Genomic DNA, 65,350 nt, shown 5'->3' with positions numbered 1-65,350 from the left:
AATGGCTGCCAAACTTTATTGTCAAGTTTTGTTTGATTTTTCCAACAAGTGATAGGGTAACTTAATCCACTGTATCTGAAGAAATTACATAATTGCAATCTATTTTCTTTTGCACTTGCACGTTGTACAGTTGTAGTGTGATTAATATATTGTTTAATAAGAACAAACTTACGTGTCTCATTTGCACAGTGTGCAGCAACCGCTCCACCAAGCTGGAACAAATTATCGGCAGGAACATTTCATAGCGATCACCGTTTCAACACCCACACATAAAACAAAAGGAACTATGTTAACGCTTCATCGCATAGAAATACAGTAAATAGGCTGGAATGTTCAAGAAGGCCTGTATATAAAGATTTGCCCACCAAAAATCAAATTAGTTTCCTCTTCGATTTCTCAAGAACAGAGCATGTTCAGGATATCTCTGTCACTGATATTAAATCCCCTGTCCTGATATTACGCGGAGATGGTGTTAAATTTCATACTAGACCTACTGAGTATTTGGTCATCATCTAGCATACATGTTACTTCGTTGAATAGTTGTACTCTTTAACATCCTCCACTATCTATGATTTTTACTTTTCCCCATAATGGCCAATGGTTTCATTTTGCCTTCCTTATGTGGTTATCCATACCTGACAAAAATGAATCTAATTAAATTTTAGGCTTTTATATTCTTGTGACATGACTATTCCAGGGGGCGGCTGAGCTCCCCAAAAAGATGGGGGGGGGGGCGAAAACTTAAAATGCGGTAAAGAGACAACGGGCAACGTAACTCTTTATTAAATATGGTGTGCCTGAGTGACAGCAAAACTCCATTCTGAGATAAAAGATTAATATAATATATGATTTTGTTTAATCCACCAACAATCAATCTAATTTTAAGAGTTGAATGAAAACATATTCTGTGAGCCGGTGCAAATAGGTGATGATTCAGGTTTTGGAGAAGGGATGTTCACACCTTGAGTACAGCTTACCTCAACCTGGGATCACGCGCATGAATCAGAGTCATGAGAACCTGCTTGCAAACTCACAGGTGCAACTCATGGGGGAATTCCCATTCTCTAAGGAGACCAATCGAAACATGCTGGAAGTTGACACTGTCAGAAGTGATTGGTTGCAGGAACTACCCTGCTTCACTCACCCCGGCATATATAATCAAGTGCAGAGCCAAGGAACGGCAGATGAGGTGAGTTATTTTTGAGAATTGAGATTGATTGAGCTTCGGACAGTTTGTGAATCAAATTATCGCTTCTCCCCTCACCAACACTGCACTGTTGAAAGAGAGAGAGAAAGCATAAAGATTTAGAGAAATTGTGACTTGGACGAACGCATTAACCATCCCTTAGACAGAAACTCTTTAAATGCAGGCACAACGAGGACCCACAACCATGCACATTAGCAAATTGCCCCGTATACCCTGCAACAATCTGCCACTGTACACACGTAGTATACAGACTTGAATGCTCTGCCTGCGGAAAATTCTACGTGGGCAGCACCACGAGACCCCTACACATAAGAGTCAAGGAACACACACAAACACAAGCATCATCATTCCGCAAACACCTCAACACCTGCAGAAACACTAATACATCTATTAAAGTCGATATTTTAACCACAGAACGCATTATTGGGAATATTCGCATAAAAGAATCATTACTAATATCCAAATTACGGCCAGAACTCAACAACAGACTGGAGCTCAGATCTTCATTCATTATATAACTTTACATACGGGCCCCCATCTAAGACTTACCATTACAACCATAACCCATTAAAACAGATACACCACTGCACACCGCTCACAGCCCAACTCACAATCCAGATAAGACATTACTACAAGGCCAAATCTTACCGTGTTAAAGAGAGAGTCGGGCGCCATTTTGAATTTTCCAATATATCGATAAACACAGTATGTTTTTTGAGCTGAATAAACATGTTACATTAAATAAAAACACTGAAAACATATCCAGTTAGGTAGAAAAGTAACTTATCTTACCTTTGATAACATTTATTTGTTATATATTTGTTTTTTGACAACTTTTTCGAATCCATGTGTACAGTAATACAAACCCCAATTTTTATATAATATTTTTCATTCCGTTCTTTTAATGATAAATAAAACTTTTCACTGAGTATTTTCAAATATTTTAAAGTAAGCATTTTTCACGGCAGTGTTTCTTTTTTGTTTTATTTTTACGATTGGTGAATTATCAATATTTTAGCACGGGGCGTAGTTCATTTCTTTGAAATATATTTAAAACTTCAATTTTTTGTTTTTTATAACATTTTAACTGTAAATAATTTACAGAACGAGTTTGTTTTACTGTACACATAGATTCGAAAAAGTTGTAAAAAAACAAATATATAACAAATAAATTTTATCAAAGGCAAGATAAGTTACAAACATGCTGACATTTTTCTTTTTAAAATATATTGATAAACATTGTATGATTTTTGAAGCGATTACACGTTTTAAAGTGAGTAAAACCACTAAAAACCTTCCCAGATAGGTAGAAGAGTAAATTATCTTGCCTTTGGTAACATTTATTTATGATATATTTGTTTTTTGACAACTTTTTCGAATCCATGTGTACAGTAATACAAACCTAAAATTTAATTTAACTTGAAAATAATATTTAAAATACACGTGCGTACACTGCACTAGCACCCTTATTTTTATCATAATAAAAAAAAAACTGGTGTAGATGACATCGACTGGAGCCACACCAACTAGTTGTGAAGGGTCAGGGAGGATGGAAAAACCGAGGTGAAAGAGTACTGACCAAATCTCCACTGGAAGTGTGCAGTTCAAATCTGGTATCTTGGGGAGGCATTTTCTCACCCAAACCCCAGGAAACATCAATGGCCGATGCCAACGAGAAATCAGTGACAACGGCTGTTGCGATAACATGCAATCATCTGCACAAGTGGTCAAGAGGTGGAGAACACTGGAAATCTGGAGAGCCTTGTCACTTGGTCTCCAGGGAACACTACAGGTTACTGCCAGTGAGCAATCACTGATGATAGCTTGTGAGACAACTAATATGCTACACATTTCGATGAAAAACATGGGGAAAAAATGGACATAGAAGAACAGAAAACCAAAACTTTAAATATAATTTCTGTATTTAAAGTAAAAGTTATTTAAATATTTCAACATATAATCTTGTGGAGAAAATCCAGCTTCCCAATAAGGGGCACTCTGGATAGGAACAAAAATAATCTCAGTCATGAAAGATTTCTCCTCCACCGACTGAAGACAGAAAAGGTAAAGTGTAGCATCAAAACAGATACTACACTGACCTTGTTCCGAAGGCCAAAAAATATTTGTTTAATGTTTCTTTAATTGTTTGTTCCCTAAATTCATAATTCAGTTTTATCAGTATTAAATTGTATATTGCTTTAAAATTACTTAATTTTACATAGATAATGTTTATATTTTATATTGAATAAAGTTCAGTTTTAGTATTAATCGAACTGTGTTCCTTTTTTTTTTTTTAAATGTTTTATTGCTCTTTTTCAAATGACCCTCATATAGTACTGACAGTCTGACAAATCTTACCTACATTGCCTGCAGACATTTTTCAGTTAACAGGCCTTCTTCTTACTCTCGGTGGCCGTGGTTGAGCCCAAATCATTGACATCTCAATCCCTTTTGCCTCTCTTTTGGGCTATGAGGTTGTGGCTATCTCAACTCACGCATACACACAGTCATAAGCATATGTACATACACACAACTCATTAGCTTTTCTCATTATCGTCTGCTCATTAAAACAAATGTATAAACTTATTCATTGAAATATTCCAAAGTTTTCTCATTTAACTTTCTTTCTACAATGAAAACAATTAAACATAGACTTTTATTAACGACTTTCAATCAAATATAATTTGTATAATTAGATGAGGAAGTTTTGATTACGATTTTCAGACTGATGGATAATTCACAACCCTTAAATTATCGATTCAGACTTCTTTGATATCTATGCTAATGAATGTCCTTCATTTGAGAATTATATTCCTTAGCCCTTCAGCCATTAAGCAATGTAAGAGTTGAGTGGGGAGGTCTGCACTTCTTGCCCATTGAAGGTCAGCTGTCCCCATGACTCATCAGCCATCATCACGAACTGTCATCAGGTCCTCACCTATTAGTAATTAGCCAAAGGAGAGGAGAAAAAGGAGAAGGAAATGGGTGTTTTGGGGAAGAAATTTTGTTTGCATGCTCCATACACATTTTAAAATCAGATTTAGAATTCCCTAGAATTAGAAGACAAATTGGTTTTTTTTCTGATCTTTATCTATAATGAAATACACACATTAAAAGTTTCAATCAGCTTGGCAAGAAAAAAGAAAAAAAGCAAGAGTTTTGGGCTGTCTCTGGCATTTGAGAAGATAAAATTTTCCTTTTGAATAAAAGCTTCATCTTCAGGTTGCAAGTTCTTTTTATTAACAATGACGAAAGAATCATAGAAGATCAATTTCAAACACAGAATGGTTTATAAAAGAATTCTCTTATCAAGGAAAAGGACAAGTTATAAAAAACATGTTTTTTTTTTTTATTACGTTTTGGATGAGAAAGTCCAATAATTAGTAGCTTCTAAAGGTTTTATTTTAAAAGACTTTAAAAGAAAACAAGAAGGCAAACCTGCTTAGCAACAAACTCACACCCCTTCACTGTTGAGGTCCCCCAAATGTCAGAAAGCTTTCTACTCTAATAGTTTCTTCCGTCAAACAGCTAGACTTTGGAATTCTCTTCCTGCTACCTTTTTCCCTAACTGTAGTGATATACAGAAGTTTAAATGTAACGTAAACCAACATCTTGTTAATCTTTTCTAAACATGGTCCCAAATAGTAGCCCTTTACATCCAAGTGGCAATGTACCCTGTTGGGAGTGAACGTAAAAAAAAAAAAAAACACAAAAAAGTGGACAGAAAGTTTTGATAGAACAATTTTAAAAATATTTTTTGCATTGCGCTTTTCAGCTTTATATTCAGGTAAGACTGCTTTTTCATTTAAGTAGAAAAGCGGGACTAGTTCTCATTTTTCTTCAATTTGTTATTATCGTTTTGGATGATAAACCAACTTCTGTCACTCAAGTCGAAAACCTTTTTAAAATAATTGTCTCTTATGAAGTGACCCTTATTTTATGGATGTTTTAAGTTTTTTTTATTTTGTTTTAAATTGTTTCTGGGGTTAATTTTGTTAACCATGGTTTGGGAAACAAAAGCAACTACTTTTTATTTCGTTTCTGAATTTTTGAGATGAGGATTGGTTATTTGTTTTATTTAGATTTCTTGAACTACTGTTAACATCTTGAGTGTCATTTTCCCAACGTTTCAGTCGATATAACCTCTAACCTTCTTAATGTGTATTTTGTTGAACTCAGGAGTCTTTCTGTAAAAGTTGAAAATGTACACAGAACTTTGAACATAAGCCTTTATTTACTTTACGGGGTAGCATGCTCTCATTCTGTCAACCATGAGTGGATAGAGGTCCTAAATAATTCGCAGTTGTATTTTTTGGTCGCTGACACTGAGCCTTCAACCTTCAGGAGAAAATCACTTTACAAATGATTTTTTCCAAATACTCTAGACACTACATCACACGTCCTTGCACAAAGGTTCGTGCAGATTCCCGAGTTCCACAGAAAGATTCCAGAGTTCAACAAGATACATATGAAGAAGGTCAGAGGTTACATCGACCAAAATGTGAAAATGACACTAGTTCGAGAATCAAAATAATGCCTTTTAATTCTTTAATAAAATTAGACTTTATTAATTTACTTTTTGAGTCTAGGTTTTACTTTTAATTCTTCCATTGTTTTCTCTTGTTTTTTTTTAAACTTTTATTTCAAGAGACGAATTTTGATAAAAAAAAATCAAATTCTAATTTGTTCTACAAAAACTATAAAAAAACTATAAACAAACTTTGTTTTTCTATTCATGCAAACTTCCATTTTAAACATATTTTTTTTAATTTGAATTTATTTTATTTGTGTTTATCATCTAACATTTCTCTCACTTTTACATATTTGAGTATGAGTTAAAAGTTTTTATTTAAAATGTCTCACCAAAATCGGCTCTCCTCAAAAATGTTCCTTTAAATTGAAAAGACATGAAAAGGCGGCCTTCAAAGGCATTCCAAGATAAAGGCACATTGGACAATCGGTGATAAACGAATTTCTCCTTCCAGATGCGGCGGTTATGTTTGAGAGGACGACATCCTATATATTTAATTTATTTAATCATTACATCAATACAGTATTATAGTAATGAAGACATTAAAATAATAGAAAACTAATGCCATCTCCAATAAACAGCACTGATAGAATACGGCTATGTCTAAAAATTCAGCACGCAAAGTTAAGACGCCAGAAGGGGACTTGGTTTACCTAAATATGGAATGGAAGTCAGTAAATATGAAACGAAACCATATGAAACATATGAAATATGTTTTATTATGAAATAAAAAACAAATATTAAACTTTTTTTTTTATTTCTATAAATATTATTTTTCATATTTAAAATACATTCATATGGAAATATTTTATTTCAAAAAAGTAATTTAAACTTTCATAGTTTACATTTCTCTAAATCATTTTCTAAATATTTAAAATATCTGCATCGCTCCCATTTATTCATTTTAAGAAACTTTTTATACAAATGTTTAAAACAAGTGTTTTTTATTTTGATAGCACACATTATTTATGACAAAATTCTGTGATAAAACTTGTGAAAGATATAAATATATTATTTCAAAAGGACACCATTTGTAGAAATGTAAATAATAAAAATTCTCGTTAGTTTTTTGGCACTTCTGTATGACAATTACATATTAGTATCAGAGATGAGTTATCGAACCCTATTCTTCGAAAGAGAACTGCCATCTAGCGGTCATTATATGAACCTCAAATATAAACAAGGGTTTACGATAACGTAAAAATATATGAAAACCAAAACATTTATTGTATAAAAAATGTATCAAAATATAATTTTAATGTATTAATTGAATTATAATGGGGGGGGGGGTTCACCTCAAATACACAAATGGAATGTTCAAGAAAGATTATCGCTACAGTCCTCTGTCTCTACTCTCGTTGCCTTCTCTCCTGCCTGATCGGGAACAATCGCCCAGCACCGAGAAATGAACATCGTTTTATAGTTTCCATCTTCACGCACACACGAGATTACACAAGAACGGAAGAAATAAAAATGCTGGCCGCCATGTTTGTTCTTCCTTTTCTTTGCCTGAACTCACTCGCTGAGCACCCACGGTAAGACTTGTCTTTCTTGCTTCTAACCACATTAATATAATTTTCTTTTCCATAACAGAAAATTAAATAATAAATAGGATAAAAACATGAAACATTTATTGATTGTTTTTAGAATTTTTTTTTGTACAGAAAGATTATATAAAAATATAATTTAAGTTTGCATTAACTTTTAGAAAAGGAAGAGTTATTGACCCCTGACAAGCGGCATCTGTCGGCGATTCTTGAAACTAAAATACAAACATTCGCCTCATGTAACTGTCTAGAGGATAGTGTATTACATAATCATAATCCAGTCATTAGTGCATCTAAGATTTACCCAACAGATAATTGAATTGTTATGTTATACTCATGTTACCATAATATCATTGTATGTTTCAGACCTCCATTATTTTGGGTGAATAAAGTTATTATCTGAAAATAGTATCGGCCTACTTATCTATGATGAAGGTACCTTTTTCTCAGCTACTATGGCCATGTATAGTAACCAAGAAAACTGAAAAACAAGAGATAGCATGCACTCATTGTGGAAAGAGAGGTCACGGTGTCAGAGCAACTCTCCAACTTTGCAAGAAAGAGTGTTCAGTATATGGTCAAACTTGCAACAACTGCAGAAGAATGAACCACTTTGAAGTTGTGTGCAGAGGCAAACAAAAAGTGACGGACACTAAGACGAAACATGAAAGTGCTGTATTTGACTCCCTCTGTGCTGCAACCAGTTATGACAAAAACTATGACAGATATGTTGTTCATCTAGACTATCACCTGTACAATCAGCTATCAGACACCTGTGTGCACCAGTCATCACAGCCTTAACCTTTCATTCAAGTAACTGCTTGTGTTGATCCCAAAGACTACGACCACTTTAGCAGAGACTCAAAGATCACACTAAAGCCAAAGACAACTACCATCACTGCTATGGCTGACACCAGCTGCCAAAGTTGTCTAGCCGGTATCAAAGTGCTTCATCGACTCAGTATCTCAGAGAAACACTTAATTCCCGTGACAATGAAGATGCATGCTGCTAACAATGTTGGCATAAGAATTCTTAGAGCATCTATTCTCTGCATCTCCGGCAAAGGAACCAGAGAAGAAACCTATGAAACGCCCCAAGTTGTATACATGACTGACAAATCCGACAAAATGTTGTTAAGCAGAGAAGCATGTGCAGCACTTGGCATGATTACACATAACTTCCCAACCATCGGTGAATCACAGAGCAACAGTCAAGCAGCAATGAACACTATCAGCCAATGTGTGGTTCTCCCATGTCCACAGGAAGATAAGAGCAACCCTGCACTGCAAATCCAGTCATAATCAACACCTTCTCAAGACTCAATGTCCACCTCATGTAAAGACAGTGACAAGTGTAAATGCCCCAAACGTGAATCACCACCCCTTCCACCGTCGGCTCTGCCATTTCTTGCAACTAAAACTAACCAAGAGAAACTTCAACAGTACCCACTAGACAGGTACAAATCCAGTACCTTCAATGCATGTCAGCATCAACCACTTCCTCATATGGCAGGCCCACCGATGTGGCTCATGGTCGATCCCGAAGCTACACCTGTCACACATCACACACCTGTCCCAGTACGACTACATTGGCAGGATGAAGTGAAAGCAGGCCTAGATCAGGATGTTCAACTTGGCATCATCGAGCCTGTCTCAGTTGGAGAACCAGTCACTTGGTGTCATCGCATGGTGGTCTGCGCAAAGAAGAATGGCACTCTGCGTCAAACCGTAGACTTCCAAGCACTCAACGCTCATGCAGTGAGGGAGACCCACCACATGCAGTCCCCATTTCATCAGGCTCGCTCCGTCCCACGCCACATGAAAAAGACTGCCTTTGATGCCTGGAATGGATATCACAGTGTACCCATTAGAGAAGAGGACAAACACCTCACCACCTTCATCACACCGTGGGGCAGGTACAGATACAAAACTGCACCTCAAGGATACATAGCCTCTGGAGATGGCTATATCCGCCACTTCAATGAAATTGTTGCCGACATTCCTGACAAAACAAAGTGTATTACCGACTTCTTCTTTGGTCAAACAGTATCCAGAACAGTTTCCTTCAATCCTGTAACTGGCTGGAAACTTGTGGAAAGAATAGTATCATCTTGAACCCGGAGAAATTCATCTTTGCTCAAGACACTGTAGAGTTTGCTGGCTTTGAAATTACTCCAGACAGCGTGTGACCATGTAGTCACTATCTTGAAGCAATCTTAGACTTTCCTTCACCGAGGAACATCACGGACATGAGATCATGGTTTGGTCTCGTAAACCAGGTATCATACGCCTTCAGCATGACTGACAGGATGCAAGCATTCAGACAACTGTTGAAACCTGGAACTCCATTCAACTGGGACGACACACTGGAATGTCTTTTTCAGGAGTCAAAAGTTGTCATCATCAGTGAAATTGAACATGGTGTCCAGATAGTCGACAAAAACAAACCAATGTGCCTAGCTACAGACTGGTCGAAGAATGGCATTGGATTCTGGTTGTTCCAAAAACATTGCACATGCATCAAAACTGTGCCCTTCTGTTGCTGAGATGGGTGGAAGATAACTCATATTGGCAGCAGGTTCATCAGACCCACAGAATCCAGGTATGCACCAGTGGAAGGTGAAGCCCTTGCAGTTGCTGACGCCTTGGAGAAAGCAAGATACTTTGTTCTGGGATGTGACAAGTTGATCATCGCAGTAGACCACAAGCCCCTGATCAAGCTTTTTGAGGACAGACCACTGGAGGACATCCTCAATTCAAGACTTCGCAATCTGAAGGAAAAGACCCTAAGGTACAAGTTCACAATGCTACACGTGCCTGGTGCCAAACACCGTGCTGCCGACACCGTATCTCGCCACCCAGTTGGAAGGCCTGACAATATGGTTCTCATTGATGACATAGCCTCTGTTGATGGCCACAGCCGGAGTGAGGTGTTACAAACCATCCCAACACTGCAGCACAAAGCCTTGGATGTTATGACCAGAGAGCCAGACACCACCTCGCAATGTGGTGAAGCCATATTCTACTCATCAACCTTGTCTTCAGTCACATCATTGCAGTGTATATCCTGGGACAAAATTAGAATTGCAACAGCCAGCGACGAGGACATGTTCAAGCTAGTACAGCAAATTGAAAGTAGAATGTCAAACATCCGAAATGATCTGCCGCCTTCCTTGAGAGAATATCATCAGTTCCGCAACCACCTTTCCACCATTAATGGTGTCATTATATACAAAGACAGGATAGTGGTTCCACCGGTACTGAGAAAAGATGTACTTACAGAATTGCACTCTGCACATCAAGGCATTTCATCCATGACGTCAAGAGACGAAACCTCTGTGTTTTGGCCTGGTATAAGCAATGACATCACCAAACTCAGAAACTCTTGCAATCATTGCAACCGAAATGCCCCATCTCAACCAAGTGCACCACCAATGCCACCCATCTACCCCTTGTATCCATTTCAGTGCGTATGTGCGGACTTTTTCCACTACAAAGGCGGTAATTACCAGGTGATTGTTGATAGATACTCAAACCGGCCCATCATTGAAAGTGCACACAATGGTGCCTCTGGCCTCATCGATTTCTTACAACGCACATTCTTCACATTTGGAATAGCAGATGAGTTTTTTTTTTGTTTTTTTTTTACACGGTGGTCACCACTTATCAAGGCCCGGAAGCCACTCAGGGATAAGGGTTATTGCAAGTATAGTATGTTGGTGTGGAGATTTAATGAAGTGTTTACTTAAGAGGGCGGTTCATTAGGAATTTGTTAACGTTGGACTTGAAGACATCCAAGTTGTAGTTAGGTGGGAAGCAGGCAGACAGAACAGAGTTCCACAGCCGTGCAGTTCTAAGAAAGAAGCTTTGTTCATGGTATCTATGTTTTGATTTAGGCACAGATAAATAGTGGGGGAAATTTTTCACAGTGGATTCAGCTAGACAGGTGTTTTTCGTGAAGGATTGGCGAGGGGGGATCAGAGATTGGAGTTCAGACGAGCACCTGCCATAGAAATAACGATAAAACAAGAATAGGCTCGCAACGTCTCTTCTGTGGGAGAGAGGATGCAGGGTAGAGAAAAGGGCATCCTCCACTAAGCCACGAAGTCTATTTTGTACTCTGTCAAGGCAGGATAGACTGTTTTTAGCAGAGTTATCTTCAGATGGCGGTCCAGAGTTTACAACTTCAACAACCAGAGATTTCCTGAAGACCTTGGGTGTGCATCATAGGCTCTCATCTGTAGCTTTTCCACATAGCAACTGTAGAGCAGAAGTTGGGGTGAAGACCGTAAAATGTATGATTACAGACAACACTGGACCAGATGGTGAACTAGACACCGATGCTTTTCAGCATGCCATGTTGCAGTATTGAAACACCCCGGACAGGGACACAAAATTATCTCCAGCAATGTGTGTCTTTGGGCAGGCGATCTGAGACTTCATCCCAATCTTGCCTGGCTGCTACAAACCTCATAAGACATGGAGTGACACACTTAATCTGAGAGAGGAAGCTTTACGCAACCGACACATGAAAACTGCTGAACGCTTAGCTGAACATACAAAGCAGCTGCCACCTCTCAGAATGGGAGACCTGGTCAGGATCCAAAATCAAATTGGCCCTTGTCCAAGAAAATGGGACAAAACTGGAACTGTCATTGAAGTTTATCAATATGACCAGTATGTTGTACGCATGGACGGATCAGGCAGAGTGACATTATGCAACAGGAAGTTTCTACGAAAGTACATGCCGGTGTATTCCCCTCCTGAAAAACATACCATTGACCATGACTTGAGATATCACTTCAAAGGAGGAAATCCCAACCCACCTACACCAGTGAGTGGGATACCAATAGCCCCAGCTGTTCCATCTCAGATTGTCACAGACTCGAAACTACAGGACAACAGTGGGCATCATGCACCAGCTTCACCAAGTCATTGTTCACCTCCTGTCTATATTACACCAGCTGAGCAGGGTAGACCACCTCATGTCACTCAGCCTAAATCACCAATGCCATCAGACTCTCCGAACCAGAGGGCAGTCTACGCAATGATGGTTCATGACTGTCTCTTTGTTTTATGTACAAGCAGTACACTTATTAATTCTTATTTTAATTTCATTTTCCCACATGATTTGAGGTCATAGTGCAAAGACAGTATAAAGACACTATCTATTAATATGTGCTTTGAAAAGAACATCATCTTATTTGTAATCATCACCAGTAACAGACATTAAATCAGTCATTCAGAATACTCGCAAATGACTTGGGTAGAGATAATCATAATCCATCCATTAGTGCATCTTAGATTTATCCAACAGATAGTTGAATTGTTATGTTATACTCATGTTACCATAATATCATTGTATGTTTCAGACCTCCATCATTTTGGATGAATAAAGTTATGATCTGAAAATAGTATCGGCCTACTTATGCATAAGTGCCGTTTTTTTTTTTTGTTTTTTTTTTCATAACAGAAGTGTTAAAACAAACAAAAAAAAACTATTTATAGAAATGTTTACAATGAAAGTTTATTATTTTTTATTGTTTTATGATAGCACAAGAAATATTGGTAATTGTGGCCTGGTAGACCAACACACAACCTACCTTAAAAACTTGTTTCCATGAGGTTTTCAGGTGTGGGACCAGCAACTAATTTTCACAATACTAAAAAGATACTTGTCTGCATGCTTTATGTCGTAATGTAATGCGGCGGCCATATTTGTTCAAAACAGAAATGACGTAATAAATTTTCAAGATAATGAAGAGTTAATCTTTTTTATATAAAAATTTATCTTTTTTTATAAAAAAAGCATGCAGGCGTGTACAACAATGGTCACCCACCACTTATAACATAAAATATCACATTTAAAATTTCCGCAAATATATAGTTTTCCGGATATTAAGCAATGTAATTCTTTGTTATAAGTGGTGGCCATTATTGTATGCGCATGCGTGTGTATATTTTTGTCGCGTTGCGCATACAACAATGGCCACCACTTATAATATAAAGAATTACATTGTTTAATATCCGGAAAACTACTTATTTGTGGAAATTTAAATGCGATATTCGTTTTCAGCATACCGGAAAACCGTTAAAGTCTTCATTTTAAAGGAAAATAATTAAGTGGAAACCAAGAAAATTTTTTACAAATATGACCAATGCGTCAGTGCGTCACCACTGCGGCGTGTTATGCAGAAAAGTATCTTTTCAGTATCGTGAAACTAGTTGCTAGACCCAATTTTAAATACGATATTCGTTTTTAGGGGTTTTAGGGGTACACATAGATTCGAAAAAGTTGTCAAAAAACAAATAGATAACAAATGTTATCAAAGGCAAGATAAGTTACTTTTCTACCAAACTGGATATAATTTTCGTGTTTTTATTCAATGTAACATGTTTATTCAGCTCGAAAAGCACACAGTGTTTACCGATGTATTGGAAAATTCAAAATGGCGCCCAACTCTCTCTTTAACACGGTAAGTTCGGGGAAAAGTGTTATAAATAATAAACTAGACAAAATAGTGTTAAAAATTCGCTCAATATATGTTACTATCACATAAGTTGACATATATCAGTTGGTTTTTTAATAGTATTTTGTCTAGTTTATTATTTATGACACCTTTTCCCAAACTTACCGTGTTAAAGAGAGAGTCAGACGCCATCTTGACTTTTCTAATACATCGGTAAACACTGCATGTTTTTCGAACTGAATAAACATGTTACATTGAATAAAAACACAAAAATATATCCAGTTTAGTAGAAAAGTAACTTATCTTGCCTTTGATAACATTTATTTGTTATATATTTGTTTTTTGACAACTTTTTCGAATCTATGTGTACAGTAATACATAATACAAACCCGGTCACAATTACCAAAGTGTTAAAACTGAAATATTTTTTTAAATAAATTATTTCCATATGGTTTTGTGTTTTGTTTCATCTTTACTGACTTCCATTCCGTATTTAGGGAAACCGAGTCTACTTCCGGCGTTTTAACTTTGCGTACTGAATTTTTGGACATAGCTCAGAAGGAAAACATTTTTTTTTTGTTTTTATCAAAGTTGCTGCCACACTGACTTATCTCCCCTTCGCAATTTGATAAGGGGAGATAAGTCAGTGTGGCATCACATGATTTTAGCTTTTGTCAGTCGTAAACACCGTTGACAATGCCAGGATCGGGAGAAGAGTTTAATAACAAAACAACGGCGACAGATGTGCAATGAATTTTACTGGTTTAGAAACAGAATAATAATAACAAGAAAAAAAACTTGTAATTTTCAAATATTAATGAAACTACGGACATATTGGAAAAACTATGATTCCCATTGTTGAAACCTCAAAGTGAGTTTTTTAAAAATATATTTTTATTGTTTTCAATCAAATTTATTTAAAAGAAAAAAAAATGTTGCTTCCTTTTAAATAAAAAAAAACTATATGAATAATAAATTTAAAATTAATTTATGTTAATATTTCTCGTCTCTATGTAAATTGGAGATTAATTATGATTTTATTTACGATTAATCGATAATTTATTAAACTAAAACATGAGATATCGTAAAAACAAACATTTTCAAAACCCTATTTTAAAATAATTATGAAATTTCATCCCAGAATGCTTTTCCATCTTTTTCGTAAACAAGTCAGCCATTTTAATATTTTTGTTAATAATTGGAAAATGACTTCATGACTCTTCAATTTGACTATTTGAAAATTAAATTAAAAAAATAGCAAATTTTCATTTAATTAAAAGTCTTCGAATCTATTTGAATTCAATAACTTTACAAATAGAAATAAAAATAAAGAAAATTATAATTTAAAATAATTTCACTTATTTAATGATAAAAAAAAAGAATAATGTCGTCATTAAAGCGGACTTTAATAACCTATTAAGCATCCTAATTTGGTTTTAAGAGAAATGGAGGTTAAAGTTAAGTTCCGTACTTCTTTGTTGACATTCTTCGTCGGCTGATCTGATATATATGTATATATGAATGCCCTGGAAAGGTCACTTCTGGTTAATGTTTACTAGTTTTAAAATATGGTAACGAACTTGGCTATTTTCAGGATGAGAGAATATTTTTAAACTGGTATTAATCAGAAATTACATTTCCAGGGCATTCATATGAGATCAGTCAACAAAGAATGCCAACAAAGTAGTACGAAACTTGATTTTAACTGAAATGAAAATAAAGACTTTCGGACTCTTTCGCCTTGTTATCAAATTAAATTAAAGGCGGACCTGAAGCATCTTGCCCCCTATCTATTTTTTGCCCCCATCTTGCCCCTATCTATTTTTTCATTTTTACTTGTTTTTTGATTTTCCAGCGAATTATCGAATGGACACTAGTTTACTAGATTATAAAAAACAAAAAATGAAAAAAGTCAATATTTAAATTTATGAAGTGAAGTGCTCAGTTTCTAATGCAACGTTTTAGTAAATCGATCACCCATTTTGGAACCACTTTACATTTTTAGGTTAAATTTCGCGAATTTATCCTTTATTTGTTTAGATCATTTTAAAAAGCGAAAGTCCAAAAAGGCTAAACTCGCGAAATTTGGTCTAAAAACATAAAATGGTTCTAGAATGGGTACTGGAGCAGTAGCAGTGTCAGAAAATGCTATTAAAAATGCGTAATAAAAAATTGAATAATTCGACCTCCTATCTTTCGAAGCTTATAACTACTTGTGAAATGTAATTCAAACCCTATTTTTTTTTTTTTTAATTAAAGGAGCAAAGACCAAATTTAAAAAGAATAACAGGTTTAATAGCAAATTATGCAATATTTGTTTTTTTTTCAATCGGTTTTCTTTTAAAAAGATTTAAAGAAAATCAACGAATTTTAACTTACTTCGATAAAATATATGTATATATACATTCTAAAATATCACTTGCCTATAAATAGGCACCGCCAAAAATGGCCGAAAAATCAAGTTGTTGTTATTTTTTAAAACGAAATTACATTTATTAAAATCCATTATTTCTGAGTAACTTTTTTTTTCCAGAAAGATAAAACCCTGAATTTTATCATATAGAAAACAGAATAATGTAAAACTTTTTCTACTATTTTTAACTAAATTTTAAATGTTAAATTTTCCCAAAAAGTTAACAATTGACATTTTTTTGTCTTGCACAAAAAACGTACATAAATATTTAAAAAAAAAAAAAGAAAGGTTTTTGAAATAATTAATTTATTTATTTGTTGTCTAAGATTTAGGATGATTTTCTATGAGAATATGCAAAAATATTATAATATAAGTACCTGGATTTCAAATAATTCCACTTATTCATATAGGCAACCAGTTACTTCGCGTCGATCTAGAGTCTAGATCGACAATGTTTACGTTTGTAGTTGATAAAAAGCAAACTATGGAAGACCAAACAGGCCAAAAAAAACTTATTTTTCAGTGACGAAAATGTCAATGTATTATTAACGCTGAGGCTGGCCAGTACCAGATGGGTGACCATTTGGATGAGTTTGGTTTTTAATGTGTATGTGTGTGGGGGCCAGGCTCCCCAAAATGGGGGTGGGGCAATTTAAAGCAGAATAAAAAAAAATTATTTTAGCACGTTTGGTCCACCGTAGTCGAAAGGCGGCAAACGTTTTCAAACGGGATCGAAAAAATGAGGCTATTTTTAACACAAGGGCACAATATTTATCGAATTTTTTTTTTTGTATCGATTCTTCAAAGCATGCCCTGTTTAATAATGGTCATACATTATTCGGCTCGCTAAAAAAAAATGTTAATTTATTTATCATAGATTTTAAAATGACTTTTTTTGTATAAATATTAAAAAAAAAATTTTGTTTGTTTTGCTTAGTTTAAATTAATTATTTTACTTAACATATTCACCGAATTTCACACTTCAAAACTCAAAAGCGGGATAATTAAACACAATCGAAGTTCTGATATTCAGACGTCAAAATAAGGTATGCAAACAATTTGTTTTTTTTATATAATTCTGTCCCTTATAACAACACAATATGTTGTGTTCAGTTTCAGATGATTATTTTAAGCATATTTGTACCCCCCTCAAAACAAAGGGGGGGGTTGTAAGCAAAAAAAATATATATATAAATATCGTTTATGAAAAATAAGTACACTGTTATAAAGTTCATTCTTCTCTTAATAATCGCTGAAAATTTTGTATGGATCGGATAATTACCTGATTTTTGGTAGATTTTTAAAAAGACGGTCCGTCAAAAAGTACTGACCTGTCCCCCCCCCCCCAGTTTTGGCGGTGCCTACCTATAAAAAATACTAATCAATGAGTACTTCCATTCTTCATTGTTAATAATTTATCCATATTTATATTTTATATTCCATGTCCTTTTTAAATAAAATACTTTTTAAGCAAGGATTAAAAAAAGTGACATCAGATGTTTTTCACAGTTGAAATAAAGGGAGACAAAAGTCTACTTTTCTTCGAGTTGAAATCTCCGGTGGCTTTACGTGTCAGAATTAACGTCACTTTCTATTGCGTGCTGTAAACAAAAGTTAGTAAATATGAAAAAAAAAAAAAAATTATGGGTTTTTTATATTCGCAGTTTTGTGTTGGGGGTGTCCCCAAAATTCTGATACACCTACTGGAACAGTGTCAAAATTCGTAATTTCTCTTTTTAAAGTGGTTTGTTTATTTTCTTTATGAAATATACTTCCAAAATAAACTATTAAACTTGTTTAAAAAATAATAGAAATATTATTTTTTATTTTTTAAAAAACAGTGTTTACTAAGTGCCTGCACTCATTCATGCAGTCATTTTTTTTTTTACGTAATAAAATGAATTGAATTTTATGAGTTAAATTTTTTTTCAATTTTTTTCACTTTAAAAATCTATCAAAATTTTTCTATTGGTTCATTTTTTAAGATATTTTCAGATTCAATGTGAAATTTCATGCTCTTTCTAATAAACTGAATATAATATTTTAGACAAACGTATTTTTTTTTTTAATTCAGCCCCCCCCCATTTTGAAATGTCTATTAAAATGAAAATAATTAATTTTCTCATCTCAAATGTATATATCACAAATTGAAGATAAAAGATCAATAAATAAAATAAGCTAATTTAAAACAAACAAAAAAAAACAGTTTGCAAATTTACCTGTGAAGTCCAAAGTTTAAAATCTTTTTTTTTTAAAACCCACGTTGAATTTTTTTAAGTGAAACCTTATAATCTTGTTATATTGTTCAGAAAATTTCGTAAAATTACGATAATTTTTTTCTATTTCATTCAAATTTTTTTTTTCTTTTTTTAGATATTTTAAGAAAGAAAATTCACTCCATAAAGAAGAAATAAAATATATTAAATCAAAAACTCATGTATTTCTTAGAGAGAAGAAAAAAAAAAAATTTGTCGAGTGGTTTGCGTTTAATTGACAAAACTGATAAGTAAAATGTGATCATTTTTATGTACGGTAACTCATATCAACCAACTTTATTGACTTCAAATATCTAATTAATTACAAAGAGGAGATAAGGGAAGATAAATGTTTATTTCTTCATATAGTTACTATCGAGATTACTTTTGAAATGTATTTGGTCTAATGTGTTGTTTTTACGTTTTGGAAATAATTATTTATGTCCCTTTGAGGCCTCCGTATTTGACAACTTGAACACACCGCTTTGGCTCATGGCGGATAACGAGTTGTAAAAATGCGGTTTTCTGGGACACTTGCTTTAAGAAGTCCTTTTATTTAAAAAATACATGGAATATAAAATATAAATATGGACAATTCTTATAAATGAAGAATGGAAGCACCCATTGCTTAGTTTTTTTTACAGGTAAGTGATTTTTTGGCATTTATATATATTTATTAGATTTGGATTAAGCTAAAATTTGTTGAATTTCATGAAATCGTTTTTTAAAAAAACTGATGAAAAAAAAATTGTATTTTTTTTCGGTTAAACCTTTCATTATTTTAAAATTTGGTCTTTGCTCATTTTATTGAAAAAAAAATTAGGGTTTGAAATTACATTTTCATATTGTTATAAGCTTCGAAACAGAGTCTAAATAATCAAATGTTTATTCACTAGTTTGTAATGGCGACTTCTGACACTGCTACTGGAGTAACCCTCCAAATATTCAAATATTGACTTTTTCTTTTTTTTTTTTTCTAATCTGATAGACTAGTGTCCATTCGTTAATAATCCAATGAAACAAATATAGAGGGAGGGGGCAAGATTCTTCAGGTTCGTCAAATTAAATTTTTGTCTTTATTATAAATTTTGATTGACTTTTTTTTTGCTTTATAATTAAGAATCGTTTATGAGTAAATTTTAGTATAGAGTCTGTTGGAATATCTCGCCAATTTTATTATTTGTGTGCTTATGCACTTATGTTACTGTGCTATTTTTTTAAGCATATTTTCAAGTTAAATTCGAGTTTTATATCTTTTTATTGTTAAATTGTTAGTTGAAAGTTCAGTGTAGTCACAAAACTCCCTCATGTTAAGAATGGCTTTCTAAATAATGTTATTATTTTAGTGCGGTAACATAAGTGCATAAGTATCTTTTTTTTTTTTTTTTTTTTTTCCAAGATTAATAATCGATGAGACAAGTCAACATTATCGTATTTCAAAATAAATTTACTGGAAAACTCCTGGATAAATTTACGAAAAATAAATAAAAAATTACAAAATTTACTATTCGAAGTCAAACTCCAAACAACAATACTGCGTGTCATCTTCATATTAGAAGAGAGATGATCTGCAACGCGTTGGTTTGGCACAGATGTTGTTCGGAGTTTGTAAATTCAATTAATTTAATTTTTTTTTTTTATAGAAATTCTACTCGATAATTTTCCGTAATTTTTTGTGTACACTAATATTTTTTCACTGATATATATCTCCAGGATTTTTGAAGTGCTATGTTTCACATGAATCTCATAGATAAGAACTAGTGTTGGGATGATTCCTAAATTTTTTTTCAATTCTGATTCCAGGAAAATGTTGATTAACGATTCTGATACCAAGCACAATTCCGGTTCCAATTCCTGTGGAATTGTTGTTTTGAAATATACCATTATATAATCGAAAGTTTTTGTGTAGCAAAAAAATTTGGTACAGCAAAAACGTGGAAATACAATTGAGGGAATTTCGAAAACGATTTGATTTTTTTCGTAAAATTTCTTTCATTGAAGATAAAAGTAAAAACAAATATTTTAACCATGAATTAAACATGCACCATGAAATTAATAACAATTAATTTCACGAGTTATTTTATATATTAAAAAATATAAAGAAAAAGGGCGGACGTACACGAATGCTACCCCTGTAGCGAAATATGCATCGGTTCCGATGTTGTACATTTTTTGACTGAGGGAGAAATTATTTTGAGAAGGAAACAATTTTTGCGTGTGTGACTTAGTTTTTTTATTATTTATTTTGGCTTGAAATTTGCGCATGATTTTTCTTATGATTTTATCTGTTTTTTTTTTTGTTTTTTTTATGGATATTTTTCTTTTTGCCGGAGTTTATATAATTATTAACAGGAAAATTGGTGAAAGTCAAAATGGAATCCACGCTATTTTTAAATATTATTTTCAAGTTTAATTATGTTCACGGGACTATAACCCATTCATAAAATTTTTTGGATCCGCTTACTGGTGCTTGCACCAACAATATTGAAGCCTACTGGTCTCGTATTAAAAGAAGACTGAAATACATATCGGGATCAGTAGGAGAAATGAAATAGTCTCATGTCGATGAGGCCATGTATAGAGAGGCTTATAACATGAAAAGTGAAAAAAATATTAGATAATTTTGAAACATTTTTAAAGCATGTTCATGAAAAATATGGTAATTAAAAAAAATATCCCAATAAACTTTAGGAAAAAAAGCATGTTTTGAACAATTTAAATTTTTATTTTTGAATAAAAACTAATTATTAAAACAAAAACAGTAATGTTCTTGTCGAATAGTTTTTATTTTATTCAAGAAAATAAAAGGTACTCATGCACTTATTCAGCCGGGCTGAAATAATGACATTATTTAGAAAGCCATTCTTAACATCGGGACAGGAGGGTGTTGTGTACCTATTTTGTACTTTTATGTAACAATTTAATAAAAACAGGTATCGTAAAACTTTAATTAAACTTGAAAATACTATTTAAAAATAGCGCGGATCAATAAGTGCACTAGCACCAAATAACATTTCACTGTGTTTCGATCAACACCATTCCATGAGAGTTACGTACTCGCTAAAACTTTTTGTTTATTTTTGTTTATCGCCACAAGTGCTAATTTTGACTTCCACCAATTTTCCTTTAACAAACAACGAGAAACTCTTCAAACATTGGGCGAGGCACTTTAAACATTAAAAAAAATAACGGTAACATAAGTGCATAAGCACCACATTTTTTTTGTTTTGTTTTATTTTGCTTTGCTTTCATTTTGTTTGTTTCCGGCAAAAAATAAATAAATAAATAAAAATAACAACAGAATAAAAAAACAATAATAAGAAAAGGGTATCGTAAAACTTTAATTAAACTTGAAAATAATATTTAAAAATAGCGCGGATTCCATTTTGACTTTCACCAATTTTCCTGTTAATAATTACATAAACTCTGGCAAAAAAAATATCCATTCCCCCAAAAAACAAAACAAAAAACAAAGACATTGCAGCACTGAAGGAGGTAACCAGATGACAAAACTAGAGGAAGTAACCAGACGTCAGTAGGCGCTGGTATGGGTAGCCAGACATTCACAGGCACTGGAACAGGAATCATGACATCAACGGGCACTGGAATGGGTGGCCTGACGTTGACAGGCATTGGAATGCTGCAGAAGGCATTAAAGGCTTTAAGAGGCGCTGAGGGCTGAAGAAGGTGTTGGAAGCTGCAGGAGTGAACTGGGGTTCGCTGGTTGTAGAAGAGTAGTCTCAGGGAGGCAGTACTTGTAGTTTGCATACTAGTAGTGTGGAAAAGTTTACCCTGAAAAGTGCCTGAGCCGCCCCATCAGCATTCACCTTGGGTAATTAGCAATAATCTAACCCCTTCTCACAGAGAGAGAAGGCAAAACCTGGGAGGGTGGACCTCCTAGAATTGCACAAAACTAAACTGCCGCTGCAAAATCAACAGGAACAGGGTCATTTTTGGGTGGGGGCAGTGGTACAACAGACGTCGCTCTTTGTAAACAATAAAAGATTACAATTAATTTCCAACTGAATTTGTTGCAATCAAGAGTTTCATATGTTTGTTGATAGCATTTATGTTCAGTTCGGCTGGAAATTGAAAATTTGCTCTTATTTGTTATTTAGGAAAATCAAGTTTTATGATTTTCTATGTTTGCGGTTAAAACAAAAAAAAACAGACATAACAAACACCTACGTAAAATACATTCACGCACATTGATGCACGTGAGTTGCACATGGATGACTTTTTGGCATGAAGCGCTGCTATTTCATGTTTTCTTTGAGTGGAAAAAGTGCAGTGTTCTGAAACACACCGTGACTGTACTAACCTGCAGAAGTTTAAACGTAATATGAGAGACATCTTGCTCTTCAACTCCTTACATAATATCACTATAAACATGGCCCTAAATTTTAGCCTGTATGTCCAAGTGGCAATATAGCTTGTTTACATTGAAAAAGAATTTGTAAAAAATACTATTTGTCGACCTTAGTAAGCTTGAAGAATTTATTAAGGTATTGTAGTATGCTGATGCCACATTCGGCCGCCATGACAGTTTCAAAATTATCAAATTATTATTCATTTATTTATTGTATGTAATTATAGTTTTCTAGTCTTTTATTTGTTTGTCACACAGACAGTTTATTTGAATATGTTGCATCTCACGTGGACATGATATTTCAAAATATCTTTTCAACCGTTTTCTAAAGAAAAATGTTACTGACTGACGGAAGGTGAACTAAATTCATGAATTTCATAGATGAAGACATGGAGATTACAACATACCACGTTATGACCAAAACAAAAGGGGAAAAAACTGTCCGTGTGACAAAAAATATAAAATAATACAACGCAATTGCAAAAGAAAAATTAACAAAATAACAATATACAGAAATAATACAGTATAAAAAGCGGCACAATTATCAAAAAAACAAAGTGAAACTGAAACAAATTGTTTAAATAATGAAAGTACAGTTATTTAAAATTGAACACTTCGATTAAAGACTTAAATTTTGAATAAGAATTTTTTTTATAAAATTAAAAAATATATTTTTTGAAAATTATTAGTATATTAGAAAAAGCATTGGAAAATATTATCTTAGACAATGTTTTCCAATGTTTTTTATAATTAGTTTTAAGACAATTTGTCTTAAAACATTAGGAACTAACCGTACCCAGCCACACATTGCTGTGGCTCAGTTTGTTTAAATGACCCCCGCCCCCAAAAGACAAAATTTAAGTTTTTATAAGAAGGAATTAATGTGGCAAGTTGTTTTTGTTTTTTTTGCTTCTACATAATTGGGATGAGATTTTGTAGTCGATAAGTGGAGTTTTCAGATAAAAAACAATGGTTTTAACTGATTTTTTTTTTGTTAATTCTAATAAGTTACAATGGTAGCTTCGAAATTACGCAGTCGAAATTAGCTGTATATTACTAAATTATTGAAAAAAAAAACTTTAATCGTGTTAGCAGGTGAAAAATTGCTGCCATCTTGTTTAAATCAAAATGGAAAATTACCTCCCTTTTTAACTCTCCTGTGTCTTACAATCATTTTCATCAACTTCTATTTTATTTTCTTTAATAATTTTCTACTTAATCGATTTTTGTCATTTTTGGATATAATCATCTTAAAAATATAAGGAATACGTAGATGGTTTTCATGTAAAAATTAAGTCTATGCTCCCCCCTCGCTAATCTTTCACGACAAACACTCATCTAGTTGAAACCACAGTCAATAATTTTTCCCACTCTTTGTCTGTACCTAAACCGAAATGTAGATTCCATGAAAACTGTACGCCTGTGGAACTCTCTTCCGTTAGTTTGTTTTTCAGCTGACTACAATTTGGTTGTCTTCAAGTCCAACGTAAACAAATTCTTGCTAAACCATAACCCAATTTAACAAATTTCTACTACTAACGATTACTAAGAAATTATCTCATTGACTACTGTACATTCAATAACCCTTATCCTCGAGTGGCCTCCGGGCCTTGATAAATGGTGACTCCTTTGTAAAAAAAAAAAAAATTTTTTAAATCAGTTTTCCGAAACTTCATCGCAATAGTGTAGAAGCACCTTTTTTTTTTTTTTTATATATAAAAAATATCCTTAGAAAGAGTTAGGAAGAATATATATATATATATATATATATATATATATATATATATATATATAAACTACTCCATTTACTCACATGATTAATATATGAAAGTATAAATGTATGCATAAACTTTAAGTATTTACTTCAACAGTGCTCAATACGTAGGTAGAGCTAGTTAGTAAGTTATAAAATATATATGGCGATTAAGCTACACTGAATATTCCGCGTTTCATCCACTCTAGGCTTCTTCAGGCTTATGCCTAAGAATCATAGAGTGAATGAAATGCGGAATATTCAGTGTAGCTTAATTGGCATATATATATATATATATATATATATATATATATATATATATATATATATATATCTTCTTCAGTTTACATCCTGTTTCTCCATGAGTCTTGCTCGGTGACGCCCAGCGAACATAAGCTGTCAGATTATATTGAGTGTAAGGAATTCATTAATCAAAACGACCATAAAAACAACCGATTAATCAGTTCATAACTTTTACTATATTTTTTTTGTTCGACGAAAACCATTGGCCTATACTGAGCGACCAGTTGGTTGGTTGGTTTACAGCATATCAACCCTTTTCGGGTTATTTAATGCCGAATCCAAAGATTTTGAAGAAGAAAAATTTTTTTAATAGAATATATTTGTTGTTTTCACGTCGGTTTCTATTTAACCCATAGTTGGGACCCTAACAGGTACTATCACTCCGGGTCAGAGTGGACCTGGGAGCAATAGTAATTAAAGGGTAGCTCCACACTCCCCAAAGCCCACAAGCTGGGGCCTCACCACTGGATATAGTTTAAGGTCATATCCAGGACCTCCATTGAGGGACTTTTACCCTCTGCAGGAGGGCAGTCGGCGTATTCTAATGCCCCACGAACAGGGCCACCGAGCGACCAGACCTCATTACAAAACGACTATAAAACTAGCTACCCTAATAAATTCATAAGTTTTATTATTTTTGATTATTTACTTTTCTTTTTCTACTGTTCTTCATTTTTTTTTACATTAGGTCCACCTCCTCAATTTTCTTTAAATTGACAACTTTTATAGGTTTTCAAGTACGCTGATTATGAAAATCTCTAGATTTTGCAGAGACAAATAATTTTCTACAAATAAAGATGCGTGCACGATAAACAATTCTACTTTGCATCCAAAGTATTTCTATGTCTGTATATTCATGTGTTCGTCGTCTACCAGTATTTGTAAATAGCAGAAATCCATGTAAAAACAAAAAAGGACCAATGTATTTTATTTTGTGTATTAAAAGTCTGGTGTGTTTTGTTGGCCTAATCTAAGAAGGAATGCAACAATGTACTCATGGGGGGAAAATAGGTATCATTGCGATGCTATATTTGAATGGTAGGTTAGCGTTCATTTTTAATCCCGAATATAAGAATGGTCAGTATAATGGCTGGAATAAGGCTAGGGAGACTTTATTATTTGTGAATCAAAAAATGGAAAGAGTATGTTATTGTTATGTGTATGTATGTGATAACCAGTTAATGACGGGGCAAGCACAATATCGTAGGAAAATATAGAATTTGTCCTGGCATCAACTGGTAGCAGGGAGTGCACTGAATATCGAGAGAAAAATAGGAACTCCTTCCTCTGTAGATGTGGCAATTGTGATGGTATGGCTCATTGGATGTAATGTAGCATTTTATTATCACGAGTGAAGGTGGTTGTAAGCTACAAAAAATAGCGGCTATCAGGGTAGATGTATTGAATTTGTATGTGGCATCTCTTGTTGAAAACCTATGGTACTTTGGTCAAGAAGGGAAATTTATGCAATTCTAATAATGATTTTTTTTTTTTTTTACACGAAGGTCAACACTTATCAAGGCCCGGAAGCCACTCGGGGATAAGGGTTATTGCATGTACAGTAATCAATGGGATAGTATCGTAGTAATCGATAGTATTGGAGATTTGATAAAGTGTCTTACTTAAGGGGGCGGTTCATCAGGAATTTGTTTATGTTGGACTTGAAGACATCTAAGTTGTAGTCAGGTGGGAAACAGGCAAACGGAAGAGACTTCCAGTCGTTCACTTCTAAGAAAGAAGCTGTGTTCATGGAATCTACGCTTTGATTTAGGCACAGATAAAGAGTAGGGAAAATTAATGACAGTGGTTTCAGCTAGATGGGTGTTTATCGTGAAAGATTGGTGAGGAGGGGACCAGAGATTGGAGCTCAGATGAGCACTTGCCATGGAAATAACGATAAAACAAAGATAGGCTCGCAACATCTCTTCTATGGGAGAGAGGTTGCAGGGAAGAGAAAAGGGTATCCCCCACTAAGCCACGAAGTCTATTTTGTACTCTGTCAAGGCAGGATAGACTGTTTTTAGTAGCTCCTGCCCAGATGTGGCAGCAGTACTCCATCCGTGGACGTACTTGGCTTTTATACAGATAGAGAATTGCATCAGTAGTGAGATATCTTCTGGAGCGATTAATTTGAATATGTATGGATGAACAATACCACAATAAACAGATAAGATTGGCATCCCATATACTATTCATTGTCATCCAATTTTTATTTTCAAAGAATCAATGACTATCATTTGTACGAAAGACTGATCAGTCAATATTAAGATGCCAAAGATCCTGAGTATCTTTTAGTTTTAGTTTTTTTGTAAAAAGACAAATTTAATCCAATAACAATAGTAACAGAAATGAAGATGGACAATCTACTAAACAAGACATTTTTTTTTAATTCATAATGTGTTATTTTCACAACTACAATGATCGTTTGTGAGTTTCAATCTTGAATGAATTTTTTTTTTCTTCGTATTATTTGGATTATTGGACTATTGTTTTAATGAATGTTATTTTTACAACATTTCAGGCAATTTAACTTTTGACTGTTTTCTGGTGTATCTTGTTGAATTCTAGAATCTGCATAAAATTTGGAACGGGACCCTCTATTTAATTCATAGCGGGTAGCATGCTCTTGTTCTGTCAGCCATAACCGGGTAGAAGTTTTAAGTAATTCAGTTGTATTCTGAGTATCACCAGCACTAAGGATTGAACCTTCAACCTCCAGAAGAGTATCACTTACAACTGATTTTTACTTAGTACTTTATCCATTATGCTATAAGTTGTTTTTGGATGCTTGCTAAGATAGCTGACAGATCGATTTTTAAAAATATGTTGTTTTAAGCAAAAACAATACTTAATTGTCATATCAAAAATAGTAATATATCCAAAAATTACAGAAATTCATCAAATATAACAACTGCCATTGTCTTTTAGTAAAAAAAAAAAGTCTCGCTATAGGCTTTAAATGTTGAAAGCCATTTCATTGTAATTTCAATTTTGCATTCCGAGTTATGTCCAGTTTGTAATGTCTAAGAAAAATACAATTTTACCCAATTTTCCATAAATATTACTTTTAACTAAATAACTTTCTATTCGATTTTTCATAATTTTTAGATATATTACTATTTTCGACATGACAATTAAGTACATAATATTGTTTTTGCCTAAAACGACATATTTTTTAAAAATTGATCCGTCAACTCTATCTTAACAAGCACCTTTTTTTCATTTTGTTATTTTCTATTTTTTCTATTTTTTTTTTTCTGATTTCTTTTAATGACTGAAACTTTTTCACTTTTGTTGACAAGTTTTATTTTTACTTTTCGTTTTTATTTGCAGCACTTGATAATCTGTTGTCGTTATAATCAATGGTAAGCAATGGAATCGAGTGAAGCGTGCCACCTGCCAGCGTCTAAAGGAGATGAAAATGCTTTACAGGAAAAAGACATTCCAAAGACTGAAGATTCTGTAAATGAGTTTTTCATTTTTATTTCATAAAACGATGCTTTTTTTATTATACAAACGAAAAAAAATACTGAATTTTATGTGCGAATAGTATACATATATATAGAACCCCTCCCTATGTAATTGTTAGGTCTCAAATAGTAACATATCCAAAAATTACAAAAAACGATAAGGTAGAAAAATAATTATTAATAAAAAATGTGAAAAGAAGCAAAATTGCAATGTTACGCTTACTAAAAAAAGAGATAAGTTGACAGGGGAAGGGTTCTATATATATATATATGTATACTATTCGCACCATGATCTGTTGAATGTGTACATGGCACTAATAAATGTCTGTGTTCTTATCATAAACGGACCATATGTATGTATGTTACATTTATTGTGTAATGGATCCTTAATGTCTATTTTAGCCCATAATTCATCTAGGTGTTGGTGCATGCATGTCAAAACATACACATAACGACATAACTGTTTCTGCTGCTGCTTTTGGGAGGTTCATCAACCGACTTTGGGGGGAGCTAAAATCTGTTTAAAAGGAACCCAAGACGATGTGAGATTTTATGTATTTTCTTTACTCCCAGGTATTCGTCATAGCAGAAGGGAATGATCGACAAGCTTTTGCTTGGGGTGGGGTGTTCTTCTATGCCTCCATTCTGAGACTTCTCCTCCCTTATGAGGAGACCCATTTTTAGCCCATCTGTCTCTCTTGGTGTCCCAGATCCAACTGCCCTATGCTTGTGCAAACCGAAACATGTAACATATGACATGTCACTTCCAGTCTCCGTTTGCATTTTCCGATGCAAACTTGACTGGGTCACAGTTTGACAAAGTTTGACAACCTGTCAAAACGTGATGATTCAAATCTCTGTTGTCCACTCATCACTAGATAGATAATTATATAGATAGATTGATACACAGATAATTAGATACACAGATAAATAGATAGACAGATAGATAGACAATTTACTGCTTCTGTCCATCTATTTTCTATTTCTAACAAATACTCTGTAACATAAATTCAATGCATTTTAGCCTGACGAATCCTCATAGGCTTTTTTTTTTTATATATATATTTTTTTTATATTTTTTTATATATATTTTTTTTATACTTATATTGAGCACTAATGAAGTGAATACTGGAAATCAACTCATAAAATATATCATCTTATCAAATTTGATGTGGATACATGAAATAACAATAATGCAGTGAAACAACACCAATGCCATATACCAACATCTGATAAAAGAACTCGATAAAATTTATTTTACTTTTCACTTTTTTAATTTCCATTTTTGCTCCTATTCACTTTTACTTTATTAACTCCATGAATTCCACCTGAAGATGATTTGCAGTCGAATCAAAAACGCTCATGATAGTTATGGAATTTTCATTGATATTTTCGATTTTGATATAAAAAAGATTGAAAATTGAAAAATAAGAAAAGAATCATAAAGCAAAGTATCTCTGTTGTATTTAATGTCTGCTTGAATGAAAAAATGCTGCCTAAATACACCAATTTCAAATATATATTTTTTATATAAACTCTTTTCTTCTTCAGGTGAAGTTATCAGAAGACCAAGCAGCAGGAAAGAATTCCGAAGAAACCAGTGAAGAATCAGAATATCAAGACTGTGAGTAGTTCTAAAAAAATGTTAATATTCAAATTTTTATACGAGAAAAGCAAATTATTATGCAACAATTCTTTCTTAAATGTTATTTCCATGATTTAGTCGATGTAACCTGTTGCCTTCTGTATGTGTATCTTGTCAAACTCTGAAATTTGCACAGTTTCAAATGGAAACCTTTATTTAACCCATGGAGAATGTAATGTTGTGACCTTTTGGCTGTGATCATAGCGTAGTATCTGTTAACTGCGGCAAGTAGGGCCAAGGGTCAAAACATTATTATTACTATTATTATTATTAATAATTGATTGGAGCGACGGCGGGTCGTTGGATCGATTAATATTAGAAAAATAAACAATTAGATTGGGAAAAAGTGATTGACAGCAAATAATATCACTACAAAGAAATGTGAAAATAGATGTAAACATGATTTTTGGTTTGCATAAACAAATAACTAGATTGAGGTTACATCAGCTCTTGGTCCGAGACACGTAATGAGATGTAGATTTGAGAAGATTCTAGTCAGTCGTGAGCTAAACATTAGAGAGAACAGACGATTCAAAGAGGGGAGTTAGTTTCTCCATGACATGGGGAGCAGCGTTTCCTCAGGCAGCCAAGATGTAAAGACATTGTAATTTTTTAAGATGTCAGCCGAAATCATGAAAATAAATGTTCGTAAAAAATTCAGGTATGTGTTGTGTTATTTACACGTTAAAAAAGAACTGTTTGTCTACAACTGTTCTGATACGTCCATGTCAATCGTTTCCTGTTAGAACTGTTGCATAAATGTTAAAATATACACACTAGATGATCAACTAAATGATACGACATATATACACGCATTCACACGTACATGAATACACAGATAAAATATAAACGCCACTACTCAATATGTACGTAACAAGAGTAGCATGTCCTCATTTCATTAGCCATGACTGCGTAGAAGTAATTCACACTTGTATATTGAGTGTAATCCGCACTAAGAATTGAACCTTCAACCGCCAGAAGAGTGTAACTAACGACTGAATTTTATCAAGTACTTTATCCATTATGCCACGGTTTTTTGTGACAAGATATACCTGAAGAAGGTCGGAGATTGCATCAACCAAAACGTTGTGAAAATAACACTCAAGATGAGAACGGTAGTCCGAAGAATCCAAATAATACGAACAATCTATCATTGTTTAAAAAATTCATAAAATAAAAAACAGATTCTTTCTATTCTATTCATTAGTACAATAAAAAAAATAGATAAAAACTGTTTTTCGTAGCAATAGTTGATAAGTGATGACATAATAGTAAAAAAAAAATAATCTTAAGATGTTGTTCGTCAAGTGTTTATTGCAGTCCATATCTTTCAATTATCTTTTGATTTCTCTCTTTGACATTTCTGTAATCTGAGTGAATATTACAATCTATTAATCTACAATTGACTCTTCTGACTATAATTTACAGCTTATGCATGCATGCACATATATAAACAGTAACTTATGCGCACAAGATCTTTGTATTTTTTTATCAAAACACTTGTATTATTTGGATTATAAACTCTGTTCCGTCTGCCTGCTTCCCACCGGACTACAACTTGGATGTGTTCAAGTCCAACGTTAACAAATTCCTAATGAACCGCCCCCTTAAGTAAACACTTCATCAAATCTCCACACTAACGTAATGTACTTGCAATAACCCTTATCCCTGAGTGGCTTCCGGGCCTTGATAAGTGGTGATCACTGTGTAAAAAAAAAAAAAATTACTGTTCTCATCTTGAGTGTTATTTTTACGTATTAGTCAATGTAACCTCTGACTGTCTTTAGGTATACCTTGTCAAACTCTGAACAAGGACTAGTGGCATAACGGATAAAGTATTAAGTAAAAATTGAGTTCTAAATAACTTCTGAAGGTTGAACATTCAGTCCTCAGTGTGGATGATACTAAGACTTCTATTTTCTCATGGCTGACACAATGAGAGCATGCTTCCTTTGTGTATTAAATAAAGGGTTACATTTCAAAGTTTCATGCAAATTCTTGAGTTCGACAGATCCCCCGAGTCAAACAAAATACATGTAGGCATGGTTAAAGATTACAATGATCAAACTATTGTGGAAAATAACTTATTACTTAATTTTATATTCATCAATCCTTTCGTATTATTAATCATCATTCTACTGTCAATCCATCTCATTAACTATTATCCACAAATGGTTTTTAGGCCTTGATAAGTGCTCTCATAAATAAAAGCAAAAGACTTTCCTTCATTCATGTGAATTAGATTTTAGAATTTGTGACTTCTATAGTTTTTGCTGTGTCCGTTAAAAATGTTTTTTCTTTTTTTTTTTCGGCAGGTCTTACAAAGGAAGGCATTCAGAAACTGAGCCATGATTTGATGGATCTTTTCTTGCCAAACCTTGAGTTGGCGAAAAAATCTCTCCATGAATTGACGTAAGAATTCAAATTATTCATCCGTTATATGCCCATCATTTATACCGATTTTGTTTTGTTTTTTACTTTTATTTTTTTAAATCACATGAATTCTTTTTTATTTTTTTAATCTTATTCTTACAAATAAATTAAAAGCCAGAGATGTTCAATTAGCAAGGAGGCTGATAAAGGTGGGGAGGGAGGATGTTGATTACATGACAAATGCAGGGAGTTGGACACTGGCCATGTAGGGTCACACTTGTATGTGAGTGAAGGGAAAAAGACTGAATATTAGCGCAGCTCAAAATAGGAATTGTTTTTGTTTTATTTTATGCTATTTTTTATTTAATTTTATCATTAATATTAATTTTTATTATTTTTAATTTTACTTTTAACTAGAACCTAAATACAAAACCTTGGAAGTTTTTGTTTTTTTTTAAAATTTTTTTATTACATTTGCACCCCAAACAAGGCACATTGTCACTTTGGTGTAGGGGGCTACTATCAGGGGAAACATCTACTGGGGTACTATGTAGGGATTAGGGCAGCGAGATGTTGGTTCACGTTGCACTTGAACTTATGCATGTCAGTACAGTTGGGGAAGCAGTGACCTGGAATGGAATTCCAAAGTCTAGCAGTTCTGGGGAAGAAACTACTGGAGTAGAAAGATCTTTTACATCTAGGGATCTCTACAGTGTGGGGGTGGGATTTTGCAGCTTGTCGGGTCTGTCGAGGGTGTTTACGTCGTGGGGGCACAAGTGCTTGCAGTTCATCAGAGCATTCACCATTATAATACTTGTAGAACAGGTAGATGGATGCAACGTTTCGACGATGGGACAGAGGCTGAAGCTTAGATGCCAGTTCAGGGCCTATCAGATTTGCGACTCTCTTTTGAACCCTGTCAAGGAACGAGAGACTAGTAGAATTAACCTTTTCCCAATATCCATACATGGTAGAGAAGGTCAGAAGTTACATCGACTGAAACATTGTGCAAATGACACTCAAGATGAGAACATTCGTCTGATTGATTCTAATAATACAAACAATACATTCCATAAAAAACTTAAATTTGTATCAAATGATATAAGAAAAGTATGATTTTTTTTTATATAAACTGTTTTTCTACACAATGTAATTTTATTTTATTATAGAGCAACTTCAAATAATCTTAGTCCCATGAAACACGTTTCTGATTTGGCTAAGAGAAAGAAATGAACAAGTTTAATGTTAAAGTAAGAGTCTGATGAAACTTTTTATTTATTTTTGAAGTGCTGCCAAGGGATTTCATACACGTTGTACGCAAGAAATGCTTATGCTGATGATTTACTGATGCTTGTCAAAGTAACTATGGGGTTCTACTCCGAATTTTCTTTCAGGGTTGTTTCCCTTAGATTAGACTTTTCTATCACAGCTGACAAACTCCATTTACTTGGGTTTGGAATTGGAGTTTTCCAGCATTCGAGCATATTTCTCAAAACATTTCATTCTTTGCATTTCTTTCCCTGTTTTCTAGATGATGGTAGCTGATTTGGCTTCCCCAATAAAACATTTTCCAACAGATATTTTAGCCAAAGAAATTCATCACATTCTTAGAAGAATTATTAGTATTAGCAGGACCTAATAGGGGACTCCTTCATATGTAATATATCGATGTTGACATTCTGTAGATGTCCAGCATAAATGGAGATGCTCTGATATTATTGTAACTCTTTTGTTAAGACTGCAAAAGTATTTATCCAAGCTAGCAGGGACGCTGGGCAAAGCCCGGTCATAAAGTATGCTTAAATATGATATTTTAATTCTTGCAGATTTCGTATATATTATAATCTTTTATTGATTTTTATAAATTATAAAGTTGCGATTTCAAAAATAAAAACAATATGTCCACATGACTTGGATGCATCAGCTTGAATTGAAACTGAAACCAAAACTTATGAAGTATATATACATATATATATATATATATGTATAATATAAAACTCGAGTTCCTTCAGCTATAATCGAAACCAAAAGTTGTGAAGAATTATTGGTAAAAGTTGATAGCCTCTCATGGTTTATGAATGCAGTCTACCCATCATTTATTCATTCCATAGGTGGGAGCCTGTTTTTGTACTGGAAAAAAAAAAAAAATGGAAGATATACTAGTTCAATTAAAAACTTATAAGAAAGTAATAGTCTAAGAGTGAATATTACCAAGATCCAAGTGAGGATTGTTGGTTTTTAATATTGGAAAAAACCCAGAAAGAAGAAAGTACCGCGGCTCAGTTTGTGGAAAAAGAGTTGTGTGCAATTCAATTCTTTTATTGCATTTGTAAGCATGAGGTATTGTAACATCGTATGCGGCCTTTCTCAATGGAAGTTACCATTATCCATAGAGTCAGCCCCATATGGTTACAAAAGAGGGAAATGTTCTAGCATTCTAGACTCCACGATGTATAAATATGATAGAATTCGCTGTACATACCATGATTCATAGAAGTTCTTAAAAAAAAAATTGTCTAAACCTGTATGATACTCATCCCCACAACAAAATGAAAAAATCACATTCCAAAAACTATGTCCAGTAGTTTTATTTTTATTTTATAAAGAAAATAATTTTTAGTTGATTAATCAGAATTCATAGTCATTACAACATAAATCTTACAAGTTTGAATTATTGTAGAGTTATCTCCCTTTGTTCTTTGACTTTATTTCTAAAATAATTGTTAAGACAGTCTCTCTTTGGTTACACAAAATTTGATTTTCTTTTTAAAAAATAAGACTTCTTGATCAATTTACATAATTTTTGGAATATAATATTTTCTTTCTGTCACAAATATGTACATTATACAGATTTTTCTTTATTTTTGTTTTTTTAATATAGGGTGAATTCTAGACAAGAACCGAATTTTGTCTGATTTGTAAATATGTAACAGCACGGAAAGTTTGATATGAATTATTCACCACAATTGTTCATGCATGCATGCCATCTTTGTTGGCCTTAAGTTTACGATAAACAGTTGCTTTGTCTTTTAATTACAAAATTTATTTTTAAAAGTAGTTAAAACTTTGTAGCTAGTTTTATACTCTGAACGCACAAAGTATTTTAAGCAATTGATTTTCTAAATCCTTTGCCAATTACACAAAGTATTTTAAAGCAATTGATTTTCTAAATCCTTTGCCAATTACACAAAGTATTTTAAAGCAATTGATTTTCTAAATCCTTTGCCAATTACACAAAGTATTTTAAAGCAATTGATTTTCTAAATCCTTTGCCAATTACACAAAGTATTTTAAAGCAATTGATTTTCTAAATCCTTTGCCAATTACACAAAGTATTTTAAAGCAATTGATTTTCTAAATCCTTTGCCAATTACACAAAGTATTTTAAAGCAATTGATTTTCTAAATCCTTTGCCAATTACACAAAGTATTTTAAAGCAATTGATTTTCTAAATCCTTTGCCAATTACACAAAGTATTTTAAAGCAATTGATTTTCTAAATCCTTTGCCAATTACACAAAGTATTTTAAAGCAATTGATTTTCTAAATCCTGTGCCAATTACACAAAGTATTTTAAAGCAATTGATTTTCTAAATCCGTTGCCAATTACACAAAGTATTTTAAAGCAATTGATTTTCTAAATCCGTTGCCAATTACACAAAGTATTTTAAAGCAATTGATTTTCTAAATCCTGTGCCAATTACACAAAGTATTTTAAAGCAATTGATTTTCTAAATCCTTTGCCAATTACACAAAGTATTTTAAAGCAATTGATTTTCTAAATCCGTTGCCAATTACACAAAGTATTTTAAAGCAATTGATTTTCTAAATCCGTTGCCAATTACACAAAGTATTTTAAAGCAATTGATTTTCTAAATCCTTTGCCAATTACACAAAGTATTTTAAAGCAATTGATTTTCTAAATCCTTTGCCAATTACACATGCAAATTATCTCCCTTTTTTGTCTTTTTTATTTTCTAGCCAGAACCAAAAAATTCTCATCGAGACAGTCCAGCAAGAAAATGCAAAATTTGATGAATGTTCATCAAAAGAAAAACTTGGAGAAATTGTAAGCATTTTTTTCTTTTTCTTTTTCACCTATATAAATGTTTGATAATTTCTTAGTTTTTTATTTTAAATGAATTAGAATTGTATACTTTGAGGTGTGTGATTTTTGTAATAGATACGGACCATGGCATGTGAAAACTTAGGCTTAGGAACTCCTACATCTTCCAATGTATAAGGCAGTCAAAGTATGGCATCATTTTCAAGCTAAAGCATCCTTCCAGTTTCTTCCCGTTGCAATCAAATCTCTCTTGATTGTCTGTTTCCAGTTCATTTTTGGTTTTCCTCTGCTACCATTCCATTGGAGTACTTGGTTGGCAATTCACTCGGGGACAATCTTAGGATATGTATGAGCCAGCCTAGATGTTGCTTGCAAATTATTGACGATACCATCTGCTGGTTAGTGTGGTCTCTGATTTCTTGGTTGAAAATTTGATTGCTTCATTTGATCCCTAGACTTTTTCTAAAGCACTTGAAATCAAATGCATCCAATTTCCTCTCTTGGCTGATTTTGAGATGCCAAGTTTCACTTCCATATAAAAGTGTGAACAAGACGTTGCTGTTATAAAATTTTAATTTAGGTCTGAGAGTGAATCTTTTTATCACATCTTGCAGAACTGCTTAAATGCTGCTGATGCCTTTCCTATCCTTCTCTGCAACTCACAGTCCATAGTACCTTCTTTGTGGCGCCATTTAGGTTCAAACTAGTGTTTGGATGCTTGATCAGAATCAAAATCAGAATAATCAGAATCTGAAAAATGTGTGGCTATTTTCCGATGCCCAAAATGATGCTTTTATAATTGTTCTGTTTTTTTTAGAAAACTTAGTTTTCCATTGCTGAGGCTGATAATAAAATATTTCTTTTAAACTACCGATAAAACTAAATTTTATAGACTAGCACCACAAGTGTGTTTTTACGTTTGCAAAAATATATTAACATTTTACATAGGATTTTATGATGACCTCCCCCCCCCCAAAAAAAAACTTTGTAGCTAAATATATGGAGATTTCAAAGAATCAGAATTAGGAATGGTATTGGAATCATTAAAAATATTAGAATTATCGCACTATTAAAACACCTTTGAAGACCTTACCTACCTTTTTTTTTTATCAATTGTGTCCTTTTAGGTATGTGATTGTTGTAATGAAATCAAATATGCAGAGTTCGAATCTTACACAATCCATTGTGGTCATTTAAGTTCTAAAACCTTAGGAGAGCCTTTCCCCATCCCTCAATATAAGTAAAATAGCAACTTGCATTCATGAAATCATTTTCAGTAAAGAATAAAATGCCTTCGTGTCAATTTTGGTAAATTTAATTGTAATTTTATTTTATATATATATATATATATATATATATATATATATATATATATATATATATAACAACACACAAATACATACATAGACATATAAAAAACACACACCACACACACACACATATATATATATATATATATAAATTATAATAGATGATACTACCGCTACCACCACTACTACTAATAATAATCATAATAAAGAATACCAAGTGAAAGATTTAGTAAACCTTTTAGTAAAGTGCTTAAAGAAAATTAAATATTGAAAAGGTATTGGTAAAAATAAAAAAATTTCAGGTGTATAAAATATATATATATATATGCAGACAAATATGTATAATTTATGAATACTATTTATCTTAATATGTAAAAAAATATAACAACTGATAGTGGTATTATTATTATTTCTATAATTCTTAAGATAAAAGCAATAAACTAGATAAGACAAGTGGATAAAGTCCAGTAAAGTGGGTTGAAAAATTATAATAAGAAGAGTGTATAGTAATAATAATGATGATTAAAAAAAAAAAAATTTTAACGTATTTTAATTTTAACAGGGAGATTAGGTAATTTTAAAATTGCAATAAAATACAAATAAAATAATCATAAATAATTTCGGGCACAAAAAAATGTACAGTTTTTTAATCAAATTCTAGTTTTAATCATGCACAACTTGAGTAAAGAAAATATTTTTTAAAAATATGTAGGTGCACCTGAACAATCAGTACCCTCCTTACAATTTATTCCTTTTCATCTTTTTTCAACTATTTCTGCAAATTATCATCGATTGGACTCTAAGCTACTAGATTATAAAAAAAATTGAAAAAAATCAATATTTAAAAGTTCACATACAATGTTCTAGTAAATCGATCCCCATTTTCAGAACCGATTTACAGCCCCGATTTGACATTGGTGCCTTCAGCCCTACGCTATTTTTTTTTTCTTTTGCGACTTTTCATGTTGAGAAAAGTTCGATGCCCTCCCCCCACTCCATCATTATGTTTTTTATTTAGTTATTTATGACTTTTTAAAAGGTGCGTTTGCATTTAATTTTTTCGATAGTATTTTCAAGTTTTATAATATCTTTTTTTAGTAAATTGTTAGGTGAAAGTACAGAATAGTTACAAAATACCCTATCCTCGCCATGTTAAATAATAGGTTTCTAAATAATGTTATTTCAGTGCGAGTCATTTAATGTAAAAGTACCTTTTTTTAAGTAATTACACATGAATTCATGTAAAAAAATCCTTTATATAAGAGCAGTGTAATTCATTGAAAGAAAATTGAAAAGAAACAAAACATCCAAGAGGGAATGTGCATTGTACAGGTTCATCCTCGTTTTTTTCTTTGTTGTGTTAACGGCCTTTAAAATATCGGGAAATAATAATCAAGTAAGTAATATTTAGCGGTGAGACCATAAAATTATAAAAATTTATATTTATATGATTTAAACTTAAATATAAAAAGGTTTATATTGTTTAAAATTATAAAGTTCTGTATATATTGTTTGAAATAAATAAAGTGTTTATTTAAAAAGTTTTGTTTATATTTATTTTTGAAAATGAATTTCTGCTTATTGCTTCGTTTTTATATCTCTGCGCATGCACATCATAAAGCGGAAACACAGTTTCAATGCTCAAGCGAGATGATTTGAGTTTTATAATATAATAGATTATTAAAATAAATACTAAAACAAAACTATATATATATATATATATATATATATAAGAGCAAACAGTTAATAAAACATGTTAAAAAACACTTTGAAAAAGAGTTAAAAACATATTTAATCTGAAAAGGAAACACTTGATAAGTGAATAGTCCTTAATCCGTGGAGTTTCGAAGAAATACTTTCCTTCTCATCAGAGGGTAGGAATTAGCAAAATTTTATTTTATTTTATATATATATATATATATATATATATATATATATATATATATGATTATGACTGTCTTCCCATCAGACAAAAACCCTATCAGATTGACAATATGTAAGACAGCAATAATGCCTGGGCAAAATGTTTGAAGTTGAAGGCAGCTGGCACAACACCATGATGACTTTCACTGTTAATATCAATAAGGCTGGAGATGAGCAGAGTGTTCAAGATATATGGCTTGGTAGAGTAGAGCATTTTTTATATTTGGGTTAACATTATTCTAGAGGACTACCTTGACAAAGACCAGACTCTTTTGCTACCAATGAGCTTGAAGAATTTCTCTGTTTCAATTAATCATTGATACCTATGGGTTCAAGAAAATTTTGCTATTTAATAAAATTTTCTTTTTTTTTTAATAGCTTTATTTATTTCAAACAGGCACATTATGACATGTAAGGGGTTGCTATGATTTAGATAAGAGATTAGTATAACACAGTGTAGATGCGCATGTGGGGAAATAGCAGCAAAGCGAAGGATGGCTTGTGAAGACGTTAGCAGCAGCAGTAGCTGAAAACGTGCATATGCAAATTAGGAAGTGTGTGTGAGAAGCAAAATTTAGGAAACTTCTGCTATCAGCAGAGTGTTACCACTGTCGACCAATGGAAGAGTTTATCAGACGTGTACAAACTGTGATGATGTATGGAAATGAATCCTGGCTAGTGAGGGTTGAGGACATGCATTGCATGGAGAGAAATGATATAAGAATGATATGATGGATATGTAATGTGAGTCTTAAAAACATATTTAGGTCTGATCTCAGAATATTTTTTTTTGTTTTAATTTTCTTATTTTGTTATTCATCGAGATGGGGCATCCTAACGGATGCCAGACATTAACCCACAATTTTAGTAACTGCAACCAAGAGATCTTTTTAAGATTTTAACTGTTTCTTTAATGGAAATTGTTTGTATTTCTCTTGCACTTGGTTCACCGGGTATATTTGTCAGTTTTTGAAATTATTTTTCATGAGTTCAATTGCTCCTGACTGGGTTGATGGAAATCTTCAAATTCCAATTTCACTATATCAGGCTTAAGTCCCTTTTCTAGATATGTAGCTGTAGGAATTTTATAGTCATAATGAATGTTGCATTACTTATTTCTAACTGATCTTTCTGGTATATGTTCCCAAAACTTGTTGCTAAACTGGATATTCAGCATTTTGCAAATTTTCCAGTGGAGATATTTACACCTTTCATCATGTTACGTTGTATAATAGCCGTCCCCAGCAGAACTTTTCAACTGGATGTCAGGTGACTCATGCTCTCTATTTGTGTGTGGTGACAGTATAGGGAGATGTAAAACAGAAGACTTTGTTGGTATGGTCACATTCAAAAATAGATAAGAATTGAGTTAATAGATGGAGAACAGATGAGTTGGCTAATTAAAGTGAAGGAAAACACGGGGAGAAATGATAAAGATGGGTTTGAGAGAAAGAAGGATAAACAAAACCCTGGCAGAGATAAATTAGTTTGGAAATTTCTAAAAGCTATATAACAGCATAGAAATTGGTTGTTAAACTGAATATGGTGGTGATTTGATCAACAAAGATAATATATTAGATACTCAAACGAGTTTGAATTTGATTTTTAATTATGTATTTATTTTTATTTCACCTATCCTCAGCACACGTGTCTGTAGTCATAGATAAAATACAGTTCAAATGGAATTTCTATCGATTTAAAAACAAATGTTGCCAACAAATCAAATTATTTTGAATAATAGCAGATGCATCCGGTGTTGCTTGGTATTAAACATAACATTAAATTCCTTTGTAAAAATTAATGAAATAAAAATAATAGAAAGAAACTGAGACATGTGCATGGAGGTATTATGTTTTTTTAAACAGTTCACTTCTTGTAAGTAAAACAAAAAATACTTGAACTGAGATCAAAACCTAAAGACAGTGAGTCAAGTATGATAACCATTAGGCAAGCTTGACACAATCTTTAAAAAATTTTAACATAAGGAATCTGTCATGTGAACGATTCGCACAACAGTTGACAGATAAAAATCCAATGCCCCCCTCCTCACATACCAATTTTTCTATTTTGATCCTTTAGCAGCTCGTTTTTCTGTATGAAAACCGATTAAAAAGTTTTCCACATGTCCGAATGTTATGTAATAATTGTTCATATTAGAGAGATCATATTAGTGTGAGATAGACAGGGTATATATATATAAAGTGAGAGAGAGGGTACGTTTTAATACAGCCGGGAACATGTAATACACTTGAGAAGGGATATAGATAGTTAGACCAAGAGATAGATAGAGATATTGACATTTATACTGTTTGACTGTTCTGTAAATGGGAGTGTTTCTATAACATTGATACATATATTTCTTTACCTATTTTTGAGATGAGGATTTCAGTCTTTCATCATAATGAATGAACATTTATTATTTATAATAGCTGAGGGGGGGGACGCATTCTTAAGATGATAGAGACATTCTTAGATGAGTTTATACACAGTCTTATAAATACAGATGAGTGGAACACAAGTCTTATAATACAAATTCACAATACCTTTCTGTTGAATAACATAACATGAAGATGCAGATACAAAATTATGAAGTTGTTCAATGGCTTCGCATCAAGGAATTCAAAGTCTCTACATGATTTCTTTCTTCTCCCCTTCACTTCCAAGGTTCGATGTCAGCTCTGTCTGTCGGACCCTGTCCCGGGCTGACTTCTCTCTCTCACTGACTTTGACTGACTGACTTACTGACCTAAAAACTCTCTATATTGAGAACTCATGACATCATTGCATGACCAAACAACGTGCATATCGGACTCGTGGCCTGACACGCCTCACGTGTCCAAACATGCATCGCTCCTCACATATTTACAATGACTGATTTCTCTCTAACCTAATTTTCCTAACCCACTTTACAAATATGTTTAACATTTTCTGTTGTCTGGATCTAGATTCCTTGTTTTAATTTCATTTCATTAACAGAAACAAAATTGCATTATCACATTCCTTTTTCAATAAACAGATATCTATTTTATGTGAACTAAACAATGGTTAATTCTACATACCATTTTCAATAACATTCTGTATTATTTATTTTAACTTATGATTGGAATTCTCAATTCCAATCCTAGCTTCGCAGATTCGAATCCTCGGCTATCCTATTTCTTGTATCACGAATACCCTTTATACCAAATTTCAAGTTTGTAGATCAAAAATTTGTTGAGTATATAGGTTAAGAGTCGTCCACACACACCTATACATTCTCACTTTTATAGATATAATAGATTCATATTTTTTTCAAAAATCTCTTTTCCAAGTTTTCAAAAAAATTAGAAAAATCCATGTTTTATTTTTTTCTTTTATAGTTGTCCAATGCCAAGAAATACCACACAAAATTGTTAGGCATTAAAAAACAAATGTCTCTTCTCCAGGAAAAATCAACCAAATTAAAGGTGAGTCCCAAATTTTCTACAGAGCATCTAACTTGAGACCCTTAAGAGCTGAATGGATAAATCCTGCATGAACGGGATTATGAGTCTTTTTTTTATCATTTTAATATTTGTGTTAATAACATTTCAATCAAAAATATATAAAACTACTATGATACATGTCTGAACATCATCTAGATAAATTGAAGAAACCAATAATTCCAACCTTAACCAGAACTAAATTAAATGGAAAGACTCTTTTCATCTGAAACGATGGACATGGTTGAGTCTGAAAGTCTAACACAACATTATTATATTCATGGTTTATAGTTTTCTTTCTGCTTTTTTGTCGATGGCTAGCAGTTTGTGTTCTATAATGCCACAGTAACGTTCACAGGGAACATGAATTGGAACAAATACATTGAGGGAATTGCCAAGGCTGCTGTCAAGAAGGTGGGCTCTCTCTATTGTGTTAGAAAGTTACTTACACCTGTTAGTACTCTGTACCCCTACAAGATCACCATTCGCCCATGCATAGAGTTTTGTTGCAACATTTCGGCTGGTGCATCTGTTACAAGTCTCTCACTCCTAGACGGGATTCCAAAGCAAATCACTATCCTCATAGGTCCCACTCTGTCAACCAAACTCAAACCTCTGTCCCATCAACGAAATGTTGTTCCCTATGCCTATTTTACAAGTATTTTAATGGAACTACCAGCATTTGTATCCCCTCTATGTAAGTACCCTTAACTAATCCGACAAGCAGCAAAATCCCACCCCTACACTATAGAGATCCTTAGATGCTGGAAAGCCTTCTACTCAAATAGTTTCTCTCATCAAATTGCTAGATGCAGAAGTTCAAGTGTAATTTAAACAGGCATCTTGCTGCTCAACACCCTATGTAGTACCTCTGCAAATATTGTGCCAGTAATAGTAGCCACTTACATTCAAGTTGCACTGTGTCTTTTTTGAGGTGAAAAAGCATAAAAAAATAAAAGTTTGAAACGTTAATATTTTAGACTAATTTGCCTTTTGTGTGTCAGATAAAAATATGTCTATCATATACAACAGTTTAAGTATGACACAGGTCAAAGAAACATTAGAATTATCAAAGTGCAGTTAATTATAAAAATAGATTAACTATTCTGTACTTTCACCTAACAATTTTGTGTTTAAACTTGTCATTCTTCAGTACTATATGTCATCATGCACGACTTGAAAATCACAACCTTCTCTGGAAAAAGGCTTTTTTTAATCCAAGCCAGCACTATTTCGTTTGCATACGAGTGGTGAGATTTCACGTCACTTTGCGACACCCACCAATGTGCATGATGACTGCCATTTTGTTTTTCTTTCTTATCGTATGAAACATACGACACAAGATCAGAGGTATGGATTTTTAATTATTTGCTACGAGCAGTGACAAGGTATTTTATTAAACACAGTTTAAGAGTAGCCATTTTATACATTAACTTGAAGACTGACTTAATCAAATTGCTGCAAACCTTGGGATTTTTTTATCATATTTCTATAAAGTATACGATTTGTGTTAGATTATCTTGAAATTGATTATCTGTATGCTATCTCATATCTGTTTGGGCATAATCTAACCATTAATAGGATGAAAATTAGTGGAATTAGGAGAATGTGTTCAACGCAAAATCTGAAGTTTTGCATGCAAGATACTTGGTATGACCTTAAAAGTCACTCAGTGATGAGGCCAAATTTGAAGTTGTAGTGAATGTGGAATTGTTCCTTAGTTACTGTTGCTCTCAGGTTCACAGAAGTGTTAATACGTGTTAGGGCATCTGGTGCTACCAGTTCAGACTAGTTTCTTGAACAAAAATGTATCAAACATTGATGTTATTGGGTTTTTTTTTTTCTTTCTCTTTGCAAAACTCAATCATGTTTTGCAAAGTCAAAAATAATTTTTTTCTACAAAATCAAATCAAACATCATTTTTTTTTTTTTTTTACATGGAGGTCACCACTTATCAAGGCCCGGAAGCCACTCGGGGATAAGGGTTATTGCATGTACAGTAATCAATGGGATAGTATCGTAGTAATCGTTAGTATTGGAGATTTGATAAAGTGTCTTACTTAAGGGGGCGGTTCATCAGGAATTTGTTTATGTTGGACTTGAAGACATCCAAGTTGTAGTCAGGTGGGAAACAGGCAAATCGAAGAGAGTTCCACAGTCGTGTACTTCTAAGAAAGAAGCTTTACTCATGGAATCTACGCTTTGATTTAGGCACAGATAAAAAGTGGGGAAAATTAATGACAGCTAGATGGGTGTTTATCGTGAAAGATTGGCGAGGGGGGGGACCAGAGATTGGAGCTCAGACAAGCACTTGCCATGAAATAACGATAAAACAAAGACAGGCTCGCAACATCTCTTCTGTGGGAGAGAGGTTAGTTTGAAGCATAAAAAATTTTTCTAATATTATTGGATTTGGTATTAAATAACCCAAAAATGGTTGATATGCCATAAAACAAAAATGGTTGATATGCCATAAAACAAAAATGGTTGATATGCCATAAAACAAAAATGGTTGATATGTCATAAAACAAAAATGGTTGATATGTCATAAAACAAAAATGGTTGATATGCCATAAAACAAAAATGGTTGATATGTCATAAAACAAAAATGGTTGATATGCCATAAAACAAAAACAGCCAACCAACATGTACGAGGCGCTATATTTTTGTTATCTCTTCAATCACACTCCAACATAAATTTTGTTTAACAATTTTATAGAAGAAACAGGTGATGTAAATAGTTCATTGTTTGGATGTCGACAAATTTTCTTGTGACAAAAAACAAAACAAAATGTTGAGGAATGAATTCAGTTTCAATGATAAAGTTTTCTTTTTTGTTTTATTTTTAATGAATGTTTGAATCTTTTCTCTGAACGAGCTGTGTTTTGAATGTTCATCTTTTGTCATTTTTCTCAGAAACGGGCCCTGCGTCTTCAGCAGCAAAAGCAAAAGGAAGAACTGCAGCGAGCGCAGCAGCAGGAGGAGGACCTGGAACGTGAGCAGATGCTCGTGGCAAAGGTGGCCACCAACCAATAGCGGGTCAAGACATGGGAGGGGAGGGGGGGGGTTACAAATTGGTTCGTATGTTAATAAACAACAGTGATACATGATCAGACGATAGCTGATATATTTCTGTTGTCCATAGATGTTTATTTTTTTAATTTTATTTTTTAATTATTTTATTTTCAATGGATATTTTGATTGGTTGCTAATTGAAAAGAAAGAGTACTGAGATGGTGAGGGGAAGGGGGGGGTTAAGACCAAAAATAAATCATAAAATTAACCCCCCCCCCCCAATAAAAACGAAGCTTACAAGCTATCATTCATGAAAAGCATTCTTGTATGAAAACTCCTAAAAACCTCCAATCTTGGATGTTTCCAAATCTTGAACATTATACTGGTCCAATAATACTAAGTCAAATTGGCATGTACTATACTCTGAAACTCCTATACAAATCTTTTCCATTTATTTGCTGTTTTTTTTTTGTTTTCATCCTATTACCTTATTTTTTTTCATTTTTTTTCTGTTTCTGTTTTTTCTTGTTTCCGTTTCGTTTTTTATTTTAAAAATAAATTTTCTGATTTTTTTTCTGATTCAGATTTTTTTTTTTTTTTTTTTTTCTGATTTTTTTTTTTCTGATTTTTTTTTCTGATTTCTTTTTTTCTGATTTTATCTAAAACATTTATGAACACTTATAAAATTGGAATATACATATACTCTCAAACTTCTATACAAATCTTCACTTATTAATTTTTTCACTTTTTTAAATATTCTATCTATTGTTACATTCTAAACACTTAATTTTTTCTGTTTTTTTTTATCTGGAACATTTACAGATGCATAAAGTAGTATCACTTATTTAAATCTGTATTGAATATTCTATACTGATGCCATTTATTAGTACTAGTTTAATTTTTTAGACTGGCTTCATGTTCATGAAAGATGAAAAAAGAATAAATTGAGTGATTCACAAGTATGAAAATCTGATTTTTACGAAATGTAAAAAAAAACTTTGCATCCAAATCTTGTCACTAAAATGGAAACATACTTTTGTCTGTTTTACAACATATCAATCGTTTTTTAGATAATTTAAAGCTGAAAAAATGAATGAATATTAGAAATGATTCATCGTGCCTGATTAGTAGAACACAAGTTGCTTTTTTAATTTGGATTTACTTTTAGAAAATTGAAAACAAAATCTAAAACTCTAAAAAACCTAAAAAAGAACTGTGTCCAAAACTGGTGGAAAGATAGCCTTACTTGTTGGTTATGACTTCTCATTTTCCAACCAAAAGAATAACAAAATTTTAAATAATAACAAAAGTTTATGAAATGTAAAAGATTTTTTTTTCCTTTTTAAATATGTACAGGTCGATTTATGAAATTTTATTTTTTCATTTTCAAACATTTACCAAGGGAAAAATACTAAAAGAGAAAAAAATATCTGAAATATTGTTGAGCATTAGTTTGCTTTGTAGTAAAAAAGCTAGGGGAAAACTTACAAATTCCAATTTGTAACTTTAAAAGACAAATTCAAACTTTATTCCAAATGTCAACTGGAAGCTTTGGGGGTCTGAAACTCGTCTGCTTGTTTGAAAGGAACGTTTAATTCTTTAAATGTACAAATACAAATCTTCCGTCTATTTTCCACAAAAAACGAATTTTAACTTTGAAAATTTGGTTCTTGTTCAGAATTTGCCTTATATTGAAAAAAAAATAAAGACTAAATCTTTATGATGTATGTATCTGTGACAAAATTCAATTATCGTTTCCAAAAATTACATAAATTGACTAAATAGTTTTTTTTTTTTTTTAAGAAAATCATTTTTATGTGATTAATAGGAATTCATAGACATTGCAACATAAATCTAGTATGGATTATTGTTGAATTATCTCTCTTATTTTTTGAGATTTTTTTCAAAATGTGGAGAAGACATTCACTACACGGATGCTCATAAAATTTGATCAATTTATGTGATTTTTGGAATATATTTTTGTTTTATCATGGGTACGTACATTATACAGATTTTGGCATTCTGGTATATGTCTTGAGACATTTCATTCTTGCATTATTTCCCCTGTTTGCTAGATGGTGATAGATGATTTGGCATCCCTGACGAAACATCTGCAAACAGATATTATGTATTATAATGTAATATTATGTGTAATATTATGATATTATTTATTATTAATATTTTAATGTGAACAATTCCTACTTTAAAACTTGTGTAATATTTATTTAAAAAATGTGTAGTATTTATTTCTTGTAACTGTTTACATTTTTATGCGTGAAACGTTCTTAAAAGTAAAACATTTTTGCGCGAAACTACTTCTAATAATACAAATACTAATACTACCAATAATAAGCATAATAATACAAATAATTCGTCTAAATAAATTTCTTCAGTTAAAATATTTGTTGGAAAATGTTTTGTCACGGACACTAAACCATCTTCCATTGTCTAAAAAAAAAACAGGGAAAGTAATGCAAGACTAAAATGTCTCGGGGGGGGGGGGTATGCTGGAATGCCCAGATTTTTTTTGTTTTTTTTAATATAGGTAAAATTCTGGACAAGAACCAGAAATTTTCATATTTTATTCAATTTTTTTGTTTCAATGTTTTTTTGTTGTTATTTTGATTTCTTTTCAGAATTGTTGATAAAAAAAAAAAATCTGCACTAATAATTTTTTTTTAATTTACTTCCAAATATTTCTTTATGAAAATCCAACTTTTTTAGCTATGGATGGTTCAAATAACATTTTGTCATTTCTCCTGAACAACTTTCTCTATCTATTAATACTAAATTTGTAATGACAATAGCAGTACTGGTGTATAATCTTATTATATTAAAAAAGGCAGTTGCCTGTGTGTATGTATGTCCAGCTAAAAGCCAAAAAATGCAAACCAAAGACCTACAAAATTGATATATTTTTGCCATTCGTCTTCATGGATAATATCTAAAAGTTAAAAACATTATTCAATTCTGGCGGGGTCAGTTGGGACAAGTTTTGTTGAAGAGTGGAGTTCTGTTTTTCAGCAATTTTATGTACTAATTTGGAAAGAAAATGCAGACTCATTATTCAATGAATTTATTATATAAAATAAAAGTTGTGTGTGTGTTCAACTAGAGAGGAATGGTCTAGGTTTGGAATAGAAAGAAAGAGAGAGAGGCAGAGAGGTTGAAGTTTTGATAGAACTTTGTTACACTTTGATTTGGGCAACTCTGAGTACCCCTGCTAGTAGCAAATATAGATTGAAATAATGAGAAATGTGTGTAAATGTGTTGATTTCGAAGCAGAAAAAATATCAAGAATCCAACAGTGGAAGAAACAAAGGAAAATAGTAAAGAAATGACTTGAAAAAGGTTCGCATATGCCTTTGTCACTGCTTGTTTAGTATTAGACTGTATTAGTGATCAGGAGAGCAGAAGTAAACAAGATTACAAGTTATAAGGGTCGTCCATAACTCAAAGAACAGCTGATTTTTATCAGTTAAATGGGTGCATGTGCATTATAAGTGGATATCACACAAAATCAAAATAATACATTTTAAGTCAAAACACTAGTGCATATACTTACATGTCATGTTGAAATTAGTAAAAATTATGAAAAAATAATTGGGTAGAAAAATAATTACAAGTAAAAATAAAATTTATTAAATAATACAGTATTATGATATTTGTTAATTTTGAAGAGTTCTCAGAATCCAGGGGAGGTAACTGTAGTCTATTTGATAAAATAATTCTAATTCTTGAATGGCTGATGTGTATATGTTTTGTTATGCGTTTTATTTATTTTTGTTATTTAAATAAATTCCTATTTTTGTGTGATTTTTTTTTTTCCTTTCAGAATTTCTTAAAATGCTAAAAAGTTTCTTCTATTCTGTATGACAAATTGGTTTCTCTCCTTTTGTTTTATTTAAATTCCGCAAGTCTAAATAAAAAAAAAAATAGCGGATTGAGAATAGCTATATTTTTTTTTTTTTGTAAAAAATAATTCTAGCAGATCTTCTATTTAATCATTTTTTTTATAATTTTTACTTATATTGACGTAACATGTATGTACTAGTGTTTTTACTAAAAACATATTTTTGGGTTTTTTTTTTAGATATTCACTTAATGGTACAAGCACCATAAAATGTTAAAAAATAAAAACAATCTATCAACCGATGTACTTTTGATATTTTTTTTCTTTCTTTGTAATTATTCAAAGAATTTGAATGTAAAATAAATTTGATCTCAGACAAAAACTTTCAATCTATATTTTCTTTTGTGATTGGTCATATTTTTTTTTATGAAGGAGGTAATTAAAAAAAAAAATGCTTTATTGCTGAATCCTGAAATTTGAACTGGCATCATCAGCCTCCAATGACTATCTTGCTTTTAACATTGATTGACTAAAAAAAACATCCAGAAACGTGCAAGTGAATAAAATAATTTAGTTTTGTTTCTGAATTTTTCAGATGAGTAATGATGATTTATATTATTTAGATGAGTAATGATGATTTGTATTATTATAGCGTAATGATGATTCATATTTTTCAGATGAGTAATGATGATTTGTATTATTTAGATGAGTAATGATGATTCGTATTATTATAGCGTAATGATGATTTGTATTATTATAGCGTAATGATGATTCGTATTATTATAGCGTAATGATGATTCATATTTTTCAGATGAGTAATGATGATTTGTATTATTTAGATGAGTAATGATGATTTGTATTATTATAGCGTAATGATGATTTGTATTATTATAGCGTAATGATGATTCGTATTATTATAGAGTAATGATGATTTGTATTATTATAGCGTAATGATGATTCGTATTATTATAGCGTAATGATGATTTGTATTATTATAGCGTAATGATGATTTATATTTTTCAGATGAGTAATGATGATTTGTATTATTTAGATGAGTAATGATGATTTGTATTATTATAGCGTAATGATGATTTGTATTATTATAGCGTAATGATGATTCATATTATTTGGATTATTCAAACTACTGTGACATAGTAATTGATAAAATTCACTTGTAAGTTACACTTCTTCAGAAGAGTGAAGGTTCAATCCTTAGTGCTGGCAACCCTCAAAATACAATTGCAAATTACTTACGACTTCTACTCAGTCATGGCCGACAATAGAACAAGCTAACCCCGTGGATTAAATAGTTTTCTTCAAAATTCTGTGAGGTTCCTGAGTTCAGCAGGAAAATTATAGAGTTTGAGAGATAGATTCCTAAGTTCAACAAGATACACTTGAAGAAGGTCAAAGGTTACATCGACTGAAAGGTTGTGAAAATAACACTCAAGATGAAAATAGTAGTCCAAATAATTCAACAACTCTGAACACATTTCGGATCTTCATGCGGCTAACGTATGTGACCATGACTCCAAAGCCAGAAAACACTACGACTTTTGGAAACATTTTTCCATGACTTTCAAACTTATTGAGGCATAAAACAATTTTAGACTGTCGAGACACTGCATTCTTTAAAATGTTCATGTTTCCAAAAATTTTCTCAAACGACTTCTGATGCTTCCTCTCCTTCAACTACATGTTCATTTTGTTGACAATTATGAGAGACGTGCAATAAGTAATGCCCCTGACCCACTTCCAGTTGTCTGATCTAGCTGAAATTTTGCATGTGCAATGATTTATATCTCTACGGGTTATGTGGCAAATTACAGCTCTGAACTAATTGTGGTTTCTGTTTTACAGGTATTTGAACTGAGTCAGGTGTGAAATGGAGCCTGTTGAATGTCGAGCAGTGATCCAATTTTTGTATTTGAAAGGATGCACACCACAGGAGACTTTTGATGAAATGAAAGAAACTTATGGTGATAATGCCCCATCATATGACCTTGTAAAACGCTGGCATCATGAATTCAAACATGGTCTGTAGAAACAGCTCCCAGACTTGGTCGCCCCCCCCTTCTGCCGTTGATGAGGCATCTGTCTGTCAAGTTGAGGCTGCCATTTTAGAAGATCAGTGCATTACTATTCACCAAATAGCCCAAGATGTCAAGATTAGTACAGGGTCTGTGGAAACTATCATGACCATTTGCATATGCATAAGGTGTCTGCTAGGTGGATTCCCAGGTTGCTCACACCGTTCCAGAAGCGAGAACATGTTGAGTGCTTGAGGATGAATCTGGAGATGTCCCAAGAAGATGAGTTAAAGTTTTTCAAAAGACTAATTACACGATCCATCATTATGATCCAGAGACCAAAGCCCAGTCAATGCAGTGGAAGCACTTGGACTCATCACCTCCAAAAAAGGCAAGGGTTCAGCCCTCCGCTGGCAAGGTTATACTCATAGTCTTCTGGGACCAGGACAGAGTAGTGATGACAGATTTCCTGGCAAAGCGTACCACAATTACAGGAGTCTATTATGCTTCACTTTTGAGGAAATTAAGGGAAGCTATCAAAATCAAGATGCGGGGCAAGATCAGCAAAGTTACCCTCCTCCTGCAGGACAACGCTCCGGTTCACAACTCGCATGTCGCCAGATCAGAAGCACGGGCGTGTGGTTATGAAATCCTTCCCCATCCTCCCTATTCTCCTGACCTTGCACCCTTTGACTTTCAGCTCTTCCCAGCCATGAAGTTGTTTTTGAAAGGAAAGCGTTTCCCAGATGATGCAGCCTTGATTTCTGAAATCACATCGTGGTTGGAGGACTAACCTGGGATGTTCTACAAAAACGGTCTCCAGAGCTGCATCAAACGATGAGAGAAATGCATAACTCTGGGTGGTTCCTTTGTAGAGAAAGACTAATAATTGTGCCAAGTTTCGTTGCTCTACTCCTATGGGAATTGGGTCAGGGGCATTACTTATTGCACGCCCCTTGTATATGTTATCTAATCAACTGTGCACTTTTGATGAGTTGCATTGTACACAATGATTTCGCTGTTTATAGTCGTCCATCTTTGGAATGAAGAAAGTGGATTGCAGAAAAAAACCTCTTTCCTTCTTTTTTCTCTTCCCTTCCTCCCTGTCAATTTTTGTCCTTCTCATCATAAAAAAGACATTTTAGTTCTTGTTCAGAATTCAACCTATTTAAAAAAAAAAACACAAAGTACAGAAAAATCTTTGATTTACGTACTCGTCATGGAATGAAAATGTCATGTTCCAAAATTCATATAAATTGATAGCACAGTTTCATTTTTAACTAAGAAAATTAAATTTTATGAGTAAGCAAAAAGGAATTGTCTCACGTCGCCATCTTGAAAAACCGAAGCCAAACTCCACGATAATTCAAACTTGTGAGATCAGCCTTGTAATGCAAACAATTTGATATTAATCGCTTTAAATCATTTAAAAATGCTTTTTCTTTATAAAAAATATTTGATCAATTTATGTTATTTTTGGAAAATGACATTTCCATTCTATCGCAGGTACGCACATCATAAAGATTTTTTGTATTTTTTATTTTTATTTTTATTTAGGTTGAACTGTGGAATTGCACCAACATTTTTATATTAATTACATTGAATTATTACATGGATTAATAGTAAGCTTTTTTTTTCTTTTTTGTGTGTTTTCTTTTTCTTCTACAAATTTTTTCTATCAGTAATATTTGTAAAATCAGAAAATAATTTTTTAATTCATCAAGCAAATATGTTTGAACAATATCATTATTTTCATAGCAAGTGCTTATCTAAACTCCAATCTATGGTCCTCCCCACTTTTCGGACTTTCACAAAAAAAAAAACACTCGACTAGTTACAACCACAATCAACAATTTCCCAGAACTGCCCACATGTGGAACACTGTTCTGCTGGTCTGCTTCCCGGCCGACTACAATATGGTAGCCTTTAAGTCCAATGTAAACAAGTTCTTATTGAACCGACCCCTTAAATAATCAAATTCAACCCAACTTACACCATCAATAGAAAAGAATGTTAGAACATAAACAAAATATGTGATAACGGTAGATCATTCGATTTATGTTTTTGGTCACCTGGAGATAATAACGGAATGTTTATACATATCTGTTTTATATATATATATATATATATATATATATATATAATAATAATAATAATAATTTTATTATTTTTCTTTTGCCTCCTGTTCCCCTTACCTCACTCTTTTTTTAACCAAGTAAGATCTGTGACTTACTTGTAGTTTCATTAAATACTTTTATATGCAAAATCCGATCCTGCATTTTGCCAATTCCTGCCCTCTGATGAGAAGGAGAGTATTTCTTCGAAACTCCGCGGATTAAGGACTATCCACTTATCTTGTGTTTCTTTTTTTAAAATTAAATATGTTTTTAACTCTTTTTCAAGATGTCTTTTAACATGTTTCATTAATCATTTGTTCATATATATATATATATATATATATATATATATATACTCGCTATACACCCCTCCATGTCATACAGAAGTTCCTGACAATATTACAAGATGGCTTCATGTTATCGCAACAGCTGTTTACCTTTGATTTCTTGCTCATATTCCCTGGATTTGGGTGGTGAAAAACCTCCTCAAAGCCTCAGTGCTTTCCTTCCTCGATCCTCCTCAACTTTGGTGTGACAGCATCTGATGTACATGCCTACATTTTTTGTCAGAGGGAGGAGTGTAGGTTAGTTAACTTACACTCTTGCAGTCTCGGTTTTCTCTGTTCTCTGTGGTAATATTTTCCTATTTTTGTTTTATTTCTGTGGCAACATCTAATTTACTGGTTACTGTTTGCAGTTTGCGTGGGTCGGTTTCCGAATTCTAGGATTTTCTTTAAGATTTCATTATTTCCAGTTATTATTCTTATTGCGTTCCTCAGCTTTCACAACCAAATAACTTTGGCTTCTCAATAAAAACTATTACTTTTTGGTTTTTGGTTGGTTAGCAACCAAAAATGTGATTTATGATTTGTAAGCAAGAGTTTGATTACAAGTAGAAACTTTGATTTTTGAATCCCTTTGTTTTTATTTCAACTTGCAAATATAGTAAAACAGTGTATGTTTATGCTGTCAACATAAAAATGAGATTCTATTATTGTTTTTGTGATCAATACCCTTAAAAAATATTTGATAATAATGCGGGTTAATTTAAGAGTCATATAAACAGCTATTTCTTTTAAATAATTATTTCTTTTAAATTGTTAATACAGAAGTTTATTTTTTCATAGTATTTGACTTTGAGCTTGAAATAAAACAAAAATAGAAATTCCATCAAATAACCTCTAGAACATAGTGGAATGGGGACATACATGGATGGTGACATTTAATGCTACTGAGACTAAACTGCTTTCCTTTAACAATTATAAGAAGCCTCTCCAACCACCAATATTCATGACACATAACTCCCTACCTGAGAATTCTTCCTTCAAACTCCTTGGCGTAACATTCGCAGGCAACATGAACTGGAACGAATACACTGAGGACATTGCAAAGGCCGCTGCAAAGAATATGGGTTCCCTCTACCATGCTAGAAAACTACTCACACCTGAGAGTGTCCTGTACCTCTATAAAGCCACCATTCGCCCATGTATGGAGTATTGTTGCCACATCTTTACTGGTGCATCTACTATTCTCTCTCTCTTGAATAGGGTCCAAAAAAGAGTCTTCAATCTAATAGGTCCCACTTTGTCAACTAAGCTCCAACCCCTGTCCCATCACCATAATGTTGCATCTCTGTGCCTGTTTTTGAACAACTTTGAAATTCTTTTCCTGCTTCCCTAACTGTTCTGATATGCAGAAGTTTAAATGTTAAATAAAACTTCTCATTAGTCTTTCCTAGGCATGATTCCAAGTATAAGTATCCCCTTACGTCCAAGTGGTGATATACCTTGTTAGGGGTGAATGTGAATAAAAAAAAGCTTCATCAGTTTTTAAGGATTGACATTTCAAGTAAATTCTAATATTTTGTTATCTTTCAGAAAAGGAAGACAATGATCCAATTTAGTCTTTTTTGTAATGGCAGTGCCTGTGAAATCTACTAATCTATTAAATTTAAACTATTAAATCTACTAACATATTAACTAACATGGTTTGTTGCATATTAAATAAAATACAAATGTTATATTTGAATAGAAGGAGCTTGCTCACATCGGTGAAAAAATTTTGTAAGATTACTTGAAAACACCAAATAATGTTTTATAATTTTATTCTTAAACTAGCAGGCTGCCCGGCGTTGCCTGGTTGTAAAATATGCATAAATATATTTTAATTAATACAGAAACTGAGACATGTGCATATGAGTTTTGTTTTTTTCTAAACCATTCAGTTTTTGTAAGTCAAAAAAAAAAAAAAAAAAAAAAAAAAAAAAGGAAAAAGTACTTGAGCTGAGATTAAAACATAAAGACAGTGAGTCAAGTACAATAACCATTAGATTAGTGTGGCACAAACTTTATAATGTGTTTTCAAACTTACTTATTCTTAACATAAGTAATCTGTATTGTGAAATATTCACGCATGCACAGTTGACAAACAGATAAAAATCCGATTACTACCCCCCCCCCTCCAAGTACCAATTTTTCAAATTGGACCCCTTAATAGGCTTTTTTCCGGATTAAAAAGTTTTCCACGTGTCTGAATACCCTATATACCGAATTTCCAGACTAGATCAAAAATTCATTGAGTATATAGGTTGAGAAGTGTCCACACACACACATTCTCACTTTTATAGATATACTAGCAGTACCCGGCTACACGTTACTGTGGTTCAGTTTGTTTAAATAGAAATACAATAAAAAATAAAAATGTACATCAAATTTACTAAGTATATATATATTTATTTATTTCACGAAAAGTTGATTTCAGTAATGTTTATATACTTTTTTATTTTGCAATTGTTTTAACAAAAAAGTTTTTTTGGGGTGGGTGGGACACATGCACACAAACACATGCATGTACAGATTATAATAAGAACCATTAACAACACATGTTTTTTATGTTCTCAGTATTTGTGGATACGCAATAATTTGAGACTTGTTAATGTTTTTGGCAAACACCCAGTGAATTGTTAAGTGCAACACACACATACACAAGACGGTAATGATCTAAGTGTATAACGAACTTAATGCTGTGCGAATTAATATGTCTCTTAGTGATGCTATATTGTAATTTTAGTAACCGTTCATTTATAAAGAATAGTAATGGATTCTGGAATATGAGAATTATCAGAGCTCAGCCAATCAGAATGGACAGAGTTTGGAAAGGGAGCTGTCATTATTTATGAATTGAAAACTGAATATTATGTTAGGTCTATGTATTTTTTAACTAGTTACGAGCGGTGAAAGCACAGAATTTGTGGAAAGTGTAGAATTTGTTCTATGACAACTGGGAGTAGTGGTAGGACTAGATATTTAGAGAGAAAAATGGACTTTTTCCTCTAAAGATGTTGTTATTGTGATGGTGTTGCCTGTAGAATGCAATGTAGCATTTTAATATCACGACTAAATGTGTATAAAATGGTGTTCAAAAGCTACATAAGATATTGGCTAATAGCATAGATGTATTGAATTTGTATGTGGCATCTGTTGTTGCAAACCTACAATACTTTGGTCCAGAGGGGAAATTCTGCAGTCATTTTATTATATAGGAGATAGATAATTTTTTTCTGAAACTTTTGTGCCTTTTTTAAAATATAGACCTTGAAAAAAAAAAGTCTTATTTAGAAAAAGGTGTATACCACCAAAGGTCTCAGAAAAGAATGATTTTATTAATTTAATAAAACGATTACATAAAATAATAAAACGATTATCTATATACAGGGTGACCAAAAAAAAACAAAGGACATTCAATTGTTTTTCTGAGCATTTTACAGTCAACAGAGAAAAAAAGGCCAAAGTGTCTTGATGTGATGTTTTGAATATTATAAACTTGTTATGACCAAAGTTTCATTTCATTCGGCCAAAACACTAAGAAATGGGGCCTAATTAGAGTTGGGGCCTGTTATTTTTTGGTCACCCTGTATATAAATTCGTATTCCTGTCTGTTTGTTTGTTTGTTCACAATTTGATTAATATATACAAAACGTATGTTACTTTAATCCTTCATTTATTTCTATACTAGCAGGGGTACCCGGCGTTGCCTGGGTGTTTCGAGGTGTGTGTGCTCTTAAATCAAAAAGAAACGGGGGTGGGGGGTAAAAAAAGTTTTGGTAATTAGGTAGAATCAAACCCGAAGCCTTGAGGCGAAGTTGGAAAATAAAATGTGAAAAACACATGACACGTTAACCCCTTGGCCAGCAAGAATGAGTTACTGAAAGAAGTTTTAATTTATTTAATTAAGAAGAGAATTGACAGGTGCCTGCACTAAATGATGTCAAGTGGAAGTCGTAGAGTTAACATTTTGTGTGAGCGTTAGGACGATGACGACATAAGCAATAAGCTATTCAGCAGTGAACATTTTCTGCGGGACAATTTTTAATGAGGTCAATAACCCGGTTTGTTTGTTTTTACCTAACTTTGGGGAAAAACAGCTCCCCTGTTTATTAGGGAAGTGTCTCATCTCGAAATGAAAGCAACCGTCTGATATGATGATGGTAAGCCGACATTGACCAAACGTTATATCGCTTTCTAGACACCACTGGCTGTGGGCCAGATTTGAATCGAGTTTCGTTTTTTTTTTTTTTTTTATATATACTGAAAAACGAAAGCAAACATGCGGCGATCCCAAAATGTCGAATATTTAACGTTTCAATGCGGGCAAATTAAATAGATGGGCGACCTCCGTTCGTAACTCGTAAATATTATGATTTCAACATGATATAAAAAGTTTTTAAAATTAGCGATGGACTTGAAGCCGCTGAAAAAATCCTTTTGCGGTCACACACAAAAAGCGAACATACATACATACTTACACACATTTTTGCTTATATATATATAGATATAGTATGATAATTGCAAAAATATACAATTAAGAGATCACCTTATTTGCATATGACATTAAGAAAAATCAATTTTACTAAAAAGCGGTATCTTAGTTAATGTTTTTAGCAAGAGAATTATTTTAAGTATTCTATTTAAAATTGTTATTTAATAAATTTTAAACAACAATTATATTGATAATATATTTAATTTATTTTTGAATTAATATTTCCAACAACCTTTTTCTAAAACTTTTTTTTAGAGTTATTTGCCCCTAAATGCTATCCGTAAAAAAAAAACAAATGTTCACCAAATATCATTTGGTAATTTCATTAAGCTGGAAAAATAATTCCGTGTAGATAGAAAAATGTTTGGCTTTTATTTATTTATTTTTTTTTTTAAATATTCAAACAACAAAAACACGAAAAAAACTGAAAAGATTTCATTCGTTTGTTTTATTTTATTCCTTAAACAGTGCGGTGTTTAATACCTAAAAAAAAATGAAGATCTACTGCACCCCCCTCTAAATTCCACAATTTACACTTTTTCTTTCTTTTTTCGCATTAATTTCATCGATTACAAACTTAATTTTCTAAGTAAAAAGGTAACTTTATATGATGCGACCCAGAACCCCTAAAAAATGGAGATCTTCTTTTCAGACTAATACATTTAAACAGCCTTTATAAATATTATGAGAGAAGAAATTTTGAAAAAAAAAAATAACATGTTAGAGTAGGGGATCACTTTTCTATATAAATTGAACGTAAAATGAGCACCCACTTTTTGGCCACCAAGCGTTCAATAAGACATGTAACCTCTAGCAGTTTTTCAAGTTTGGCAATTGAGGGGGAGCACAAAATCTGACAAATACAATTTGTTTTTTTCTGGTTGGGGGGGCGAGAATTACATTGGAAACATAAAATAAGGATAAATTTAATTATTTTTTATGAGACTATTCTCTACTTTCACCTAACAATTTAATAGACAAAACAAACCCCAAAATATGAAAAATTCAATTTTTTTTTGGGGGGGGGGGGATTACATTAGAAACATAAAACGACAAATAAAACGCAAATCGAAGAGCACCCCCCTTAAAAAAAGCAAATCGAAAATTTCCTTTATTTACAAAAAAAAGCCAGTAAAATAAAGTGCCCTTACAAAAAATAAAGGTAAATGTGTAGTTTAGCGGTGTAAATTATTTGACAGACAAAAAAAACTATAAAAACTATTTATTTTTATATAAAACATTATTAGACCCCAGGCTGAAATAAAACAAAAAAAGAAAATTCATTTTTATGTTTTTTATCATTTTTTATTAGATGTGCACGCCTTACGCATTTAAAATTTGGCCTTTTTTAGGTTCGACAGATTGGCTTTTTTAAGGCCAAATTTGGCCTTTTTTATGCTCTTTCATTATAAAAAAATTATGGCGGCCAAAAACATAGTTCATGAAAGAGCTTATAAAGCCCAATCTGCCAATATTTTTTGCCAATAGAAAGGCCAAATTTTAAAAGCAATATAGCGGCCTCGAATAATATAAATGATAAAAAAAATAATAAAAGTGAAATTTTTTTTACGGTTTTGTTTCAGCCTTTGGGTTTAACAATGTGTTTTATATAAAAACTAGCTGTACCCTGCCACGCGTTGCTGTGGCTCAATTTGGTGTAATGGAAAAGTCTAATAAAAAGAGAAAATGCATGTTTCTTATATTTTTAGTACAGCAATCCACTCCAAAAGGTGAAAAAAATGGTACTCTTGTAGAATTAGATCCGGATCCTCGGGAGTTTCCGTCCAGCATGGCTTGGACTCAACCAACAATCAGTGGATTAAGCTGAACATTGCTAAAATGTTGAAACGCTAAATCATTTTTTGTTTTTTGTATTAAAAAAATGTGAGTTTTTAATTAGTATTTGGGTGAGGGGGGGGGTGCTTTACAATACACAGATTCGAAAAAGTTGTCCAAAAACAAATAAATGGAAGGTAAGTTATGTTTCTACCTAATTGGATGATTTTTTAGTGTTTTTATGTAATGTAAAATGTTTAATCAGCTTGAAAAACACAGTGTTTATCAATGTATTTGAAAAAGACAAATGGTCGCGGACTCTGTTGAATATTCTGGGGAGAACCATGGCTGGCTATTAGGTTTTTGTTGAAATTTTTTGGATGGTATGAATCGGTCTATGCCTACAATTAGCTATTCAGTCAAGTCTGATACTATGGAGGACACATCCTTTTTAAACATGGAATGCAGTGGTAGATCGGATATAAGTGTACAGAAGCTATCTCAGTCAGCGGTAGAGTATCGATATACAGTACGGTGGAGAGGTACATCTCCAGACTTATTGGATTTCGTTTTTATCTTAACTGATACAACCGCATGATCGGAAGATCCCAGAGTAGACAGAACAGAACTTGAACATAGCTCAGGGGAAGTTGTGAGAAAAAGGTCTAGAAGGCTAGCATACTGACCGGAAGTATCGAGCACTCTGGTGGGTTCGTAGACAATCTGGGTGAGGTCATAGGCAATGGCAAAATCATGACAGAACCTCCCCTCATCAATCTGTCTTGTTAGAGTGGGTCAGCTATTCCACATTGTGGACATTGAAGTCACCACAAATGTGGATGTTAGCTGAAGGGTGAGCAGACAGGATGTGGTCAATTTTTTCAGATATGCTCTTAAGGATAGTAACTCTGCTATTGTGGGGGCGATAGAGAGCAAATATAAATGCAGTTGTGTAAGCAAGTGCAACCCGGAAGAACATATAAGGTAAATTAGGGTCTTCTCTGGGGATATCCCTACCACACGGAAAGCCATCTTTAATGTAGGAACATATTCCATGTCCATGACGATCTTGTGTGTCAGATTTAGATGTTAGAGTATCCTTTAATTATGAATTCGTCAAGGGAAGTGGTCGGCCTAATGCCAGTTTCGCTTTAGGAATTCTGACAGTATTTTGTATAGTTTTTTTAGTTTTAACTCATTTTCCCAAACTTAACGTAATCAACAGTGTCTGCCACCATTTGTATTTTTCAAATACACCGATAAACACTGTTTTTCGAGCCGACTACTCGTTACATTAAATAAAAAGGGTTTGTATTACTAAACACAGATACAAAAAAGTTGTCAAAAAATGAATATATAACAAATAAATGTTATCAAAGGTAAAATAAGTTACTTTTCTACTTAACTGGGTAAGATTTTAGTGTTTTTATTTAATGTAAAATGTTTAATCGGTTTGAAAACATGCAGTGTTTATCAGTATATTTGAAAAATACCAATGGCGGCAGACTGTGTTAAACACGTTAAGTTTAGGAAAATGAGTTAAACCTAAAAAACTATACAAAATACTGTTAGGAACTCACTCAATATATGTTACTGTGACATATGCTGCCATATATTCGGTGGTTATTTAACTTTGTATGTTTTTTTTTAGTTTTAACTCATTTTCCCAAACTTAACATGTTTAACACAGTCTGCTGCCATTTGTAATTTTCAAATATAGCAGGTTTGATATTCCCTGTAAATGTTAGGCCGAGGAGTTTAAAGGAAGTACTTTCAGACAGTGTATTCTTAGCCATTGCTATTGGTGGTAGAAAGGTTTCTTGTAGTCATTGAAGGAAACAAGCTTAGTCTTGGCAGCATTGAATGTGACCATCCATTTTTGTCCCCATTCCATTACAGATTGGAGGTCATCCTCTAGTGATTCTGCCATTTCCTTAGATATGTGTTCATTTGTTTTCCCCTCATATCTGTTATAGAGGGTGGTGTCATCGGCAAATATACCCATCTCCAAAACAATTGTATTAGGGAGGTAATTTATGAATATCAGGAACAATAAAGGTCCAAGGATAGACCCCTGGGGTACTACCGCATTTATGCCATATTGTTTAGATGTACGACCGTCGAGGACAACTTGAATTTTTCTTTTACTTAAGAAGGATTTAATTCTATTGTGTATTCTTCCAGTGATACCATATGATATAGTTTTCCTAAAAAGACCATCGTGCCATACCCTGTCAAAAGCCTTAGATATATCAAGAACTACCGCTCTACTCTCCCCTGTTTTGTTCAGTGAATGGTATATATGTTCAGAGACTACAGTTAAGATATCTGCTGTTGAATGGGCTTACCTGCATCCATATTGTTTGTCGGTCAGGAGTTTAGCAGCTGTTAGGTGTTGGACTCGGGCTTGATTAACTAAGGACTCAAATATTTTGGCGAAAAGTGGGAGGAGGCTAATGGGGCGATAATTTAGTGGGTCAGTTCTTTCACCAGAATTCTTGAAGACTGGTACCACAGAAGCGGTTTCCCAGCAGTCGAGAAAGCAAGATTCGTTAAGGCATTTATTGTAAAGTTTGGAGAGAACTAGAGCTATCTCAGCAGAGCATTTTTTTATTAGCACAGCCGGGATGAGATCTGGTCCACATGCTTTTGAGGTGTCTAGGTTTTTTATGATACCATGCACCTGAGAAGGGATGATTTTCAAATCGTCAAGTGTGGCATCTGTCCGCAAAGGAAAGTCGGGGAGAGAGTGGTGTGCCGGGTCCAGTGTGGAGTTTGAGGCAAACCGACTGGCAAGCAGATTTGCCTTGTCGGTTGCCGTGCAAGCAACCTCGTAATTCTTTGATAGTGGGGGAATCGTTGACTGCCCATTATTTACTACACTGTTGTAGATTTTCCAAAAATCACGGGTTCCTAATTTCTGTGCTTCAATGCATTTCCTGGTGGTTTCAGTGTAATCTGTCTTAGCTGTCACTATTACTCTCTTACAATTATTTCTGGCTTCTATATACTTCTGTCTGTTTGAACTGGACTTATGTCGGTTGAATCTGTGGAACGCATGCTGCCTTTGAGCAATAGCAGCTGCACAAGCAGAGGTAAACCATTGGGGAGAATGGGGTTTGCTATAGAATTTCCATGTGGGAACATGTGCCTCAAGATATTTTGCCATGGGCCATCTCTGATGAGTTCCCTGATCGTTTCCCAGTCAGCCTTTTTGTAATACCTCGTTGTTTTGAGTAGTGGGTCTTCAGTTTTAGGGCGAGAATTTAGGGTGATTTCTACCATTATCACAGCATGATCAGCATTCCCGAGTGTTGTACAATCATGGAGAACTGTTGTCAGAAATAGATCTAGAAGTGAGGCATGTTGGTCTTGCTGGTCTGGAAAAAGTGTCGGAAATGTAACCGTCTGAGATAGGGAATGGGATATAGAGAAGCTATGTGTTGTGCTACCAGCTACGTCTGTGTAATTAGAGAATCCAAGCCAGTTACTGTGGTGGACATTGAAATTACCAAATACATGTACTTCAGTGCTAGTATCGCGGGATAGTGCTATATCTATGCTGTCAGAGACTTTGTTAATTAGGGTACAGTCCTGGGTTGAGGGAGAGCGGTAGAGAAAATACAAGTAGCTAATATTTAGTCTGAAGCACATAAAGGCCCGATCGTCTGTTTCTAGTTTTATTCATCTAGTCAGGGGGAGGGTGTTACGAATATAGACTCCAAGCCCATGCATATGTCTGTCCGAGTCCTTAGAGCAGAGTGGGAGATAATCAGGCATGTTAAAGTGGTTAGAGGGAATGGAGGAATGAAGGTTAGTTTCACTTAATGCTAAGATATCCGGGGTGGTTACAAGGAGATATGATTCAACATCATCTAAGTTAGTTCTAAGCCCACGGATATTCATAAATGCAAGCCTCAAGGGAGGTGGCAGGTTGGTTTTCTTTGAGTTTGGTCTTGGTTTAAACGTATAAATAAATAGCTTTTATATTTTTTTGTCTGGCAAATAATTTACGCCGCTAAACTACACATTTACCAAAATAAAAAATAAACGCATGCATTAATTTTTATAAACATTATTTTTTTAGGCTCACAAAATCGTGAGTTTTCTTAAGACAGTGATCCCTTCAGCTGAAATATCTGGTGGAGAGGGTATCAGGTACTTCTTTTTGAGGGCAATTACATTTACATGTTTTTATCCGTTCTTTTATTTTTGGAATTGTTGTGGGGGAATCCACGTTACCCATGATGAAAATGATTAGTATAGCAGGCGTGTTTTAAATGGAACTTCATGTCAACCCAGGCAACGCCGGGTACCCATGCTAGTATAAAATAATAGGAAATCCATTGCCTAAAAAGCACTTGATATTTGGATGAATTGACTCTACAAGATTTATAGCGCATAAAAATATATCAAAAGGCCAACATTCTTTTGTTTTCATCCTGACAATTTGGCCTGATGAGATTTAGACAAAATAAAACTATAACTGAAACATGTCTGCAAATATGTAGCCAAAAATATATTCTGCATAAACATGTGTATGTGTGTTTGTGTAAAAGTTTCCGATAATTCTATTTTTGCTTTTGAAAACAATTTTGCTTGCCATTCAGTTCAAACTGTCAACCATTTTTTTTTTTTTGTGTTTC

General features: G+C 33.0%; 1 protein-coding gene across 1 annotated transcript; it reads left to right on the top strand.

Moving 5' to 3' along the window:
- Window positions 1-14,411: 14,411 nt before the first annotated feature.
- Window positions 14,412-46,689, top strand: LOC145302355 (biogenesis of lysosome-related organelles complex 1 subunit 6-like). The gene is made up of 7 exons (XM_080144649.1): window positions 14,412-14,626; window positions 28,182-28,310; window positions 29,870-29,942; window positions 32,279-32,375; window positions 36,317-36,404; window positions 42,994-43,080; window positions 46,012-46,689. Exons 2-7 carry the CDS (start codon window positions 28,221-28,223, stop codon window positions 46,129-46,131), a joined length of 555 nt encoding a protein of 184 aa, XP_080000775.1. The 5' UTR covers window positions 14,412-14,626; window positions 28,182-28,220; the 3' UTR covers window positions 46,132-46,689.
- Window positions 46,690-65,350: the final 18,661 nt, after the last annotated feature.

Source organism: Euprymna scolopes, chromosome 2 (genome assembly GCF_053919585.1).
Source record: "Euprymna scolopes isolate OS-2025 chromosome 2, ASM5391958v1, whole genome shotgun sequence".
Taxonomy (NCBI): domain Eukaryota; kingdom Metazoa; phylum Mollusca; class Cephalopoda; order Sepiida; family Sepiolidae; genus Euprymna; species Euprymna scolopes.
Note: the sequence above shows the minus strand (reverse complement) of the source record. Positions and strands in the feature narration are given on the sequence as shown.

What these genes read in the sequence shown, in the direction of transcription:
- LOC145302355 (XM_080144649.1), top strand. Translation starts at nt 28,221, where the DNA reads ATGGAATCGAGTGAAGCGTGCCACCTGCCAGCGTCTAAAGGAGATGAA. An exon ending in AGAATCAGAATATCAAGACT is followed by an intron (nt 29,943 to 32,278) that starts GTGAGTAGTTCT and finishes TTTTTTCGGCAG; the next exon opens with GTCTTACAAAGGAAGGCATT. An exon ending in AAAAATCAACCAAATTAAAG is followed by an intron (nt 43,081 to 46,011) that starts GTGAGTCCCAAA and finishes CATTTTTCTCAG; the next exon opens with AAACGGGCCCTGCGTCTTCA.